A 72,089-nucleotide genomic window follows, 5' to 3' on the forward strand; every position below is an offset into this window, starting at 1 on the left:
CCTAGCCCTAACCCTAGCTCTAACCCTATCCATTACCCTAATCTAACCCTTAACCTAATGGTAACCCTAGGCCTAACCTAAACCTAACAGTCTCATTACCTGAACCCTAACGCAATGCCAATTCAAGCCCTAACCGTAAATCCTAAACTAAACTAAACCCTAAACCTGACCCTAACCCTAATAATACACTTAGCTCTAAACCTGACACTTACTCTAAACCTAACCCTTACACTAGACCTAGCAATAAACCTTACCCTAAATCTGTCCCTAACCATAACCCTAGTCCGGACACTAGCCCTAGCCCCAATTCTTTCTATAACCCTAAAACAACACAAGCCCTCAACCTAGCCCTAATCTTAGCCTTATTCATAACCAAAACCATAACCCTAGCCCTCATTGTAATTATAATTTACTACCTAGCCCTAAATCTAGCTATAATACCATCTCTTCCCCTAAACCTAACCCTATTCCTAAACTTAAACCTAAGCCTAACACTAGGTCTAAACCTAATACAGACACTCGACCTAATTCTAGCCCAAAGCAAGCACTAATCAGAGACTTAACACTACCTTTAACCATAACCATAACCCTAACCCTAGTTTTAACCCTTACCCTAAACATAAGCCTAACCCAAAAACTTGTCCTAACCCTAAACCTTACCCTAGTCTTAATCTTAACCATAACCCTAGCCCTAGCCCTAGCTGTAATATTATCCATTACCCTAACCCTAACCATACCCTAATGCTAACATTAGGATAACCCTAAACCTATTCCTAACCCTAAACATATCTATTACCCTAAACCTAACCTGAACCCTAAACCTAACCATACCCATAACCCTAACCCTAAACCTAAAGCTAATTTGAACCCTAAACTTAATCATTAAACTAACCCAAACCATATCCTGAGTCTATCCTTAATAATATCCCTAGCTCTAAACCATACCCTAAAACTTAACCTAACCCTTACACTACACCTAGTAATAATCATAACCCTAAATATATCCCTAAATCTAACCCTAGACCTGACATTAGCCGTAAACTTAGCCTTAATCCTAACCCTAACCCTAACCCTAGCCCTAACTCTAACCCTAGCCCTGGTCCTAGCCATAGCTCTAACCCTATCCCTTACACTAAGTCAAACCTTCACCATATTGCTACCCTAGTCCTAACCTTAATCCTTAGTCTACCCCAAACCCTAACTCTATTACTAGTCCTAACCCTAGCCCTCATTCCAGCTATAAACTTACCCCAACCCTGACCCTAACCATGACCCTTATTCTGACCCAAGCACTAACCTTTGGTTTAAACCTGACCCTACCCTTAAACTGAAACCTAACACTAGCCCTACTAGCAAACCTATACCTAAATCTACACTAACACTAGCCCTAGACATAAATCTAATTCTAAATATAGACATAAATCTAGCCCTCAACCTGACAATAACCCTTAACATAACCCAAACACTAACTCACCCTAGACTTAACACTAGTACTAATTATGGCCTTAAACTTAAACCTAACCCTAAACCGAACACTGACCCTTACCCTAACACAAACACTAACTCTAAATCTTATCCTAACCCCAAAACTAACACTAACACTAGACTTACTCTAAAACTAGCCATAATCATAACCCTAGCTCTTAGATTACCCATAAACCTAACATTAGCCCTAAACTTCACACAAAACCTAGCCCTAATTTTAGCCCTAAACCTAACCCTAAGCATAACCATAAACTTAAACCTAGCCCTAAACTTAACCCTAACCTTTGCCCTGGCCTTAACCCAATCTCAAACCCTAAACTTTAACCTAAACATAACGCTAGCCCAAAACTTAAATGTCACCCTAACCATAGCTTTAACTCTATCCATTACCCTAACCATAACCCTAAGCCTAATTCTAACACTAGCCCTATCCCTAACCTTAACCCTACCCTAGCCCAGACTTTAAATTAAACCTCACACTAGCCCTAACCCTAGCTTGATCCCTATCCCTTACCCTTAACCTAAACATAACACTAACCCAAGACTTAACTCTAACCCATAACCTAGCCATAATCCTAAACTTAACACTAGCCCTTACATTAGATCAAACCCTACAAATAACCCTAACCCTAAACCTAACTCTAATGATAAACCTAGACCTAAACCTAAACCTATCCTAACCCTAAACCTAACCCTAAACCTAAACCTAGAACTAACTGAAACCTGATCCTAAACCTAACTCTAACCCTAGCTAAAATCCTAACCCTTATCCTGAACCTAATCCTACCCTAACCCTAAAAATAACCCTAACTCTAACCTGACATCTAACCCTATCAATTACCCTAACACTAATATTAATCCTAGCCCTAACTCTAACACTAACCATAACCATAACCCTAAACCTAACCCTAGCCCTATAACTAACCCTAGCTCAGACCATAAACTGTACCCTTGTCCTAATCCTAACCCTAACCATAGACCTAACCTTGACCCTAACACTAACTCTAGCCCTAATCCTAATCATAAACCTAGCCCTAACCCTGGCTCTAACTCTATAAATTAACCTTAATAATAACTTAACCCTTATGCTAACCCTCTGCCTAACTCTAAACCTATAAAAAAACCTAACCATATCCATTACCCTAAACCTAACCTGAACCCTAAACCTAACCCCTATTCATTACCTTAACTCTAAATCTAACCTTAATGTTAATTTGAGCCCTAAACCTAAACCTTAACCTAAACCAAACCCCAAACCTGACCCTTACTCTAATAATACCCCTAGCTCTAAACCTGACCTTTCTCTAAACCTAACCCTAAAACTATCCCTAACTGTAACCTGAGACCAGATATTAGCCCTAGCCCTAATGCTTGCTCTAAACCTAACACAAAACCTAGACCTAATCCTAACCTTAAACCTAGCCTTAATCCTAACCCAAACCATAGCCCTTCCCTAACCCTAATGCTATTCATAAAACTAGTCCTAACATTAACCCTAGCACTAAAACAAAACCGAGCAAGAGGCAAAAACCTAAATTTTAACTTAAACCAAATTCTAACACTACACCTAGACCAAACTCTAGGACTAATTCGAGTCCTAATTCTGACCTTAAAAATACTCCTGACTCTGACTTGAATCCTAACACTCACCCAATCTCTACACAACCTTAAATTTAAATCGAACCCTAACAGTAACCTTAGCCCTAATTCGAGTCCTAAGCCTACCCCTAAAACTAACCTTAACCATAACTCATATACTAAAACTAACCATAGCTATAAATAACACCCTAACCCTAACACTAGAACTACCACTACGCCTAACCCTAAAACTAACCATAATTGTAACCCTAGTTCTTACATTAGACATTCCCATAACCTTAGCCTTAACCCTAACACAAAAACTAGCCCTAATTTGAGACCTAAACTTAGCTAAACCCTAACACTAAGCCTAATCCTAACCCTAACAATATCTCAAAGTCTAACCCTTACCTTAAACATAGATCTAGACCTATCTTAACTTGAACTCTAACCTTAGCCCTAACCCTACACTAAACACTATTCCTAACCCTAATCTTAAACTGAAATCTAACCCTAACTCTAATCTATATCTATCTGCATTCATTACTCAAAATCTAAACTTAAAGATAACCCTAACTCTAACCCTAACTTTAACCCTAACATAATCATGTCTCTAGATCTAAACCTAACCCTAAACCTACCATAATTCTCTCCCAGATCTAACCCTAAACCTAACCCTCATGCTAGCCCTAATTTAGCATACAAACAAGCACTAATCAGAGACTTATCACTACCTTTAACCCTAACCATAGCCCTAATCCTAGTCTAACCCTTACCCTAAACCTAACCCTAACCACAAAACTTGTCCTAACCCTAAAACTTACCCCAGACTTAATCCTAACCATAACCCTAGCCCTAACCCTAGCTGTAATCTGATCCATTACCCTAACCCTAACCATACCCTAATGCTAACCTTAGGATAACGCTAATCTTATTCATAACCCTAAACCTATCTATTACCCTAAACCTATCCTGAACCCTAAACCTAACCATATCCATAACCCTAACCCTAAACTTGAAGCTAATTTGAGCCCTAAACTTAATCATTAACCTAACCCAAACCATACCGTGAATCTGACCCTAATAATATCCCTAGCTCTAAACCATACCCTAAACCTTAACCTAATCTTTACACTATAACTAGCCATAATCATAACCCTAAATCTATCCCTAAATCTAACCCTAGACCTGACATTAGCCCTAAACTTAGCCTTAATACTAACCATAACCCTAATGCTAGCCCTAATCTTAACCCTATCCCTGGTCTTAGCCCTAGCTCTAATCCTATCCCTTACACTAAATCAAACCTTCACCCTATTGCTACCCTAGTCCTAAACTTAATCTTTTGTCTACCCAAAACCCTAACTCTATTACTAGTTCTAAACCTAGCCCTCATTCTAACTCTAAACTTAACCCAACCCTAACCTTAACCATGACCCTTATTCTGACCATAACACTAACCCTTGATTTAAACCTGACCCTACCCCTAAACTGAAACCTAACACTAGCCCTACAGGCAAACCTACACCTAAATCTACACTAACACTAGCCCTAGACCTAAATATAATCCTACATATAGCCACAACTCTAGCCCAACCTAACAATAACGATTAACCTAACCGAAACACTAACTTACCCTAGACTTAACCCTAGTTTTAATTATGGCCGTAAACCTAAAACTAACCCTAACCTGAACACTGACACTTACCCTAACACAAACCTAACGTTAAATATTTTCCTAACCACAAAACTAACCCTAACACTAGACTTACCCTAAAACTAGCCATAATCATAACCCTAGTTCTTAGATTACCCACAAACCTAACACTAGCCCCAAACTTCACACAAAACCTAGCCCTAAGGCTAGCCCTAAACCTAACCCTAAGCATAACCATAACCTTAAACATAAACCTTATCCTAAACCTAACCTTCGCCCTAGCCCTATCCCATGCTCAAACCCTAAATCTTACGCTAAACATAACTCTAGCCCAAACCCTAAATGACACCCTAACACTAGCTTTAACTCTATCCATTACCGTAATATAATCCTAAACCTAATACTAAACCTAGCCCTATTCCTAACCTTAACCATACCCTAGCACTGATTTTAAACTAAACCTCAAACTAGCCCTAAAATTAGCTTGATCCCTAACCCTTACCTTAACCTAAACATAACACTAACCCAAGGCTTAACTCTGACACTTACCCTAGCCCTAATCCTAAACTTAATACTAGCCCTAACACTAGATCAAACCCCACCCATAACCCTAACCTTAAACCTAACCCTAATGATAAACCTAGACCTAAACCTAAAACTACTCTAACCCTAAACCTATTCCTAAGCCTAGAACTAACTGAAACCTAACCCTAAACCTAACCATAACCCTAGCTCAAATCCTAACCATTATTCTAACACTAAAATTAACCCTAACTCTAAACTGACATCTAACCCTATCAATTATCCTCACACTAATATTAATCCTAGCCCTAACTCTAACAATAACCATAACCATAACCCTAAACCTAACCCTAGCCCTAGAACTAACAGTAGCTCAGACCATAAACTGAACCCTTATCCTAATCCTAACCCTAACCTTAGCCTTAACCTTGACCCTAACCCTAACTCTAGCCCTCATCCTAATCATAACCCTAGCACTAACCCTAGCTCTAAATCTATAAATTACTCTTAATTGTAACCTTAACCCCAATGCTAACCCTCTGACTAACTCTAAACCTATCTCAAAACCTAATCATATGTATTACCCTAAACCTCACCTGAACCCTCAACCTAACTCCTATCCATTACCCTAACTCTAAATCTAACCTTAATGTTAATTTGAGCCCTAAACCTAAACCTTAACCTAACCCAAACCCCAACCCTGGCCCTGATTCTAATAATATCCCTAGCTCTAAACCTGACCCTTTATCTAAACCTAACCCTAAAACTATCCCTAACTGTAACCTGAGACCAGATATTAGCCTAAGCCCTAATTCTAATTCTTGCTCTAAACCTAAAACAAAACCTAGACCTAATCCTAACCTTAAACCTAGCCTTAATCCTAAACCAAACTATAGCCCTAGCCCTAACCATAATGCTAATCATAAAACTAGTCCTAACCTTAACCCTAGCACTAAATCAAAACAAAGCAAGAAGCCAAAACCTAAACCTAGACCAAACCCTAGGCCTAATTCGAGTCCTAATTCTGACCTTAAAAATAATCCTGACTCTGACTTGTATCCTAACACTCACCCAAACTCTACACAACCCTAAATTTAAATCAAACCCTAACAGTAACCCTAGCCCTAATTTGAGTCTTAACCTAAGCCTAAAACTAACCTTCACAATGACTCATATCCTAACACTATCCATAGCTAAATATCACCCTGAACCTAACACTAGAACTACCCCTACCCCTAACCCTAAAACTAACAATAATTCTAACCCTAGTTCTTACATTAGCCATTTCCCTAACTTTAGTCTTAACCCTAACACAAAATTAGCCCTAATCCGAGAACTAAATCTAGCTAAATCCTAACACTAACCCTAAACCTAAACCTAACAATAGCTCAAAGTCTAACCCTTACCTTAAACATAGACCTAGACCTATCCCTAACTTTAAACCTAACCTTAGCCCTAAACCTACACTAAACCCTCTCCTTAAATCTAGCTCTGAACCTACTGATTACTCTAACCCTAACACTAAACTTATTGATAATCCTAGCCCGAACACTAATGCTAACCCTAACCCTAATGCTAACCCTAACACTATCCAGAAAAAACCCCTAGACATAACGTTAAATGTAACACTTTCCATAGCCCTAACCCTAGCACAAACCCTAACCCTTACCATAATTAAATAAAACCGTAGCCCTAAACCTAACCTTAAACTGAAATATAACCCTAACTCTAATCTACATCCATTTGTATTTATTACTCAAAATCTAAAATTAAAGATAACCCTAACTCTAAACCTAACTCTAACCCTACCATAATCCTATCTCTAGACCTAAATCTAACCCTAACCCTACCATAATCCTATCCCTAGACCTAAACCTAACCCTAAACCTACCATAATTCTCTCCCAGATCTAACCCTAAACCTAACCCTCATGCTAGCCCTAAACCTAGATCAATTTCCTAACCCTTATGCTAAACATAACCCTAAACCTAAACCTAGTTCTAACACTAAACCTAACCATAACTCAAGAACTATTCCTAAGCATAACCCTAGCTGTAAAATTAGCTCTAACCCTATCTATTACCCTAAACATAACTCTTACCCAAATGCTAACGCTAGGCCTAACCCTAACCCTATTGCTATCCCAAACACTATGAGTTACCCTAAACCTAACCTAAACCCTAAACCAAACCCTACCATTACACTAACCCTAACCCTAATGCTAGATTGAGCCCTAAACCTAAATTCTAACCTAAACCAAACCCTAAACCTGACCCTAACCCTAATAATTCCCCTAGCTCTAAACTTGACCTTACTCTAAACCTAACACTTACACCAGACGTAGCCATAAACCTAACTTTAAAACGATCTTTAACCATAACCCTACACCTGATGTTAGCCCTAGCCCTAATCCTGGCCTTAACACTAAAACAAACATTAGCCCTGATCCTAGCCCTAAACCTAGCCTTAATCAAAACCTTAACACTAATCCTAACCCTAACCCTAACTCTAACCCCCACCCTACCTCTAAACCTAGCTACAATGCCATTCCTTATCCTAAACTTAACCCTAACCCTAACCATAATGATAGGCCTAAGCTGAACATTAAAACTAGCCCTAATCCTAGCTCTAATTTAACTATATTCCTTACCATAGGCCTAACCCTAGCCCTAAGACTAACTCTAATTTTCACACTAATCCTATCGCTAGATCTAACCCTATTCCTTACCATAACCCTAACCCTAGCCCTAACCCTTGCCCTATACTTAGTCCTAGCCCTAACTATAGATCTAATCCTAACTCTAAATGTAACTCTAACACTAAGCCTAAGCCTAACACAAATACTAGCCCTAACCCTAATGCTAATTGTAAAAGTAACCCTAAACATAACCCTAGGACTAAAACAAAAACGAGCCGTAGCCCTAACCCTAAACCTTAACTTAAAACAAAACCTAGCACTACAACTAGACCTAACCCTAGCCCTAATTAGAGTCCTAACCATAACTTTAAAATAACCCTGACCATGACTCATATCCCAACACTCACCCAAGCTCTAAACACCACTCTAAACTAAACCGAACCCTAACAGTAACCCTAGCCCTTATTTGAGTCCTAAACCTAACCCTAAAACTAACTCTGACCATGACTCCTATTCTAATACTAATCCTAGCCATAAATATCAACATAACCTTAAAACTAACCTTAACACTAACCCCTGAAACTAACCCTAAATAGAACCCTAATTTTAACCCTCATTCTTGCATTAGCCATTTCCCTAACCTTAGACATAACACTAACAGAAAAAATAGCCCTAACTGAGCCCTAAATCTAGCTTCAACCCTACCCCAAATGCTAGCCCTAACCCTAGCTCTAACCCTATCCCTAACAGTAAGCAGAATGGTAACCCTAATGGTAACCCTAGACCTATCCCTAATCCTAAGGCTAACAAAAACCCTAACTCAATTAATAGTTCTAAACCTAGCCCTCATTCTAGCTCTAACCCTATCCCAAACCCTAACCCTAACCCTAACACTGACTCTTATTCTGACCATAACACTAACCCTAGGTCTAAACCTGACCCTAACCTTAGACCAAACCCTAACACTAGCCCTACCAATACTTACATCTAAGCCTAACCCTATCACAAGCCCTAGACCTAAAAATAATCCTAAATCTAGCCTTAACACTAGCCCTAGACTTAAGAAAAAAACCTAGCCCTAGCCCTAACAGTAACATTTAACCTAATGCAAAGATTAAACCTAATCCTAGAAATAATCCTAATCCTAATTCTGGCTTTAACCTTAACTCTATCTCTGATCTGAACACTGACACTCCCTTTAACACTAAACCTACCTCTAATCCTGACCCTAAATGAAAACCTAAACCTAACACTACACCTGGATATAAACCTAACCATATAAGTAGCCCTAATTATAACCCTAGTTCTTACATTACCCATAGCCTTAACCTTATGCCTTAACCTAACACAAAATATCGAGTGAATCCTAGACCTAAACCTACACCTAAGTGTAACCCTAACACTAACCCTAGCCCTAACCCTAATCCTAAACCTAGCCTTAGTCCTAACCATAGATCAAAGCCTAATCTTTACCCTAGATATAAACTTAGACCTATCCCTAACTCTGAAGCTAAACCTAGCCCTAATTCTAACCTTAACCCTACCCTTAAACCTAGCTCTAAACCTACCCAGTACACTAACCCTAATCCTAACTCCATTTATAATCCTAACCATAGCAATCACTCTAGCTCTTACTCTATCCCACATCCTAATGCTAACCCTGGCCCCTATTCTGACCCTAACACTAACCCTAGGTCTAAACCTGACCCTAAATCTAGGCCAAACCCTAACACTAACTCTATACCTAAATCTGATTCTAAATCTAGCCTTAAGTCTATCCCTAGAACTAAACAAAAACCTAGCCCTAACAATAACTTTTAAACTTATCCAAACACTAAACCTACTCCTAGACGTAAACCTAGTCTTAATTCTGGTTCTAAACCTAATTCTAACTCTAACCTGAACACTGACCCTGCCTTTAACAGTAAATCTACATCTAAACCTGACCCTAACTGAAAATATAAACCTAGCCATAACCCTAACCCTACAACTAGCCCGAATCATAACCCTAAACCAAATCCTAGCCTAACCCTTATCCTAACTCTATCCCTAGACTGGATTCTAACCCAAACCCTCAACCTAGACCTAACCCTTACTCAATCCCTGTCCCTTACCCTTAACCTAACTATAAGACTTACCATAAGCCTAAGCCTAACCTTAACCCTATTCCTAATCCTAAACTTAACCCTAGCCTTAACCCTAGCTCTAACCTCACTCATTATCCTAATCCTAACCACAAACCTCATGATAACCATAGCCCTAACCCAAAACCTATTCTAATCCTAACCATAAACCTAACCCTAGACCTAACTTTAAACATAATACTTGCCGTAGTCCTAACCTTAGAGCAAAACATAACCATACCTTAAATCTAACCATAACCCTAGTCCTAACCCTAACCCTACACCTACCCTGACATCTAACCCTGTCCATTACCCTAAACCTAATGATAACCAGAGACCTAACCATAATACTAACCCTAAACCTAACCATATCCTTAAACTAAGTCCTAACCCTAAACCTGACCCTAGCCTTAGAACTAACCCTAGCTCAAACTATAAAGCGCACCCTATACTCTAACCCTAACCCTAGCCTAACCATAACCCTAACCCTAACCCTAACTCTAGCCATAATCCTAACCATAACTCTATTGCTAACACAAGATTTAACCCTATAAATTATCCTAACGATAACCATAACCCTAATGCTAACCCTAGGCCTAACCTAACCCTATCCATTACTCTAAACCAAATCTGAACTCTAAACCTAACCTGAAGCATAAAACTAACCCTATCCACTACCCTAACCCTAACTCTAACCATAATGTTAATTTGAGTTCTAATCCTAAACCTTAACCTACCCAAACCCAAAACCTGATCCTGACCATTTTTATACCCTTAGCTCTGAAACTGAATCTTACCCAAAACCTAACTCTGACACTAGACCTAACCATAAAACTTACCCTAAAACTATCCCTAACTGTAAACCTAGACATGATATTAGCCCTAGCCCTAATATTTGTCATAAGCCTAACACAAACGTTATCCCTCATCCTAATTTTAAACCTAGCCTTGATCCTAACCTGTACCCTAACTTAGCCCTATCCCTAATTTTATCCCTCACCCTAGTTCTGAACCAAGCTATAACCCCATCCCTTCCTTAAACCTACACCTAACCCTAGACCTAGACCTAAACCTACAACTAACCCTAGAACTGATCCTAGCCATTATTTAGCCTTAGCCATAACCCTAACCCTAACACTAGCACTAAGACTAACTCAAACTCTCAACCTAGACATATTCCTAGTTCTAACCCTATCCCTTACCATAACCCTAACTCTTGTCCTAAACTTAGCCCTAACCCTAGCCCTAGCCTTAACTTTAGATCTAACCATAACTCTAAATATAACCCTAAACCTAAAGATAAAACTCACACTATCATTATCCCTAACACTAACGCTAATTCTAAAACTAGACCTAACATAGTTCTAGCCCTAAAAGAAAACCGAGCCAAAGCCCTAACCCTAAACTTTTACCTAATCAAAACTTAGCCCATCACAAAGCCCTATCCCTATCCCTAATTCCAGTCCTATCCTAACTCTAAAACTAACCTTGACCCTGACTCTGACCCTGTAACTAACCCTACCTCTAACATCACCCTAAAAATAAACCTAAATCTAAAACTAGACATAGCCCTAAACCCAACACTAAAAGTAGCCCTAATCATAACCCTAGTTCTTACATTAGCTGTAGCCCTAACCCTAGCCCTAACCTAACCCTAAGCATAGCCCTAATCCAAGACCTATACCTTGTTTTAACCCTAACCCTATCCCTGGCCCTATCCCTAAACATTACCCTAAACCAAACCCTAACCCTAAAACTTTCCCTAACCCTAAACCTACCCCTAGCTTTAATCCTAAGCATAAACCTAGACATAATCCTAGCTCTAACCCTATCCATTACCCTAACCATAAACATAACCCTAATGCTAACTCTAGGATAACCCTAACCCTATCTATAAACCTAAATTTATCCATTACCCTAAACCTAACCTGAACCCTAAACCTAACCATGTCCATTACCCTAACCTTAATCTAACCAAACCATAACTGTTATCATGAACCTAATAAAAACCCTATCTCCAAAACTGACCCTAACCCTCAACCTAACAGTTACACTTGACCTAGCCATAAACCTCACCCTAAGACTAACCCTAACCATACACCTAGATCTGACATTAGCCAAAGCCTCAATCCTAGCCCTAAACCTAACACAAAACCTAGCCCCAATCATAGCACTTAACCTAGCCTAATCCTAACCCTCACCCTAACCCTAGCCCTAAAACTAGGCCTAGCCCTAACACTAATCCTAGTGCTAATCCTAGTACTAATTTTGATGTAACCCTAACCCTAGGCCTAAGACTAACTCTAATTCTCCCTGTAGTTTTATCCCTAGTTTTAAACCTAGCCCTAAACTTAGCCCCAACCCTAGTCCTAACTTTTGCCCTAGCCCTAAACCTAGATCTAATCCAAACTCTAAATCTAACCCTAATTCTAAGCCTTAACCTCACCCTAACACTAGCCCTATGCCTAATGCTAATTGGAAAACTAGCCCTAACCCTAGCCCTAGCACTCAAATAAAACTGAGTCATAGGCTTAACCCCAAACCTTACCCTAAATCAAACCCTAACCCTATACCTAGCCCTAAACCTAACACTAATTCGAGTCCTAAGCCTAACTCTAGAGCTTACGCTGACCCTGACTCGGACCCTAACACTAACCCTAGCTCTAAATAATCCCCAGCCCTAAACATCACCCTAACCCTAAACCTAAACATAAAAATAACCTAATTTGAACTCTGATTCTTAAATTAGCAATGACCCTGCCCTAAAAGAAAACCTAGCTCTAATCTGAGACATAAATCTAGTTTTAAACCTAAACCTAACTTTAACCCTAGCCCTATCCCTAACCTTAATACTATCCCCAACCTTAGTTCCAACACTGTCCCTCACCCTAAGCCAAACCCTCACCCTAATGCTACCCTAGTGTTAAACCTAATTCTTAGCCTACCCCAAACCATAACTCTAATACTATTCCTAACCCTAGCCCTCATTCTTGCTCTAACCCTAATCCAAACTCTAACCCTAACCCTGACCCTTATTCTGACCCTAACTCAACCCTAGGTTTAAACCTGACCTTAACCCTAAACCGAACCCTAACATTAGCCACATGGGTAACCCTATACCTAAACTTAACTATAACACCAGACCTAAAAATAGCCTAATCCTAAATATAGCCATAACTCTAGCACTACCCCTAAACAAAATCCTAGCCCTAGGCATAACAAAAACCCTTAACCTAACTGAAACACTAACCCTGCCTCTAGACCGAATCCTAGCCCTAATTCTGGCCCTAACCTTAAACCTAACCAGAACTTGAACAGTGACCCTTTCCCTAACACAAACTTAGCTCTAAAATTTATGCTAATCCAAAATCTAGCCATAAACCTAACACAAGACATAGCGATAACCCTAACCCTAGCTCATTCAGTACCCATATCCATAATACTAGCCCAAAACCTCACACAAAACCTAGCCTGAATCCTAGCCGTAAACCTAGCCCTAAGCCTAACCCTAACCCTAACCCTAGGGCTAACCCTAACCCTAACCCTAACCCTAACACTCGCCTTAGCCCTATCCCTAGGTGAAACACTAACCCTTAACATAAACATATCCCTAGCCATAACCCAAATCCTAGCCTTAATCCTAACCATAACCAAGATAAAACCCTAGGTCTAAATCTATCCATTACCCTAAATATAAATTAACCCTAATGCTAATCCTAGCGCTAAACTTAATCCTAATCCTAAAACTAGACCTGACACTAACCCTAACCCTCGCCCTGGCCCTACTCCCAGGTCAAATCCTAATATTTACCCTAAAACTTACCTTAACACTAGGCCTAACCCTAACCCTACTTTGACCCTATACCTAATCCTAACCATAACCCAAACCCCAAACCTATCCATTATCCTAAACATAAGCCTATCCCAAATTCTAACCCTAGGCCAAAACTTAAACTGATCACTAACACTAACCCTATCCATTACCTAAACCTAACCTGAGCATTAAACCTAACCCTATCAATTACTATAACTAACCCTCACACTAACACTAACGCTAATTCAAGCGCTAAACCTAAACCATAATACAGACCAAACTCTGAACAACACACTGACTCTAATAATACACTTAGCTCTAATCTTGACCATTACAAGAAACCTAACTGTTACACTAGACCTAGATATATAACTAACCAAAGAACTATCCTTTACTAAACCATAGACCTGACATTAGCACTCTACCTAATTCTTGCCCTAAACCTAAAACAAACCATAGCCCTCATCCTAACCCTAAAAGTAGCCTTAATCCTAATCCAAAACCTAACCCTAACCCAATCCCTAATTTCAACCTTTGCCCTAGTTCTGAACCTAGGTATAACAACATCCCTTCCCTTAACCCTAACCCTAACCCTAACACTATCACTAACCTAACCCTAGCACTAACACTAGGCCTAACCATAACAGTAAACCTAGCTCTAATTCTAGCCCTAATTTATCACTAAATGTAACCCTTCCTATAACCCTAGCCCTAAGACTAATTCTAACTATCAAGCTAGACATACTACTAGTACTAACCTTATCTGTTACCGTAACCCTAATACTAGCCCTAACCTTAGCCCTAACCCTAGCCCTAATCTTATATCTAGCCATAATTCTAAATCTAACCTTTACCCTAAGCCTAAACCTCACCCTACCACTAGCCCTAACACTATCACTAAAACAAAAACTAGCCCTAACCCAAGCACTACACCTAAATCAAAACTGAGCCATACCCTAATGCTAATTGTAACCTAACTGTAACTTTATACCTGACATTAGCCCTAGCTCTAATTCCTGTTCTAACCTTAATGCAAACCCTAAAGCTACAGTGACCCTTAACCCTATCTCTAATTTGAAAGTTATCCCTAACCCTAAAACTGACACTGACCCTGACTCTGACCCTATCACTTGCCCTATCTCAAATAATCACCCCAAAACTAAACCTAATGCTAACACTAGACCTAGCACTAACCCTAAAGCTAAATCTAGCCATAATCATAGTGCTAGTTCTTACACTAGACATATCCCTACCTTAGCCCTAAACTAATCTAAAACCTGGCCCTAATCTGAGCCCTAACCCTAGCTTTAACCCTAACCCTAACCATAACCCTAAATCTAATCCTAAACCTAGCCTTAATCCTAACCATAACCCTATCCCTAACCCTAGCTCTAATCCTATCCATTACCTTAACTGTAAACTTAACCCTAATGCTAACCCTAGGATAACCCTAACCCTATCCATAACTCTAACAATATTACCTAAACATAACCTGAACCCTAAACCTAACCATATCCATTAAACTAACCCTAAACCTACCCCTAATGCTAATTTGAGCCCTAAAAATACATCTCAATCTAAAAAAAACTGTAACCCTTTTCCTGACCCTAATAACACAGCTATCTAAAACTGAACCTAAACCTTATCCTAAACCTTACACTCTACCTAACAATAAACATAACCCTAAAACTATTCCTAACCATAACACTAGACCTGACCTTAGCCCTAGTTCTAATGCTAGACTTAAACCTAACAAAAACTGTAGCCCTAAACCTGGCCATAAAATTAGCCTTAATCCTAACCCTAACCCAAACACTAGCCCTAACCCTAAACTGAACCTACACCCTAGTCCTAAACCTAGCTATAACATCATATCTTACCCTAACCCTAGCCCTAAACCAAGGCCTAGACCTAATACTAACCCTTCCTCTAATCCTATCCATAATTTAGTCCTAATCCTAAACTAACCATATCCCTAGCCCTAAAACTAACTCTAACTTTTGCCCTAGCCCTATCCCTAGTTCTAAACTTATCCCTTTCTATAAGCCAAAGCCTAGCCCTAATTCTAGACCAAACCTAGTCCCAAGATTAGGCCTAGCTGTAAACCTAGATTTAACCCTAACTCTAAATCTAACCCTAACCCTAAACCTAAACCTAAACCTCACCCTAACCGGAGCCCTAACCCTAATGCTAATTTGAAAACTTGCCCAAACTTAGCCATAGCCCTCAAACAAAACTGATCTATAGCCCTAATCCTAACCCTTAACCTATACCAAATAATAATGTTACAACTAGCTCTAACCCTAACCCTACAACTAATATTGACTCTGACTCTGAACCTAAAACTAAGCCTAGCTCTGAATATCACCCTAAATCTAAACCTAACCCAAACAATACACCTAGCCTGAATCCTAACCAGAAAACGAGCCCTAATTGTAAAACCAATTTTACATTAGCCATAGCCCTAACGCTAACACAAAATCTAGCCCTAACTCTAGCTTTAACCCTAGCCCTAAACCTAACCCTAACCCTAGCTCTAAACTTATCCCTTACCTTAAATCAAACCCTCACCCTAATGCTACCCTAGTTCTAACCCTAATTGTTAGCCTGCCCCAAACTTTAACTCTATTACTAGTCACAAACCTATACCTCATTATGTCTCTAAACCTAACCCTATCCCTAACCCTAACCCTAACCCTGACCCTTATTCTGACCCTCATTAGGAATAAGCCTGACCCTAAACCTAAACCAAACCCTAACAGTAGCCCTACCGGTAAACCTATATCTAAACCTAATCATAACACTAGCACTAGACCTAAACTTAATCTTAAATATAGCCATAACTCTAGCCCTGGCCCTAAACAAAAACCTAGCCCTACTGTAACAATAATCATTAACCTAACACAAAGACTAACCCTACCCCTAGACCTAAACCTAGTTCTAATTCTGGCCCTAACACTAAATCCAATACTAACCTGAACACTGATCCTTACCTTAACATAAACCCCAGCTCTAAACCTTATTCTAACCCAAAACCTAACCTAACACAAGATTTATCCATAACCCAAACACTCAAACTACCATAACCATAATTCCAGCTCTTACATTACCCATAGCCCTAATGCTAGCCATAAACCTCACATAAAACATAGCCCTAAACCTAGCCCTAAGCATAACCCTAACATTAGCCTAACCAAACCCTACCCTAATGTTTGCCGTAGCCCTTAAACTAGCTCAAACTCTAACCCTTACCCTAAGCCTAACCCTATCGCTAATGCTAACCCTAATTCTAGCCCGAATCCTAACTGAAACCATAGCCCAAACCCTATATATAACTTTATACATTACTTTAAAAATAACCCTAACCCTAATGCTACCCCTCGCCCTAACCCTAACGCTAACCCTAACCATAGCCTTGACTCTAACCCTAAACCTCACGCTAGCCCTAACCCTACCTCAAACCCTAACACTTACCCTAAACCTAACCCTAACACTAACCCTAAGCCTAACCCTAATCCTAGCCCTAATCCTGACCTTAAGCCAATACCTAAGACTACCACTAACCCTATCCATTACCCTAAACATAAATCAAACCCAAATTAACACCAGGCCTAACCTTAACCCTATGCTTAACATTAACGCTATACATTACTCTAAACCTAAACTGAACCCTAAACTTAACTCTATACATTACTCTAACTTGAACCCTAACACTAATGCTAATTCAAGCCCTAACTGAAAACCTTAACCCAAACCAACCCTAACTCAGACTCTGACCCTAATAATACACCTAGGTCTAAACCTGACCACTACCTTAAACCTAACCCTTATATTAGACATAGCAATAAACCAAACCCTAAAAGTATCCCTAAATTTAACCCTGGTCCTGATATTAGCCCTAGCCCTAATCTTACCCTAACCCTAACACAAACCTTAGCTTCATCCTAGCCTTAAACATAACCTTAATGTTAGCCAGAACCCTCACCCTAGCCCTATCCCTAATTTTAACCCTTTCTATATACCTGAACCAATCTATATAACCCCATCCTTGCCGGTAAAACTAACCCTAAACCTAGCCTTTACCATAGGGCTAACTCTAACACTTATCCTAGTGCTACTCCTAGCCATAATTTAGACCTAACCTTACTCTACCCATAACCCTAGGCCTAAGACCAACACTAACTCTCAACCCTAGCCCTTTTTCTAACCCTCTCTATTACTGTAACCCTCACACTAGCCCTAAACTTAGCCCTAACCTTTACCCATAGCTCTAATGATAGATCTAACCATAATGCTAAATCTAACCCTAAACTTAAGCCTAAACCTCACCCTACCACTAGCCCTAACACTATTGCTAATCCTAAAATTAACAGTAACCCTAGCCCTAGCCCTAAAACAAAACCAAGCCTTTGCTTTAACCCTAAATATATATATATATATATATATATATATATATATATATATATATATATATATACACACCAAATACTACCACTATACCTAGTAATAACCCTAGCTCTAATTAAAGTCCTGCCCTAAAATTAACCCTGAACCAACTTTTATCCAAACACTAACCCTAGCTGTATATATCACCCTAACCCTAAACCTAATACTAACACAAGACCGAACCAAAACCCGAACCCTAAAACTAACCCTAATCTTAACCCTAGTTCTTACATTGGAAATAGCCCTAACCCTAACACAAAAATAGTCCTAGTCTGAGCCCTAACTAGATTTAACCCTAACCCTAACCCTAACGCTAGCCCTAACCTAACCTTAAACTTAGCCCTAAACCTAGCTCTAACCCTATCCCTTGCGCTAAGCCAAAACTTGCCCATAATGCTAAACCTAGTCCTAATCCTAATACTTAGCCTAAACCAAACACTAACCCTATTATTAGTCCTAACCCTATCCCTTATTCTATCTCTAACCTTAACCCAAACCTAACTCTAAACTTTACCCTTAATCTGACCCTAACACTAATAATAAGTATAAAACTGACCCTAACCCTAAACCTAAACCTGAAACTAGCCCTACCAGTAATCTTCTACCTACACCTAACCCTAATACTAGTCCTAGACCTAAACTTAATCCTAAATCTAGTGATAACTGTAGTCCTAGACCTAAACAAAAACTTAGTCCTAGCCCTAGCAATAATCATTAACCTAAAACAAGCACTAATCCCACCCGTATACCTACCCTAGTCCTAATTCTGGCTTTCACCCTAATGCTAACACTTACTTGAACACTGACCCTGACACTAACACTAAACCTAGCTCTAAACCCTACCCTAAACCAAAATCTAAATTTAACACTAGACCTATCCATAGCCCTAACCCTAAACTAGTCCTAATTAGAACCCTTGATCTTACATTAACTATAGCACTAACCCTAGGCCCTAAATCTAACAAAAAACCTAGCCCTAATCCAAGGCCTAAACATACCCTAAGCATAATCCTCACCCAAACCGTAGCCCTAACTTGAACCCTAACCCTCACCTTAGTCCTAAACCTAGCTCAAAGCCTAACCCTTAGCATAAACATAACCCTAGGACTATCCCTAACCCTAACCCTAACCCTAGCCATAATCCTAAAGTTAACACTAGCCCTAAGCCTATATCTAACCCTAGCCATTACCTTAACTCTAATCCTAACCCTAACCCTAATGATAACCCTAGCCCTAACCCTAACCAAAACCCTAATAAAAACAAACAAACAAACAAACAAAAACGAACCCTAGACCTAACCCTAAACCTAATCCTTGCTGTAGCCCTAACCCTAACTCAAACCCTAAACCTTACCGTAACTCAAACCCTAAACCTTACCCTAAACCCAACAGTGACCTAGCCCTAAAACAAAACTTAACCCTAAGCCTAACCTTAATACTAAAGCTAACCTTACATCTAACGCAATATGTTACCTTAAACCTAACCCTATCCCTAATGGAAACCCTAGCCCTAACCCTAAACCTAACCCTGACCATAACCATAACCCTAACCCTAGACCTAACACTAAACATAACCCTCATCATAGGACTAACCCTAGCTCAAAATCTAACCTTTACCCTAAACCTAACCCTAACCCTACCCTATAAGCTAGGGTTATTAGCCCTAACCCTAACCCTCAGCCTAACTCTAGACCTAATCTTAACAATAACCTTAGCCCTAACCCTACCTCTAACACTATACATTATCCTTATGATAACCCTAATCCTAATGCTAACCCTAGGCCTAACCCTAACCATTTTGCTAACCTGAAAAATCTCCATTCCCCTAAACTTATCCGGAACCCTATCTGTTACTCTAACCCTAACCCTAATGTCATTAGAGCCCTATCCTTAAACATTAAGCTAAAACAAACCCTACCCTGATCCTGACCCTAAAAATACACCTAGCTCTAAACTTGACCCTTACCCAAAGCCTAACACTTACACTAGACCTAGACACAAAACTAACCCTAAATCTACCCCTAAATGTAACACTAGACTTCACATTAGCCCTAGCCCTAATTCTAGAACTAAACCTAAAACAAACCCTAGCACTCATTCTAGCCCTAAACCTAGCCTTGATCATATCCCTAACCCTCTCTGTAGCCCTAACCCTAATTCTAACCCTCACCCTACATCTAAACCTTGCTATAACACCATCCCTTACCCTAAAGAAAACCATAATACTGTCCTAATGCTAGGCCTAAGATGATTACTAAACCTAGCCCTAATCCTAGCCCTAATTTAGCCCTATACCTAAAATTAACCAGAACCCAGCTCTTTGACTAACTCTAACTCTCGCCCTAGCCCTATCCCTATTTCTAAATGTATCCGTTACGATAATTCTAACCCAAACCTAACCCTTGCCCTATCCTTAGACCTATCCTGAACCCTAGATCTAATGCTAACTTCAAATCTAACCCTAACCATAAGAATAGCCTAACACTAACAATAGTCCTAACCCTAATGGTAATCATATAACTAGTGCTAACGCTAAATCCAGGACTAAAACCAAATTGAGCAATACCCCTAACCCTAGACCTTAACTTAAAACAAACCCTAACACTACACCTAGACCTAACACTAGGCCTCATTGGAGTCCTATCCCTAACCTTAAAAATTACCTTGACCCTGACTCATATTCTAACAACCACCCTAGCTCTAAACACCATGCTAAACTTAAATGAAACCCTAACAGTAACCCTAGCCCTAATTCATGTCATAACACTAACCTTAAAACTAACCCTGACACTAACTCATATCCTAACAGTCACCCTAGCTCTAAACACAACCCTCATATTAAACCAAAGCCTAACAGTAACCCTAGCCCTTATTTGAGTCTTAACCCTAACCCTAAAAAACTCTGATTCTTACTCAGATCCAAACAATAACCCTAGTTCTAAATATTACCCTAATCTTAAACCTAACACTTACACTACCCCTACCCCTACCCCTAACCCTAAAACTAACCCTAATTTTAACCCTAATTTTTTGTTGGCAACAGGTCCACCTTGGCCCCTGGAGCCCTACCTCCACTAGTTTGTTCTGCATGCCAGTGTGGCCAGCTCACAAGGCCATGGCGAACTTGCGGTTTTTCTGTTCCTGCTTATCCGTCTGAGACATATGTATCCCACGGGAATGCCTTGACCTTTTCTGGTCTGATGGACTTATTGTTAAGGGAGGTTTCGGTACCTGACAATAATAGATGTTGAAACTAAATTTCTCCCCCCTCCCTCCTGCTTTTGGGTAGTTTTCCACTTCTGCTGCTTGGGGTATAAAAAAAGGTGTGTTAGCAATAAAGATTATTGACTCCTGGATGAAGAACCTTGGTGTCCTGTGTGTCTTTTAACCTCGCCGTCCCTCGCCGGACTCGGCTCCCTTGGCCGGACGCGGCAATTGGAGGCTCCCACTGAGATCCGGAAAGCAGGGGTAAGCGGACGGGGCTCACCTTCTAAGAAAGAAGGGGGAGGATTGGTTTAAAGATATTTTAAAGAGACAGGGTACGTACCATGGGTAACTCAACAGCGAAGGTTCGTCTGGCCAACGAACTGAAAGAGCTGTTAAATACACAAGGAACAGGAATAAAAACTAAGACAGCAACCGAATTCGTTGAAATTATTGCCCAGGCTTGTCCTTGGTTTCTGACAGGAGGATTTCTTAATAATAGTGACTGGGACCTGGTGAGGCATGACCTTCAGAAATTATTGAGGGACCGGGGCTCGGACAGTGTCCCAGTTGCCACCTTTTCCTTATGGAGGTTGGTAAAGGATGCTTTATTAACAGATAAAGTAAAGATCAAGGATCAGCTTGCTGAATGTGAACAGGCCCTTAATCAGGTGCAGGAAGAGCAAATGGCAGAATCCTTAAAGGATGAGGGTCCTCTTGAGGACTCGGGCTCGGGGGTAGGAAACGCCTCCAGATTTCTAAGCCCAAAAATGATCCTGAGGACCTCAGTTCTCTCTCTGAGGAAGAGGAGGGATTAGAAAGGGAGATAGAGGAACTAGAACATCGCCTTAAAAGGGCAAATGTGAGGGTGCCTAGGGCCCCCTCAGTTGCCGCACCTCCTCCCTATAATCCTGATTGGAATGAGGACGCCCCTACTAGACGGGCGGGGGTCCACTGGGGTTCTAGAGCGGCTCAGGTTTTTCCAATGATTGAAAACGCCGATGCTGATGGACAGCCGGCCAGAGCCCATGTCCCCCTAGCCTTCAAGGACATAAAACAGCTTAAGGAGGCGGTCATTAATTATGGACCTCATGCCCCTTTCACATTGACCCTCTTCGAGTCTTTCTCAGCCAGTCAACTGATACCTAATGATTGGCAGCAACTTTGCAGGGCTGTGTTATCTGGAGGGGATTTCTTATTGTGGAAAAGTGAATATCATGAAAGGTGCCGCGAGCTGGCTCAGATTAACCTGAATGCGGGCCATCAACGGCGAAATGCTGAAATGTTGACAGGAACTGGGCAGTATGCCACCATAGGCCAACAAATTAATTACGACCCAGGTGTTTATGCTCAAATAGCCTCAGCTGCAGTCCATGCCTGGAAAGCCCTGCCCGTTTCTAAGACTGAAGCAAAAATTTCCAAGATCTCTCAAGGACCCTCTGAACCTTATTCAGACTTTATAGCCCGCCTAATGCAGGCTGCTGGAAAAATATTCCCTAATCTGGAACAGGCTATGCCACTTATTAGACAACTGGCATATGAAAACGCTAACACTTACTGCCAAAATGCTATTAAGTCCTCCCGGGCCAAAAGTATAGATGACATGATTCGAGCATGCAAAGATATAGATGGGCCTCATATTACTGGTCAGGTTTTGGCTGCTGCCCTTAAGACTGGAATGCAAAAAGCTGATAACAGGGGAACCCGCTCTAAGGGGTGTTTTAAGTGTGGGAAAGAGGGACATATAAAGAGAAACTGCCCGGAAAGGAGCGAGGGTGCTGGCAGAGGGATGCCTAGAATTTGTCCTAGATGTCATAAAGGAAATCATTGGAGCAGTGAGTGCAGGTCAAAATTTGACATCCAGGGTAACCCAATACCGTCGGGAAACGGGAGCAGGGGCCCGCCCCGGGCCCCGGAAGCCAAAGTGTACGGGGCAGTGCAGGGACAGAACAGTGCCCCAGGGAGTGGGCGTCTCCGCCGCCTCCCACTGACCAACCCCTTTCTATCTGGGAACTCCCCAGGGGAACACCAGGAAGCGCAGGACTGGACCTCAGTTCCACCTCCCGAGCGGTATTAACTCCCCAAATGGGACCTCAGACGCTGCCTACTGGGGTTTTTGGACCCCTGCCAGAGAGGACGGTGGGACTAGTGTTGGGACGAGGTAGCGCAACTCAGTGGGGCTTGAAGATTCTTACGGGGGTTGTTGATGCTGATTATCAGGGAGAAATAAAAATAGTAGTAGAAGCTACCCAAGGAATTGTTATTCTTCCCCCCGGGGAGCGTATAGCTCAATTGCTGCTGCTACCCTTAGCTTCCATTCCTGGGCACACCCTCCGTGGGTCCCGGGGCGACGGCAGCTTTGGCTCCACTGGAACTCCCCAGGCCTTTTGGGTAGCTCATTTGGATTCGCGTCCCAACCTGACCATTGAGATACAGGACAAGGCTTTCAAGGGAATACTAGATACGGGGGCGGATGTCTCTGTCATTTCTGAAAAACAATGGCCACCTGCCTGGCCCCTCCAGAGTCCCTCGGCCATATTACAGGGGATAGGACAGACCCGACCAAAAAGAAGTGCCTCCTTTTTAAAATGGAGAGATGGTGAAGGACATAGTGGCCATTTCCAGCCCTATGTGGTGACTGGACTCCCCACGAACCTTTGGGGGAGGGACTTGCTTCATCAAATGGGGGCTATTCTCACTACCCAGACTTTGAAAGGAAATAATGACTTTGTTAATGATGCAATGCTAGACATGGGATGGATCCCTGGAAGGGGACTAGGAAAGAGACATGAGGGCAGAATATCACCCGTGGATCCAGCAGAACAGGTTACCCGGCGGGGAAGAGACCGGAGAGGACTGGGAAATTTATCCTAGGGGCCACTGAAGTGCGGCCACCTCCACTGTCCATTACTTGGTTATCAGATGACCCTGTGTGGGTAGAACAGTGGCCCCTAACTAAGGACAAATTACAGGCCGCTTCCCTATTAGTTCAAGACCAGCTTAAGTTAGGACATGTGGTGCCCTCTACCTCCCCTTGGAATACCCCTATTTTTGTTATACAAAAGGGGTCTGGGAAGTGGAGACTTCTTCAGGACCTACGAGCTATTAATAAAACTATGCAACCCATGGGACCCTTACAACCAGGGCTACCCTTTCCTACTGCGATCCCAAAGGATTGGCATCTTATTGTCATAGATTTAAAAGATTGTTTCTTCTCTATCCCCTTAGACCCACGAGACCGAAAGCGTTTCGCTTTTTCCTTGCCTTCCACAAACTTTAGGGAACCTTACCAACGGTATGAATGGACTGTCCTACCTCAAGGGATGACTAATAGTCCTACAATGTGCCAATATTTTGTAGCTGAGGTTTTGCGACCCTTTCGACAGCAGTTCCCACAGCTCTACCTCATTCATTATATGGATGACATCTTACTGGCAGGGCCCAAGAAAGAAAGACTTCTTCAATCTTATGAAGTCCTCCAATCCCTTCTAAAAGGGGCAGGGCTGGTCATAGCACCCGAAAAGGTGCAGTTTCAACACCCTTACAATTATTTGGGATACATCATTAATAACATAGGAATCTTTCCCCAGAGACCCCAGTTCCAGATAAATCAGCTCAAAACTTTACATCAGTGGCAGACATTCCTCGGAGAAATACAGTGGCTGCGCCCGTCCTTTCATATTCCAACTGGAGAGCTCAAACCCCTGTATGACCTCTTGCGAGGAGATCCTTCTCCTACGTCGTGTAGAGTACCTACACCAGAAGCCTTACGAGCACTGAGGCTAATAGAAGAGGCTCTGCAGGACATGCAGATTACGCAGATAGATTATTCTCTGCCCTTGTCATTTATAGTTCTACCTTCTAAAATTACTCCCACAGGAGTGTTCTGGCAAACGGGTCCCATTTATTGGGTCCACTTGCCGGCTTCTAACCCCCGGGTATTGACTCCCTTTTATGAGCTAGTTATTAACTTAATTTGGAAGGCTAAATATTTGGGTGATGCATTGTTTGGAAAAACCTTTGACATACTTATTCAACCTTACACTCAAGATATGATACACAAGTTACAACAAGAACATGACCTTTGGTGTCTTTTCCTGTGCAGCTTCAAGGGTCAGATTGATAATCACTTCCCTAAACATAGACTTTTGGAGGGCTTTAAAAGGTGTCCCATTATCTTCCCAAAGATTATGAAAAGGGAACCTATTCCAAAGGCCCAAACTGTATATACAGATGGGGCCAAAAATGGATTTGCTGTCGTTTTTGATGGATCTCAAATTCTCCGACAACCTGTGTCAGGTCAGTCGGCCCAAAAGGCAGAAGTTGAAGCTTTAATCATAGCTCTCAAAGTCTATAGTTCTATTCCTCTTAATGTATATACTGACAGCTTGTATGTAGCCAATCTGGCTCTAGTCATAGAAACAGCATCATATATTGGAAAGCAATCCACCATCACAGAACAACTACAGGTAGTTCAGCTTCTCATTTGGGCTAGACGAGATCCTTTATACATTGGCCACATCCGAAGCCATTCAGGGCTCCCTGGACCTTTGTCAGAGGGCAACGCAAAAGCAGACGCTGCTACTCATGCTGTTGGCCTTTCCTGTGTGACGACCGAATATGATAAGGCCTTACAATTCCATAACAAATTTCATTTAAATGCACAGTCTTTACGCTTCCACACAGGATGTTCACGAGACCAAGCTTTACAGATTGTCTCATTATGTCCAACCTGTGCACCATTTATTCATTCTCCTTCCCTTGGGGTTAATCCAAGAGGACTACAACCTAATGATGTCTGGCAAACTGATGTTACACACTTCCCTAGCTTTGGTAAGCTCTCCTTTATACATGTTTCCACTGACACATATTCTGGCTTCATTTTTGCCACCTTACATACTGGAGAGAAGGCTAAGGACGTAATCAGTCATCTTCTAAAAGCCTTTTCCTCCATGGGCACCCCACGATGCCTCAAAACCGATAATGGTCCCGCATATGTAAGCCAGGCGGTTCAACGGTTTTGCACCCAATGGGAAATTAATCATAAGACTGGAATCCCTTATAATCCACAGGGACAAGCTATCGTGGAACGAGCCCATCAACATTTAAAAACTTATTTACAAAAAACAAAAGAGGGGGAGATATACCGGAATTGTCAGGGACCACAAGCACTTCTAAGCATAACCTTATTTACTTTAAATTTTTTACTCACTGACACTGGAGGGCGCACGGCTGCACAACGCCACTTTTCCCCTCCCACTGTACAAGATGCTCAAATAAGGTGGAAAGATTTATCCACCGGAAAGTGGCAACCCCCGGCTCCACTCTTAGCTAGAGTGAGGGGAGCTGTATGTGTTTTTCCCCCAGGAACTGAGAAGCCCATTTGGATCCCGGAGCGCTGCACCAGACCGGTGAATGAAAATTCAAGACAAAATGAAGTTCCCAAGATGGCTGATCCTGCCGCTGTTGTTCTCACCCCTTCAAGTGAGTGCCGAGACACACCTCATGAGCTGGACCCCTCTTGTGGCATTCCTTCTGGACAGGTTTGCTGAAGGAGGGCTTGACCCCCCACCTGGGAATATTCATGAATATCTTTTTGGAGCCCCTTGTGAGTGTAAGGGAGGGCCCCGGCACTCGGCCCCCTCTGGTTATATCCAGAGCATTGATTGTGGGACTAAAGTAGCCTACATGGCGGCTGAACTCAATGAAAACATCGGAGGATTTAAGCAACCAAAATGGGTATGTGTTAATAAGCCCGGACTTGTTGTCCCTAATCCGACCGAGACTCTTGGAAGCTGTCCCGCCACTTGTCATTACACCCCGGCAATGCACATCTCCTGTTATACATCGGCCTCAATTTGTGTTAATAATCAAGGAAAACAGTATTTTGAGGCCATCCTAACTAACACCCGTGGAGAATGGGGGACCACTTATAATTATATTCCTTTTCTTGGTGACCGGGGAGGGGAAGGCATCACGACTCGGTTAACTGAGGCGGGATGTGAGGGCGTCGTGGGTAAACCCTCCTGCTGGCCCATGCAGGCCCCTATCGGAATCTCTGACGGAGGGGGACCCACTGATGCTATCAAACACCTTCAGGTGATTAAGCTTTTAAAGCCGGAGATCCCTAAGCCTACATACCACCCCTTGATATTGCCCAAATCCCAGTTTCCTGATTTAGATGCCAATACATTAGATATCCTAGAAACTACCTTTTCTTTACTTAACAGTTCCAACCCTACCCTTGCTGGTGATTGCTGGCTCTGCATGACGGCAGGTGCAGTCATGCCATTGGCGGTTCCCATCAATTATACCATTGATGATGACAACACATGTCAATCTGGGCTGCCCTTTAAGGTGCAGCCTCTAGGTGGTTTTATGTCATGCCTTCTAGGCATGATGCAAAATAATACCTATGATGTTGATGTTGGAGTCTCTTCCTTTGGAAACTGCTCATTAGTAAAGAATTACTCCTCACCTACTCCGCCCATTTGTCCCCCTAATGGTACAGTCTTTATGTGTGGTGGAAATTTAGCTTTTCCCAGGCTCCCAGCAAATTGGACTGGTGGTTGCGTTCTGGCATTACTGCTTCCTGATATCACGATTATCTCAGGAGATGAACCCCTACCCATTCCTAGCCTAGACATCTTAGTTAGAAGACACAAGAGAGCTGTGCAGGCCTTACCACTCCTTGTTGGCCTTGGAATAACAGCTGCTGTGGGTACAGGCACGGCAGGATTGGGTACGGCTATACATTCTTACCGCCGCCTATCTCAACAGCTTATAGATGATGTGCAAACCCTGTCGGGAACCATTAAAGACTTACAAGACCAGATAGACTCCCTAGCAGAAGTAGTTCTTCAGAACAGGCGGGGTTTAGACTTGCTTACTGCCAATCAAGGGGGAATTTGTTTAGCCCTTGGGGAGAGGTGCTGTTTTTATGCTAACAAATCTGGCATAGTTCGCACAAAAATTAAACAACTCCAAGAAGACCTAGAAAAAAGGAGGAGGGAATTATTTGAGAACCCTCTCTGGACTGGACTTAATGGATTTTTGCCTTATCTTCTTCCCTTATTGGGACCATTGTTAGGCCTCCTTCTAGTAGTGGCAATAGGACCCTGCATTGTAAATAAGATAGTACAATTCATTAAGGATCAAATTAATATCTTAGCCTCTAAGCCGATACAGGTTCACTATCAACGCTTGAAGATGGATGATCGCCTCTCTGAGATATACTTCAGACCTATCCGAAGATGAGTGTCCTCCTTAAAAGAAGAACTCCTGCCATATCTTTTCTCTATGCATACCTCTCCCTCTTGCCTTCCTGTATTAGGATCTTTGCTGTCTAATCTCTCGGTCCAATCACATCTGCCATTCGGCGGTGACGGTCATGGGTCCCGTGGGTGGAGACGGCTAAGCGTTCACCGCAATAATGTCTTGATAGGTCATAACACCTTGAGCTGATCTTGTAGTACCCAGTGACGGGCAACTTTCACGCTTGCTGTGTGACCTAAGCCAGGGAATCGGGGCCTTCCCAGAGACGGGTAAGCATCGCAAGGGCTGTGAACGACCTAAGACAGGGGCTACTTGATTCCCACTGGCATGCAAAAAACAAAAGAGGGGGACTTGTTGGCAACAGGTCCACCTTGGCCCCTGGAGCCCTACCTCCACTAGTTTGTTCTGCATGCCAGTGTGGCCAGCTCACAAGGCCATGGCGAACTTGCGGTTTTTCTGTTCCTGCTTATCCGTCTGAGACATATGTATCCCACGGGAATGCCTTGACCTTTTCTGGTCTGATGGACTTATTGTTAAGGGAGGTTTCGGTACCTGACAATAATAGATGTTGAAACTAAATTTCTCCCCCCTCCCTCCTGCTTTTGGGTAGTTTTCCACTTCTGCTGCTTGGGGTATAAAAAAAGGTGTGTTAGCAATAAAGATTATTGACTCCTGGATGAAGAACCTTGGTGTCCTGTGTGTCTTTTAACCTCGCCGTCCCTCGCCGGACTCGGCTCCCTTGGCCGGACGCGGCAATTTTTACATTAGCCGTTTGCTTAACCCTAACACGAAAACTAGCCCTAATCTGAAGCCAAAACCTTGATTTAACCCTAACCCTAATCCTAACCCTAGCCCTAACCCTAGCTCTAAAGCTATCACTTACCCTAAGCCAAACACTAACACTAATGGTAACCCTAGACCTATCCCTAATCTTTAGGCTAACCAAAACATCAACACTATTAATAGTTCTAAACCAATCCATCACTTTAGCTCTAACCCTATCCCAAATCCTAGTACTAACCCTGACCCTTATTCTGATCTCAACACTAACCCTAGGTCTAAACCTGACCCTAACTCCAGACCAAACCCTAATACTAGCCCTAGACCTAAACGTATTCCTAAATCTAGACTTAACTCTAGCCCTAGACCTAAACAAAAACCTTGCATTAGCCCTAACAATAACCCTGAACCTAACCCAAACTCTAACCCTACCCCTATACCTAAACCTAGTCCTAATTCTGGCTGTAATCTTAACTCTAACTCTAACCTGAACACTGACCCTGCCTTTATAATAAACCTATCTATAAATTTGACACTACCCAAAAATATAAACCTAACACTATACCTAGCCATAACCCTAACCCTAAAACTAGCCCTAAATATAACACTAGCTCTTACATTACCCATAGCTCTAAACTTAGGCCTAAACCTAACCCAAACCTAGAGCTAATCCCAGGCCTAATCCTACCCTTAAGCATAACCCTAACCCTAACCCTCAACCTAACCCTTACCTAAACCTCACCTTAGTCCTAATCCTAGCTCAAAGCCTAACGCTTACCCTAAACATAAACCTACATATATCCCTAAAAATAACCCTAACCCCTGTCCTAATCCTAACCTAACTCTAGCCCTAAACCTATCCTTTACCCTAAACCTAACCATAACCCTATTGATAACCTAGGCCTAAATTTAATGCTATAACTAACTGGAAAACTAACCCTAGACCTAACCCTCAACCTCACATCACCATAGACTTAAACCTAGCTCAAACCCTAACCCTTATCATAAACCTAAACATAACCATAGCTCTAACCCTAAGCCTAAACCTCTATCCCTAGCTATAATCCTAAACCTACATCTAAACCTATCCATTACCCTAACCTTAACCCTACCCCTAATGATGACCTAGTCCTAATCCTAACCCTAACCCTAACTGTACTGTAAACTTATCCCTAGAATTAACCATAAACCTAACCCTCCTAGGCATTACCTTAGATCAAAACCTAACCCTAATGCTAAACATAACCCTGACCCTAACCCTAGTTCTTACCCTAAAACTAACCATAACTCAAGGCCTATTCCTAACCATAAACCTACCCCAAAACGTAGCCCTAAACTGTCCATTATACTAAACCTAACCCTTACCCTAATGAGAACCCTAGACCTAACCATAACGCTAACAATTAGCTAAACCTAACCTGAACCCTAAACAAAACCCTATCATTACCCTAACTCATACCCAAATGCTAACTCGAGCCCTAACCCTAAACTCTAACCAATCTGTAACTCTAAACCTGACCCTAATAAATCCCCTAGCTCTAAAGCTGACCCTTACCTTAAACCTAATACTTACACTACACCTAGCCATAACCATAATCCTAAAACTATCCCCAACCATAAGCCTAGACCTGACATTAGCTCTAGCCCTAATCCTAGCCCTAAACTTAACACAAATCACAGCCCTTATCATAGCACTAAACATCCCCTTACTCCTAGCCCTAATCCTAGCCCTAAAATTAACACAAATCACAGGCCTTATTGTAGCACTAAACATAACTTTCCCCCTAACCCTAACCCTAACACTAACCTAGCCCTAATCTTAGCCCTAATTTAACCCTATTCCTAACCCTAGCCCTAACCCTAGACATAAGACTAACTCTAATTCTCACCCTAGCCCCATCCTTTGGTCTAACCCAATCTCTTACCAGAATCCTAACCCTAGCCCTAACCCTAGCCCTATCCTTAGCCCTAGCCCTAACTAGATTTAAATTTAACTTTAAATCTAATAATAACCCTAAGCTTAACCCTAACCCTAACCCTAACTCTGAATCTAACTTTAACCCTAAGGCTAAACCTAAACATAACACTAGCCCTAACCCTAATGCTAATCCTAAAACTAGCCCTAACCCTAGCCCTAGCCCTAAAACAAAACTGAACCATAGTCCTAACCCTAACCCTTAACATAAACCAAGCCCTAACCCTAATTTGAGTTTTAATATGAACCCTAAAACTAATCCTGACCCTGACTTTGACCATAACACTAACCCTAGCTCTAAACATAAACCTAACCCTAAATCTAAATCTAACACTAGACACAGCCCTAACCCTAACCTTAAATTTAGACCTAAACATAACTCTGGTACTTACATTAGCAATATCCTAACCCTAACACTAAGTTAACACAAAACCTAGCCCTAATCTGAGCCATAAACCCAGTTTTAACCCTATTCCTAACCCTAACTCTAGCCCTAATTATAAACATAACTCTAGCCCTAACCCTAGCTCTAACCCTATCCATTGACATAAACATAACCCTAACTCTAATGCTAAACCAAGTCCTAAACCTAAACCTATCCTTAATCCTAACCCTATCCATTACCCTAATCTAAACCTAGACTCTAAACCTCACCCTATCATTACCCTAAAACTAACCCTAATGCTAATTTGAGCCCTAACTTTAAAACTTAACCTATCCAAAACCCTAACACAGACCCTGACTGTAAAAATACTCCTAGCTCTAAGCATGACCCTAACCATAAAACTAACCCTTCACTACATGTAGCCATAAACTTAACACTAAAACTATCTTTAAACATAACCAAAAACCTGATATTATCCCTAGCCCTAATACTAGCCCTAAACTTAAAACAAACCATAGCCCTAAACCTAGCCCTAAACCTAGCCCTAATCATAACCTTAACCTTAACCATAGCCCTAACCTAATTCTAACCCTCACCCTCCCACTAAACCTAGCTAAAACACCATCTCTTACCCTAAACTTAATCCTAACTCTAACCCTAACACTAGACCTAAGCAGAACACTAACCCTAGCCCTAATCCTAGCCCTAATTTATCCCTATCCCTAATTCTAACCCTAACCATAGCCCTAAGACTAACTCTAACTCTCACACTAGCTGTATCCCTAGTTCTAATCCTATCCCTTAACTTAACCCTAACCCTAGCCCTAAACATAGCCATAAACCTAGGCACAAGACTTGCCTAATCCTTAATCCTAGTCCTAACCCTATATCTAACTCTAACTCTAACACTAACCCTAACCCTAAGACTAACATTAACACTAGCACTAACCCTAACACTAATCATGAAACTAGCCCTAACCCTAACCCTAGCAGTAAAACAAAACCGAGTAATAGCCCTAACACTAAACCTTAACTTAAACCAAATCCTAATACCACACCTAGACCTAACCCTAGCCCTAATTCAAATCCTAAACTTAACCTTAATACTAACACTGACTCTGACTCATATCCTAACACTCATGTTCTAAACACCACCCTAAACTTAAACCAAACCCTTACAGTAATACTAGCCTTATTTCGAGTCCTAACCCTAAACCTAAAACTAACTCTGACCTGACTATTAAACTAATACTAAAACTCTCTCTAAATCACCCTAACCTTAAAACTAATCCTAACACTAGAGGTTTAACCACAAACCATAACGCAAAAATTTACCCTAATTGTAACCCTAGTTCTTACATTAGCCATTGCCTAGCCCTAAACCTAACACAAAACTAGCTCTAATCCGAGCCCTAAACCTAGCTTTAACCCTAACCCTTGCCCTAATCCAAGCCCTAACCCTAGCTCTAACTCTATCCCTTACTCTAAGACAAACTTTAACCCTAATGCTAAACCTAATCCATAACCAAATCCAAACCTTACCTGTATTACTAGTCCTAACCCTAGCACTCATTCTAGTTCTAACCATAACCCATCCCTAACCCTAATCCTGACCCCTATTCTGACCCTAACACTAATGGTAGGTGTAAACCTGAAACTAACTGTAAACTGAACCCTGACAGTAGCCCTTCTGGTAATTTAATACCTAAACCTAATCCTAACACTAGTTCTAGACCTAAACCTAATCCTAACTCTAGCCATAACTCTAATCCTAGACCTAATGAAAAACCTAGACATAGCCCTAACAATAACCATCGGCTTAAGCCAAACACTCTTTCCCAGACCTAATTCTGCATTTAATTCTAACCATAACCCTAACCTGAACCCTGACCCTGAAACTAACAGTAACCCTAGGTCTAAACACCCCTTCAACCATAAACCTAACCCTAAAACTATACCTAGCCCTAACATTAACCCTAAAACTAGCCTGAATCATAAAAAGTTCTTAGATTTGCTGTAGCCCTAACCTATCGTAAAACCTAGCCCTAATCGAAGGCCTACCCTAGCTTTACACCTAAAGTTAATCCTAATCCTAACCATAACCCTAACCCTAACCCTAAGCCTAAGCCTAGACCTAATCCTTAGCTCAACCCTAGCCCTAAACCTAGCTCTAACATATCCATTACTCTAATGATAACCCTAAACCTTATGCTAACCCTAGGACAAACCCTAATCCTATCCCTAACCCTAACCCTATCCATTACCCTACACTTAACCTGAACCCTAAACCTAAATCTATCATTACCCTATCCTTAACAATAATGCTAATTCGAGCCCTAAACCTAAACCTTAACCTAAAAAAAAAAAACCTAAACATGACCCTAACCCATATAATACCCCTAGCTCTAAACTTTACCCTAACCATAAACCTAACCCTTAAAATAGACCTAGCTATAAACCTAACTCTAAACTATCCCTAACTCTAACCCTAGATGTGATTTTGTCCTAGCTCTAATCCTAGTCCTAACCTTAACACAAAACTTAGCCCACATCCTAGCAATAAACTTCACCTTAATCATAAATCTAACCTTAACCCTAATTATAACCCTCAACCTAGCCATAAAACTAGCTATAATACGAACCCTTACCCTAAACCTAACAGTAACCCTAAACCTAACACTAACCCTAGCACTAACCCTAGGCCTAACCCTAACACTAACCCTTGCCCTAAGACTTATTCTAACTCTCGCCCTAGCCCTATACCGAGTTCTAACCCAATCACTTACCATCACCCTAAACCTAGCACTAAACTTAGCTCTAAACCTAGCCCTATCCTTATCCCTAGCTCAAACCCTAGATCTAAACCTAACTCTAAATCTAACCCTAAACCTAATCCTAAACCTCACACTAACACTAGCCCTATCTCCAAAACTAATCCTAAAACTAACCCTAACCCTAAGACTAGCCCTAAAACAAAACCAAGTCATAGCCCTAACCCTAACCCTTAACCTAAACCAAATTCTAACCTTACACCTAGCCCTACACTTATCTGAAATTCTAGTCCTAAATCTAACCTGAAAAGTAATCCAGACACTGACTCTGACCTTAACACTAACTCTAGATCTAAATATTGTCATAACCATAAACCTAACCCTAACACTAGACCTAGACCTAACCCTAATCCTATAACTAGCATTAATCATAAACCCTACTTCGTAACTTACGCGTAGCCTTAACCCTAGCCCTAACCTAAACCAAAAACCTAGCTTAATCCGAGTCCTAAACCTAGCTTTAACCCTAAACTTAAACGTAACCCTAACCCAAACAATAGCCCAAATCCTATACGTATCCCTAGCCCTAATTTTAGGTCTAACGCTATCCAGTACCCTAATAATAACCCTAACCCTTATGCTAAACATTAGGCCCAACCTTAACCCTATCAATTACACTAAACCACATCTAAACCCTAAACTTAAAACTGTCATTAACCCTAACCCTAAAAATAAAGCTAATTTGAGCCCTAAACCTTACCTCTATCCTAAACCAAACCCTACCCTTGAACCTGGCCCTAATAATAACCCTAGCTCTAAACCTGACCCTTACTATAAACCTAACCCTTACACAGGACCAAGCCATAAACCTAACACTAAATCTATCCCTAACTGTTACCCTAGACCTGGCATTAGCCCTAGCCCTAATACTAGCCCTAACCCTAACACAAACACTAGCCTTCATTATAACCCTAAGCCTAGACTTAATCATAACCCTAACCCTAACCCTAATACTAACCCTCACCCTAGCCCTCAACTTAGCTATAACCCACTCTCTTACCCTACATATAACCCTAACTCTAACCCTAACCTGAGGTCTAAACCTAACACTAACCTTAGCCCTAATTTAGTCCTATCCCTAAAAGTAACCCTAGCCCTAGCCCTATGACTAACTCTAACTCTCACACTAGCCTATCACTAGTTCTAACCCTATCCCTTACCATAACCCTAACCCTTGCCCTAACCCTAGTCCTAACCCTTGCCCTATCCTTAGTCCTAGCCCTAACCACAGATCAAATCCTAACGCTAAATCTAACCCTAATCTGAAGCCTAAGCCTACCCATTATAAATACATTTATATTTAGATTCTATGTCTACAGATGGTGGCTTCAATTATTATTCAGAATATAGTCATTAGTTTCATAAAAGGCATACCATTTATGTGGTATATAGAGAACTGAGGGTCAGGGGTAGGATGCTATGTTAAGGAGGAAAAAAGTGAGGGTATGAGATTAATCTATCTTAGCAAATTGGAGGAGAACTGTAATGAATAGACATGGGTAATTTATGGCAGAATGTATAAATTCAAATTCCTTATCTGTATTCATAAAATTACCCTATGTATAAATAGTAAAAGTTAGGAGGTTGATAGTGGGATAGAGGGAGGAAGAAAAAAAAAGAGAAAATAACAAGGAAAGAAAGAAAGAGAGCGAGAATGGAAATAAGAGAAAATAAAGGGGGGAGGGTGAGGTGGGCCTATGTAATTCCTCTCTATTATACTATTCTGGTGATTCAGTTCTTAAAGTCCAATTTCATGCAAAGTTCTTGGTTTCATGTATGTTGAGATTGTGAAGGCCAGAAGGGGAAGGGTAGAGGAGAATAGATGACAAGAGCAAGAATAGAAAAGTGTCTCAGAACTCTGTTTTCTTCCAGTAGGTGGAGTTGTCTATTCCTAGCTTGAGTCTTTGTGCTAAGTGTGGTGGAGGTAGCCAGTTTGAGAGGGCTTGAGCTTCTACCTGGTGCCTCCCTACTCTTAGTCTCTGAATTGGGAACCAGGTAGCTGTACAGTTGCTGTTCTGCATTGATAGCTAAGTGCCCCCCAAAAGCTTGTGAGAAAAATCTTGAGTTATCACAGCTGGAGGTAGGGGAGTTGGAAACAGGGTACATGAGCAGCTGCAGAACTGAGATGGTAGCCATGGCCACCAATAGATGGTGAGTAAGGTTTTCCAAGATGGATTCCATCTGCTACCTGTGTAGGGTGTTTAGTGAGGTGAGTCGTTCTGGGTTGACCTTTGGCTGTGTCGAGAGCTTGGTCTAGTGACCCGCAAGCAAACCTCTGTGTTCTTTGCTACCTATCCTCTGCACCAAGATCTCCTGCATGGCCGAGACTTCCGTCTGAGCCAATAACGAACCCGCGGCCAAGACTTCCATCTGCACCAAGAGTTCATGCACGGCTGAGACTTCCGTCTGAGCTGACTTCAAACTTCTGACTGAGCCGAGAGCAACCACACAGCTGAGTCTTCCATCTGCACAGATAGCTCAAGAGTGGCCCATTTTTTTTTTCAAATTTCTATGACATTGGGCAAGATTCATCTTTTACTTATGCTTACTATGCTCCGCAGGTTTGGGCATTCTTGGTTCAATGGTTCACTGTCAGGAACATTTTGTACTTTAAGATTTTCCTTCATTATTGCTTATTAATGTGAATGAAAATTGAGCTGGAAACCACACAGGGTTGGTAGGAGGTGTTTGAAACTTCACAAATCAGTTCTCAGTGGGCACTTTCTGGTTTCTTTCTTTTGAAGGTAGGCCAAAGCTGAAGCATTCAAAAGCAACTGTATCTGAGAGCCCTTAAGGAGAAAACACAGAAATATGTATGGATTGAAATAAGTCTCCCAATGATTTAATCAGATTTCTTTGTTACTGTGCAGTATCCATCTTTAACTTACCCCACTAGGCTCTCCAAGTTTGGAATATCTAGTATCAATGTTTTTCTATACAGATAAGGGTTAGGGTTAGGGTTAGGGTTAGGGTTAGGGTTAGAGCTAGTGTTATAGTTATTTTTGTTCAAATTTCTTTGATACTGGGCTGGATTCATCTTTTCCCTAGTCTTACTATTCTCCCCAGGTTTGCACCTTCTGGGTTCAGTGGTTCGCTCTCAGGAACAGTTTGTATTTTAAGTTTTCACTTCATTTTGACCTATATGGGTAAATGGAAATAGAGCTTGAAGTCAAACAGAGTTGGTTAGAAAGTTTGCTTGAAACTTCACACACTCATTCAGTTCTCAGTGTGCATTTTCTGGTTTGTTTCTTGTGGAAGTAGCCCTATGCTGAAATAGAAAGAAATAGCTTCATCTGTGAGTGCTTTAGGAGCAATCTTCAATAATTTTTGGTAGAATTACTTTGATACTGTACACAATTCATCCTTTACCTAGCCTTAATAGGATCCCCAAATTGGGGACTTTAAGTTCAATGGTTCACTGTCAGGAACAGTTTGAAATTTTAGGTGTCACTTCACTGTGGCCTATAGGTGTGAATGACAATGAAGATGGAAATCAAACAGGGTTGGTACTACCTGCTTGACACATCACACACTCAATTAATTCTCAGCAAGCAATCTCTGCTTTCTTTCTATTGAATATAGGCCAAAGGAGAAGCATGAAAAAACAACTTTATTGGAGAGCACTTTAGAAGACAACAGGGAAATAAGCATGTAATGAACTACCTCCCACAATTATTTGGTCAGACTTCTTTGATACTGTGCATTTATCATCTCTTAGCTTGCCCCAATAGGCTTCACAACTTTGGGACTTCTATGATCAAAGCTTATCTAAACAGGTTAGGGTTAAGGTTACAGTTAGGGTTAGGGCTAGGTTTAGACCTAGTGTTAGGTTTAGAGTTAGTTTTGGTCAAATTTTCTGGATACTGGGCAGGATTCACCTTTCAGCTAGCCTTACTGTGTTCCCCAGGTTTGGGCCTTCTCATTTCAATGGCTCACTGACAGTAACAGTTTGTGTTTTGAGGTTTCACTTCATTTTGACCTATATGGTAAAGGGAAATGGAGCTCGAAATCAAAGAGTGTTGGTGCTAACTGACTGAAACATCTCACACTCAATCAGTTCTCTGTGTTCACTCTCTGATTTGTTTCTTGTGAATGTAACCCTAAGCTGAAGCATGCAAAGCAACTTTATCTGACAGTACTTTAGGGGAAAACAAGAAAACATGCATATACTGAACTATCTCTCCCAATTATTTAGTCAGATTTCTTAGGTGCTGCACAGGATTCATCTATTAGCTAGCCCCAGTAAGCTCCACACGGTTAATATATCTAGGATCTCAAACAGTGTTTGTGGTAGCTGCTTGAAACTTCACACACTCAATCAATTTTCAGTGCACATTGTCTCATTTGTTTCTTGTGGAAGTAGCCCAAAGCTGAAGTAAAAAGAAACAGCTTTATCTGTAAGCACTTTAGGAGAAAGCTTCAACTTGTTTTGCTTGATTGCTTTGGTACTGTACAGGATTCATCCTTTTCCTAGCCTTAGTAGGATCCCCAAGATTGGGCCTTCAAGTTTTGCCCATTCACTGTCAGGGACAGTTTGAATTTTTAGGTTTCACTTTATTATAGTCTATAGATGTGAATGAAAATGGAGCTGTATATCAAACAGGGTTAGTACTAGCTGCTTGAAACTGCACACATTCAATCAGCTGTCGGTAGGCACTCTGGTTTGTTCCTTGTGAAAGTACCATAAACTGCAACATGAAAAAATAATTTAAAAAGAGCACATTAGGAGAAAACAGGGAAATATGAATGTACTTAAATACCTCCCCAACTACTTTGTCAGATTTCTTTGATAATGCGCAGAATTTATTTGTTAGCTTTCCCCACTAGGCTCTTTATTTGGGGACTACTATGATCAATGGTTTTCTAAACAGGTTGGGTTAGGTTTAGTATTAGGTTAGAGCTAGGTTTACAGCTAGTGTTTTGATAGATTTAGTTTTGTTACAATTTCTTTGATTCTGAGAAGGATTCAGCTTTTACATAGCCTTACTATATCCTCTAGATTTGGGCCTCTTGGGTCAAGGGTTACCAGTCTCAAAAAGTTTGTATTTTAAGTTTTCACTTTACTTTGACCTATGTGGGTAAATGGAAATGGAACTGGAAATCAAAAGTAGTGCTTGCTACTTCAAATCTCACACACTCAATCAGTTCTAGGGGCATTCTCTGGTTTATTCTTTGTGAAAGTAGCCCTAAGTGTAAGCATGCAAAGCAACTTTATGTGAGAGCACTTTAGGAGAAAATGGAAATATGCATGTGCTGAACTACCTCCCCCAATTATTTGGTCAGATTTTTTTGATACTGTGAAAGATTCATCTGTTGGCCTGCCCCACTTGGCTCCACAAGTGTGGGACTTCTAGAATCCAAAGGATAATAAACAGGTTAGGATTAGTGTTAGGGTTAGTGTTAGGACTAGAATTAGACCTAGTGTTAGGGTTAGAGTTAGTTTTGTTTTCAAATTTCTATGATACTGTGCAGGATTCATCTTTTTCCTATTTTGACTATACTCCAAATGTTTGGGCCTCCTACATAAAGGGTTTGCTTTCAGGAAGAGTTTCAATTTTCATGTTTCTCTTCTTTTTTCCCTATAGGGGTGAATAGAAATGAAGCTGGAAATCAAACAGGGTTTGGGCTAGCTGCTTGCATCATCACACACTCAGTCAGTTCTCAGTGAGGATTCTCTGGTTTGTTTCCTGTGGAAGTAGCCCTAAGATAAAGTAGAAAGAAAGAGCTTTATCTCTGAGTGCCTTAGGAACAGCAGAATACATATGTATGGAAAAAAAGTTTCTTTTTTTTTGGCTGGATTACTTTGATACTGTACAGGATTCATCCTTGACCTAGCCTTAGTAGGCTCCCCAAGTTTGGGCATTCAAGATTCAATTGTTCACCTTCAGTAACCGTTTCTATTTTAAGTTTTCACTTCATTTTGACCTAAATGAAATTGGAGCTAGAAATCAAACAGGGTTGGTGCTAACTGCTTCAAACTTCACACATTCAATCAGTTCCCTGTGGGCACTCTCTGGTTTTTTCTTGTGAATGTAGCTCTAAGCTGAAGCATGCAAAGCAAGTTTATCCAGGAGCCATTTAGGAGGAAAGAGGGAAATATAAATATATTGAAATACCTTCCCCAATTATTTGGTCATATTTCTTTGATACTGTGCAGGATTCATCTACTAGCTTGCCTCACTTGGATCCCCAATTTTGGGACTTCTATGATCATAGGTTCTCTAAACAGCTTAGGGTTAGTGTTGGGGATAGTCAAATCTAGCATTACAGTTAAAGATACATTTGTTCAAATTTATTTGATACTGGGCAGTATTCATCTTTTCCTTACCCTTGTTAAGTTTCCCAGTTTTGGACCTTCTCAGTTCAAGGGTTCAGTGTCAGGAACACTGTATATTTTAAGAGTTCACTTCATTTTCATCTCTATGGGTAAATGGAAATGGAACTCAAATTCAAACAGTGTTTGTGATAGCTGTTTGAAACTTCACATACTCAATCAATTCCCTGTCGGTACTCTCTGATTTCTTCCTTGTGAAAATATCCCAAAGCTGAAGCATGCAAAAAAAAAAAAAAAGACTAAAAAAATTATCTGAGAGCACTTTAGGAGACAACAGGAAAATATGCATGTACTGAACTACGTCCCCCAGTCATTTGGTCATATTTCTTTGATACTGCACAGGGTTCATCTGTTAGCTTACCATACTAGTCTCCACATGTTTGGAACTTCTATGATCAAAGGTTCTCTAAACAGGTTAGGGTTAGTTTTCGGGTTAGGGTTAGGGCTAGTGTTAGAGTGAGTGTTAGGGTTAGAGTTAGTTTTGTTCAAATTTCTTTGATATTGGGCAGGAGTCATCTTTTACCTATCCTTACTATGTTCACCAGTTTTGGGCCTTCTTGTTTCAAGCTTCACTGTCAGGAACAGTTTGAGTTTTAAGGTTTCATTTCATTTGAACCTATACAGATAAATGGAAATGGAGCTAGAAATCAAACAGTGTTTGTGCTAGCTGCTTGAAACTTCACACACTCAATCTGTTCTCTGTGGGCACTCTGTGGTTTCTTCCTTTAGAAATTAGCTCAAGCACAAGCATGCAAAAACAACTTTATCCAAGAGCACTTTATAAGAAATCAGGGAAATATGCATGTCCTGAACTACCTCCCCCCAATTATTTGGTCAGATTTGTTTGATACTGCACAGGATTCATCTGCTAGCTTCCTGCCCTGTGTTTCCCAAGTTTGGGACTTGTATGATCAAATCTTTATGTACAGGATAGGTTTAGGGTTAGTGTTAGATGTAGGACTAGAGTTAGAACTAGTGTTAGGGTTAGAGTTATTTTCGTTCAAATTTCTTTGATTCTGGAAGCATTTCTCTTTTACCTAGCCTTGTTATGTTCCCCAGTCTTGGGCCTTCTGACTTAAATTGTTCACTGTCAGGAACAACTTATATTTTAAAGTTTCACTTCAAGTTGTCCTATATGGGTAAATGGAAATGGAGCTGGTAATGAAACAGAGTTGTTGCTAGCTGCTTGAAATTTCACACACTTAGTCAGTTCTCTGTGGGCACTCTCTGGTTTCTTCCTAGTGAAAGTTTTCTAAAGCTATGACAATGAAAAGAACATTATCCAAGAGCACTTTAGGAAAAAAAAAAAAACAGGGGAAATAGGCATGTACTGAAACACCTCTTCTGATTATTTTGTCAGATATATATATTTTTTATACTGAGCAGGATTCATCTGTTACCTTGCCCTACTAGGCACCCCAAGATTTGATCTTCTATGATCAAAGGTTCTCTAAACAGGTTAGGGTTAGTTTAGGGTTAGGTTTAAGGCTAGTGAGAATTATTGTTGGGTTTAGAGTTAGTTTTGTTCAAATTTCATTGATACCAGGGAGGATTCATGTTTTACCTAGCCTTACTATATTCCCCATGTTTGGGCCTTCTCAGTTCATGGTTTGCTGTCAGGAATAGTGTATGTTTTAAGGTTTCACTTCATCTTGACTTATATGTGTAATTGGAAATGGAGCTGGATAAAAAACAGGGTTGGTATTAGCTGCTTGAAACTTCATATACTGAATCAGTTCTCTGTGGGCACTCTCTGATTTGTTCCTTGTGAATGTAGCCCTTTGCTGAAGCATGCAAAGCATAGGTTTGAGTGAGGGTGATGTATAGGTCTAGGTTAGGGTCAGAGAAATGGTAAGGGTTAGTTTTAGGGTTATGGTTAGGACTCTATTTAGGGCTAAAGTTAGGGCTAGATGTAGGGTTAGGGTTTGGTTTAAGTTAAGGTTTAGGGTTAGGGCTATGGCTTGGTTTTGTTTTTGGGCTAGGGCTAGTGTTAAGGCTAGATTTTGGATTAGTTTTAGAGTTAGGGCTAGTGTTAGGATGAGGTTTAGGATTAGGGTTAGGGTTTGATTTAGATTAGGGTTAAATCTAGGACTAGGGTTAGGGCTGGGTTAGGGTTCCAGAAAGGATAGTGATAGAACTAGTGATACAGCTAGGAAGAAAGTTAGTTTTTGACTTAGTACCAGGCTTAGGGTATGGTTAGGGTAACAGTTAAATTAGGGCTAGGATTAGGGCTAGGTTTTTGTGTTAGAGTTAGCCCTAGGGGTAGGGCTAGGTTTAGGGTTAGCATTGGGCTCAAGTTTAAGTTTAGGGGAATGGGTGGTTTTAAAGCTAGCTTTAGGTCTAGGATGAGGTTTAGAAATAGAATTAAGGTTAGGGTTAGTGTTCAGGGTAGGATTAAGGTAGGTTTAGGGCTAGAATGATGGCTAGGGTTTCTGTTAGACTTAGGGTTAGGAATAGATTTAGGACTAATGTCAGGTCTAGGGTTATGGTTAGGGATAGTTTTAGGATTAGGTTATGCCTAGTTCTAATGAGTTATGTTTAGTGTAAGGGTCAGGTTTAAAACTAGGTGTTTTATTAGGGCTAGAGTCAGGGTTGGCATTTGGTTTATGTTAAAGATTATGGTTAAGGCATGAGCTAGTGGTAGGTTTAAGTTTAGGGTTAGGGTAATAAATATGGTTAGGTTTAGGTTTCAGTTAAGGTTTAGGGTAAAGAATGGATTAGGTTTATTGATAGGGTTAGGGTTAGCATTAGTGTTAGGCTTATGTTTAGTGTAATGGATAGGTTTAGAGCTTGGGTTAGGGCTAGGTTATGGTTTGGATTAAGTCTAGGATAAGGGTTAGGTTTAAGGAAAGGGCTATGGTTTGGTTTAGGGTAAGTATTTGGGTTATGGTAAGTGTTAGGGTTAGGGCTAGGGTTATGGTTAGGTTAGAGTAAAGATTAGTGTTTGAGCCAGGGTTAGAGCTAGGGCAAAGGTTAAGTTTAAGTTTAGGCCTAGGGTTATCTTTAAGGTTATTGTTTGGTTTAGGTTTAGGGTTATGACTATGGTTTTGATTAGGGTTAGGGTTAAGTTTAGGGTAATGGATAATAAATATTAGAGGTAGCGTTGGGGTTATGGTTAGGGTATGGGTTAGGGCTAGCATTAGGATTAGGTTTAGTGTAATGCTTAATGTTTCAGCTAAGGTTAGGGCTATTGAAAGGGATAGATTTCGGGTTAGGTCGATTGTTACATTCATGTTTAAGGTTAGGTTTAGTGTTAGGGATAGTGTTATAACTAGGGTTAGTGTAAGGGTAATGGATATGGTTAGAGCTAAAGTTTGGGCTAGGATTAAATTTAGGATTAGAGCTGGAATTAGGGTTAAGTTTTAGGATGCGGCTATTGCTATGTTTAATGTAAGGGTTTTCCTTTAGCTAGGGTTAGGTCTAAGACATGGGTAAGTGTTTTGGTTAGTGTTAGTGCTAGGATTAGTGTTAGGTTTATGCTTAGGAATAAGTTTAGGCCTAGGATTAGGGCTAGGTTTTATGTTAGGTTTAGGGATAGGGTTAGAACTATGGGTAATATAAGAGCTAGTGTTATGTTTAGGGCTAGTTTTAGGGTTAGGGTTATGGCTAGATCTAGTGTTAGGTCTAGGTTTTGGGATAGGGTCAGGTGAGATTGGTTTAGTGTTAGGGTAAGGGTCAGTGTTTGGGATAGTTTTAGGGTTTAGGGTTATAGCCTGAATTAGGACTAGGTTTAGGTCTAGGCATAGGGTTAGTGTTTAGTTTGGGTTAAGGGTTATCGTGAGGGCTATGGCTAGGTTTTTGTTAAGGTCTAGGGCTAGAGTTATACCTATTTTTAGGATTAGCTTTAGGTCTAGGGCTAGTGTTAGGCTTAAGTATAGATATAGGTTTACCCATTGGGCTAGTGTTAGGGTTTGGTTTAGGGATAGGGTCATGTTTAGACCCAGGGTTAGTGTTAGGGTCAGAATAACGGTCAGGGTTAGGGTTACAGCTAGAATGAGGACTAGGGTTAGGACTAGTAGTATGGTTAGAGTATAAATTGGGCTAAGAGATAAGGTTAGTACTAGGGTTAGCATTTGGGTTTGGGTTTGGCTTTGGGTAAGGGAAAATGTTAGGGCTAGTGTTAGGGTTAGGGCTAGTGTGAGGGTTAATTTTTGTGTTAAATCTAGGGTTAGGGCTTAGATTTCCGGTAGGTTTTGTGTTAGGGTTAAGTGTAGGGTGAGGACAATGACTGATGTATGAACTAGAGTTATGATTAGGGCTAGTTTTATGGTTAAAGCTAGGTTGAGTGCTAGGCTTAATTTAAGGCTAGGGTAATGTTTAGAGCTAGGATTAGTTTTAGGGTTAGCGTCAGATTCAGGGTTAGTTTTAGAGTTAGGGTTAGGGCTAATTGTATGCTTATAATTTGGTTTAGAATAAGGGTTAGTGTTAGGGCTATAGCATTGTTTTGTTTTATGACTAGGGCTAGAAGTAGTTCAAATTTTAGGATTAGCATTATTGTTAGGACTATGTTAGGGTTTGGTTTAGGCTTATGGTTACAGTTAAATTTAGAGTTAGGTTTATATTTAGAGTTAGGATTAGGGCTAGGACTAAGGATAGAACTAGTGATAGAGCTAGGGCAAGAGTTAGTCTTAGGGCTAAGGTTAGGGTTTGAATAGGACTAAATTAGGGCTAGGATTAGTTCTAGGCTTAGTGTTATTGTGAGGCCTAGGGTTAGGGTGATGGGTTAGGGTTAGGTTTAGGGTTTTGGTTAGGTTAAGGGTAATGAATGGGTTTATAGCTAGGTTTAGGGCTGGGGTAAGTGTTAGAATTAGGGTTAAAACTTGGGTTATGCTTTGGGTTAAGGCTAGAGATAATTTCAAGTCCAGCATTATGGTTAAAGATAGTTTTCAGTTTAGGTTTACAGCTAAATCTAGTGTAATGTTAGTTTTAAGGTTAGGGTCTGGTTTAGAGCTAAGGGTATTATTAGGGTGAGGGTCATTATTAGTGTTTGGGATAGATTAAGGTTTTAAGTTAGGGCTCGAATTAGCATTAGGGTTAAATTAGGGAAATGATAGGGTTAGGTTTAGGTTTCAGGTTAGATTTAGGGTAAGGAATAGGGTTATGAGTAGGGATGGAGTTAGGTTTAAGCCTAGGGTTAGCATTAGGGTTAGGGTTATGGTTAGGGTAATGGATAGGGTTAGAGCTAAGGTTATGGCTAGGGTTATGGTTAAAATTAGTGCCAGTGTTAGGGTTAAGGTTAGGGTTAGGGTTAAAGCTACAGTTAGTGCAGAGATTCGGGCTAGGTTTTGGGTTAAGTTAAGGAAAGAGTTAGGGTTAGGTCTAATATAAGTACTAGAGTTATGATTAAGGCTAGTTTTATGGTTAGGGTTAGGGCTAAGTCTAGTGTTAGATTTAGGGTTAGGGTTAGAGTGATGTTTAGAGCTGGGTTTAGGGTTGTCAGGTTCAAGGTTAGTTTTAGTTTTTGGCTTAAAACTCAAATTAGGGCTAATGTTAGGGCTAGGTTTAGTGTTAAGGTTTGGTTTAGGTTAAGTGTCAGGGTAGGGCTATGGCTTGGTTTTGTATTAGGGTTAGGGCTAGAGTTAAGACTGGTTTTAGGATTACCATTGGCGTTAGGGTTAGGGCTAGTGTTAGGTTTAGGTTTAGGCTTATGGTTATGGTTGGATTTAGATTTAAGTTTAGATCTAGGGTTAGGGCTAGGGCTAATAAAAGGTCTAGGGTTAGGCTTGGGGTTATAGCTAGGATTATGGTTCCAGTAAGGGATAGGGTTAGAACTAGTTTTCAGGCAAGGGTGAGAGTTAGACTTAGTCTTAGGGCAAGGTTACGATTAGGGATATGAATATGGCTAAATTAGGGCTAAGATTAGGGCTAGGTTTAGTGTTAGAGTTAGGCCCAGGTTTAGGGTTAGTGTTATGATTAAGGCTATTTTTAGGGCTAAGGGCTAGGGTTTGTTTTAGGGTTAGAGCTAGGATTATAGCTATGGCTAATGTCAGGTCTAGGGTTACTGTTAGGGATATTTTCAAGCTTAGGTTTTTGGCCAGGTGTAGTGTAAGGATTAGGTTTAGGTTAAGGGTCAGGTTTAGAGCTAGGGGAATTATTAGGATCATGTTCAGAGTTAGGGTTTGGTTTAGGTTTGAGTTTAGGGTTAGTGTTCAAACTGGCATTAGGGTTACGGTTAGTTTTAGGTTTCCGGTTAGGTTTTGGATAATTGATAGGGTTGGGGTTAGTGGTAAGGTTAGTGGTACACCTAGGGTTAGCATTAGGGTAAGGTTTATGATTAAAGTAATGGATACAGTTTGAGTTTAGTTTAGGGCTAGGGTTATGGTTCGGATTAGGTCTTGAGTTTCAGTTAGGGGGAGGGTTAGAACTAGGGTTATGTTATCATAAAGGTTAGGTTATGAGCTATCTGTAGGTCTAGAGCAAGTGTTAAATTAAAGGTTAGGTCTGGGATAGACTTATGATAGGTTTAGGGTTAGATTTAGGGATAGGGCTAGGATTATCATTAGGGTTAGGTTTAGTGTAATGAATACAGTTAGATTTAGGTTTAGGTTTAGGATTAGGGTTAGATTTAAGTTTAGGGTTAAGGTTGGGGCTATGGTTATGTTTAGGTTTATGGTAAGGGTTAGGTTTTGAGCTAGGGTTAGTGTTATAGCGAGTGTTAGGTTTGGGGTTAGGTCTAATTTCTGCTTTCTGGTTAGGGTTAGGGTTAGGGTTAAGGCTAAGGTTACCAATAGGTTTAGGGTTAGGTTTAGTGTATTTTGTAAGTTTAGAGCTAGGGTTAGGGCTAGGGTTAAGGATAGGATTAGGGCTAGGATTAGGGTTAGATTTACAGATAGTTCTTGGTTTATGTTTATGGTAAGTGTTAGGCTTTGAGCTAGGGTTGGGACTAAGGCAAGGGATAAGTTAGGATTAGTGTTAGGATAGGATTAGGGTTATGCTTAGGGCAGGTTAAGGCCTAGGATTGGCTCTAGGTTTTGTGTTAGGTTTAGGCCTAGGCTTAGGGCTGTGGGTAATGTAAGAACTAGGGTCATGTGTAGGGCTAGTTTTAGGGTTAGGGTTATGGCTAGGTCTAGTGTTAGGTTTATATTTTCAGTTAGATTCAGGTTTAGAGGTAGGTTTACTGTTAAATCCTGATCAATGTTCTGGTTAGAGTTAGAATTAGGGTTATAGCCAGAATTAGGATTATGTTTAGGTCTAGGGGTAGGTGTAGTGTTTGGGTTAGTGTAAGGGTTATTGTTAGGGCTAGGACTAAGTTTTTGTTCAGGTCTAGGGCTAGAGTTAATGCTAGTTTTAGGATTAGTTGAGATCTAAGGCTAGTGGTAGAGTTAAGTTTAGGAATAATTTTATCGGTAATGCCAGTATTTCAGTTTGGTCTACGGTTAGAGTCAGGTTTAGAACTAAGTTTAGTGTTAGGGTCAGAATAAGGGTCAGGGTTAACATTAGAGTTTGGGATAGGATTAGAGCTAAAATGAGGGCTAGGGTCAGAACTATTAATGGGGTTAGGATTTTGGTGAGCCTAAGGATTAGGGATAGGTCTAGGGTTACCATTAGAATTAGGGTTTTGCTTAGGGAAAGGGATAAGTTTAGAGCTAGGGTTAGGGTTAAAGCTAGATTTAGAGCTTGGATTAGGGCTTGTTTTGTTGTAGGGTTAGGGCTAGGATTGTGGCATTGGCTAATGTTAGAACTAGGGTTACAATTAGGGTTAGTTTTAGGGTTAGGGTTAGCGGTAGGTCTAGTGTTAGGGTTAGGTTTAAGGTTATGATGATATTTAGAGCTGAAGTTAGTGTTGGGATATGATAACCCTAATACCAACCCTCACCAAACCCTCAATCTTGCTATAACCCATTCCTTTAAACTAAATGTAACCCTAAACCTAGGCCTAAGCCTAACACTAACCCTAGCCCTAATTTATCTCTATCCCTTACCATAACCCTAAACCTAGGCATAAGTCGAACTCTAACTCTCACACTAACCCTCTCAGTAGAACTAACCCTTTACCTTACCATAACCCTAACTGTTGTCCTAACCCTTGCCCTATCCTTAGCCCTAGCACTAACATTAGATCAAAATGTATCTCTAAATCTAACCCTAACCTGATGCATAAGCCTAACCCAAACACTAGCACTAAGCCTAACACTAATCTTAAAACTAACCCTTCCCCTAGCCCTAGCCTAAAATAAAATTGATCCATAGCTCTAACACTAATCCTTAAACTAAACAAAACCCTAACCATACACCTAAACCTAACCCTAGACCCAATTCGAGTTTTAAGCTGAATGCTACAACTAACTCTGACCCTGACTCTGACACTAACATTAACCCTAGCTCTAAACATCACTCTGACCTTAAACCTAATCCTAACACTCAATCTAGCCCCAAACTTAACCCTAAAATTAGCCCTAAATGTAACTCTAGTACTTACATTAGCCATAACCCTAACACTAGCACTAAGTTAACCCGAAACCTAGCCATGATATGAGCCCTATTCTGAGCTTTAAACCTAACCCAAGCCCTAACCCTAACCCTAGCCCTAATCATAACCATAAACCCAGCCCTAACCCTAGTCTAACCCTATCCATTACCATAAACATAACCATAACCCTAATTCTAACCCGAGCTCTAAACCTAATGCTATCTCTAATCCTATTTCTATCCATAACCTATAATGGATCCTAATACTAACCCTATCATTATTCTAACCCTAACCCTAATGCTAATTCAATCCCTAACTTTAGACCTTAACCTATCCCAAACTTTAACCCAGACCTTGTCCATAATAATACCCATAGCCCTAAACCTGACGGTACCCCTAAACCTAATCCTTACACTAAATGTAGCCATAATCCTAAACATAAAATTATCTTTAAACATAATTTTAGACCTGAAATTAGCCATACCCCAAATCCTAGCCCTAACCCTAAAAGAAACATTAGCCCTCATCCTAGCACTAAACCTAGCCTTAAACATAACCCTAATCATAACCAAAGCTCTAACCCTAATTCTAAATATCACCCTACCTCTAAACCTAGCTATAACATTATCCCTTACCCTAAACTTAATACTAACTAAAACCCTACTCTATATTTAAGCTGAACACTAAGCATAGCCCTAACCCTAGCCCTAATTTATCCATTTACCTAACCCAAGCCCTAAGACTAACTCTAACTCACACTAGACCTATCCCTAGTTCTAACATACATAATCTACATACCATAATCTAACCCTAGCCCTAATCCTTGCCCTATCCTCAGTCTTAACCCTAAACCTAGATCTAAACCTAAATCTAAATCTAACCCTAATCCTAACCTTAAGCCTAACACTAACACTAGCCCTATCCCTAACGCTAATTATAAAATTAGCACTAACCCTAACCCTGGGAGTAAAACAAAATCAAGCAATAGCCCTAACCCTAAACCTTAACTTAAACCACCCTAACACTACATCTAGACCTAACCCTAAATTCGACTCCTAACCCTAACTTTAAAAGTAACCCTGACCACAGACTCGTATCCTAACGCTCACCCAAGCTCTAGACCCCATCATAACTTTAAACTGAAACCTACCAATAACACTATCCCTAATTTGAGCCCTAACCTCATTCATATTCTAACACTAACCCTAGCTCTAAATGTCACTCTAACCTTAAACCTAACCCTAACACTAGACCTACCCTTAACCCTAACCCTAACGGTAACACTAGTTCTTACATTAGCCATTGCCCTAACCCTAGCCCTAACCCTACAACAAAAACTTGCCCTAATTCAAGCTCTAAACCTAGCTTTAACCCTAACCCTAACCCTAGCTCTATCCCTATCCCTTACCCTAATCAAAACTCTAACCCTAATGGTAACCCTAGAACTATTCCTAATTATTAGTCTAACCAAAATCCGAACCCTTTTAATAGTCCTGACTCTAGTCCTCATTCTATCTCTAATCTTATCCCAAACCCTAACGCTAACCCTGACCCTTATTCTGACACAAACAGTAACCATAGGTCTAAACCTGAACCTAAGCATAGAATAAACCTAACACTGGCCCTACCAGTAACCTTATAATTAAACCTAACCCTAATCCTAACACTAAGACTAACTCTAGCTCTCACACTAGCTCTATCCCTAGTTCTAACCCTATTCTTTATGTAACCCAAAACCTAGCCCTAAACCTAGCACTAATGCTTGCCCTATCCTTAGTCCTTGCCCAAACCCTATTTCTAACCCTAACTCTAAATCTAACCCTAAACTTAATCCTAAGCCTAGCCCTAACTCTAATGTTAATCATAAAACTAGCCCTAACCCTAACCCTAGCAGTGAAACAAAACAGAGCAATGGCCCTAACCCTAAACCTTAACTTAAACCAATCTAATACTACATCTAGACCTAACCCTAGCCCTAAATTCGACTCCTATCCTAACGTTAAATCTAACCCTGAAACAGACTCATATCCTAATGCTGATTGTAGCTCTGGACCCCATCTTAATTTAAACAATATTCTAACAGTAACCCTATCACTAATTCGAGTCCTAACCCTAACCCTGACCCTGACTCATATCCTGGCACTAATCCTAGCTCTAAATATCACCTTAACCTTAAACCTAACCCTAACACTAGACTTACCCCTAACCGTAACCTTAAAACTAACCCTAATTGTAACCGTAGTTCTAACATTAACCAATGTCCTAACCCTAGCCTTAACCCTACAAAAAAATCAAGCCCTAATCCAAGCTATAAATCTATCTTTAACCCTAACCCTAACTCTAATCCTAACTCTAGCTCTAACATTACCCCTTACCCTAAGCAAAACCCTAACCCTAATGGTAACCCTAGACCTAACCCTAATCCTTAGGCTCACCAAAATCCTAACCCGATTAATAGTTCTGACCCTAACCCTAATTTTAGCTCTAATCCTGTCCCAAAGTCTAATGCTAACCCTGACCCTTATTCTGACCCTAAAAATAACTTAGGTCTAAACCTACCCTAACCTAGAATAAACTATAACACTAACACTACCTATAAACTTATTCCTAAACCTAACTCTACCACTAGCCTTAAACCTAAATCTAATCCTAAAACTAGCCTTAACTCTAGCCCTAGACCTAAACAAAAAACTAGTCCTAGCCCTAACAATAACCCTTACACTAACCTAAACACTACACCTACCCCTAGACCTAAACCAGTCCTAATTCTGTCTATAACCCTAACTCTAACTCTAACCGGAACACTGACCAGCATTTAACAGTGAACCTACTTCTAAACCTGAACATAACTGAAAATATAAAGCTAACACTAGACCTAGCCATAACCCTAACCCTAAAACTAGCCCTACTCATAACCCTAGTTCTTACATTACCCACAGCCCTAAGCCTAGGCCTAAACCTAACACAAAACCTAGAGCTAATCCTAGGCCTTAACCTGCCCTAAGAATAACCCTAACCCTATCCCTAGCACTAATCCTAACTTAACCCTTGCCTTAGCCCAAACCCTAGCTCAAAGCCTAACACTTACCATAAACATAAACCTAGAATTATCCATAAATCTAACCCTAACCCTAGCCCTAATCCTAACCTTAACCCTAGCCCTAACCCTACCTCTAAACCTACAAAATACACTAAACCTAACCCTAAACCTATTGGTAACCCTAGCCTTAACCCCAACCCTAACCCTAACCCTAACCAGAAAGCAGAAATTAGACCTAACCCCAAACCTAACACTCGCTATAACACTAACCCTAGCTCAAAACCTAACCCTTACCATAAACCTAAACATAATCATAGGCCTAACCTTAACCCTAAACTTAAATCTGACCCTAACCCTAAACCTAAACCTAAATCTAACCGTATCCATAACACTAAATCTAATCCTAATGATAATCCTAGCCCTATCCCTAAACCTAACCCTAAAAGTACCATAATTCTATCCCTAGACCTAACCTTTAACCTAACCCTTGCTCTAGCCCTACCCATAGCTCATAAACTAACTCTTATGCTAAACATAACACTAAACATAACCCTAGTTCTAACCCTCACTATAACCCATACTCAAGACCTAACCTAAAAATAACCCTAGCCCTAAACTAAACTCTAACTGTATCCATTATGCTAATCATAACCTTACCCTAATGCTAACCCTAGGCCTAACACTAACCCTATCACTACCCCCAACCCTATCAATTATCCGAAACCTAACCTGAAATCCAAACCTAACCTTATTATTACAATAACCCTCACAATAATGCCAATTTGAACACTAACCCTAAACTCAAACCTAAACCAAACCCTAACTCTGAACATGACCCTAATAATTTCCCTAGCTCTAAACCTGACCCTTACTCTAAACCTAATCCTTACACTAGACCTAGCCAAAAACCTAAGCTTGAAAATTTCCCTAAGGGTACCCCTAGACCTGACATTATCCATAGCCATAATCCAATCCCTAACTCTAAAACAAACCCTAGCCCTTATCTTAGCCCTAAATTTAGCCTTAATCATAACCCTAACCCTAAACCTGGGCCTAACCCTAACACTAAACCTAGCCATAATCTTAACCCTAATTTAGCCGTATCCTTAACCCTAATCCTATCCTAGCCCTAAGACTAAGTCTAACTCTCACTGTTGCCCTAAAACTAGTTCTAAACCTATCCCTTACTGGAACTGTAATCCTAGCTCTAACCCTAGGCCTAACCCTAGACCTTTTATTAGCCCTAGCCCTAACCCTAGATCTAACCTTAAATCTAAATCTAACCCTAACCATAAGCCTAAACCTAAACCTAACTCTAGCCCTAACCCTAACCCCAATGGTAATCCTGAAAACAGTCCTAACTCTAGCCCTAGCCCTAATACAAAACCAAGCCATAGCCCTAACCCTGACACTTAACCTAAACCAAACCTTAACCCTAAACCTAGCCCTAACCTTAGCCCTAATTTGAGTTTTAAGCCAAAAACTGAAATTAAATCTGAACCTGACCTAACCCTAAACCTAGCTCTAAACATCACTCTAACCCTAACCCTAAATCTATCACTAGACTTAGTCCTAACCCTAACCATAAAACTAGCCTTAATAGTAACCCTTGAATTTATATTAGAACTAACCGTAACCCTAGCCTTAACTAAACCCAGAACCTAGCCCGAATCTCTGACCTAACCATAGCTTTAACCCTAACCCTAACCTTAACCCTAACACTAGCACTAAGTGTAACCATAACTCTAGCCATAACCTTAGCTCTAAACCCATCCATTACCCTAACCCTAACCCTAACCCTAATGCTAACCCTAGGATTAAACCTAACCCTATTCCTACTCATAACCCTATTCATTACCCTAAACCTAACCTGAAACCTAAACCTAGCCCTATAATTGCCCTAATTTTAACCCTAATGCTAATTCAAGCCCTAATTTAAAACCTTAACCTATCCTAAACACTAATAATGACCATAACCCTAATAATACACTTAGCTCTAAACCTGACCGTAACCTTAAAACTAACATTACACTAGATGTAGCCATAAACCTAACCCTAAAACTATCTTTAACCATAATGCTGGACGTGAAATTTTTCCTAGCCCTAACCAAAACCATAACCCAAGTTTTAACCCTAATTCTAACATTTGCCCTAGCCCTAAACCTAGCTATAACCCTAGCACTTACCCTAAACCTAATCATAACCCTAAGCCTCACCCTAACCCATCACCCTAACCCTAGGCCTCACAATAACACTAAGCCTAGAACTAATCCTAGCCCTAATTTAGTCCTATCCAAACCCTAACCTTAGACCTAAGACTAAATCTTGCCCTAGCCCTATCGCTAGTTCTATCCTTAGTCCTAGCCCTAATTCAAACTCTAAATATAAACCTAACTCTTAATTTAACTGTAAACATAAGCCTAAACCAAACCCTAACATAAACCCTAACAATAATTCTAATCCTAAATTTTGAACTACCCTTAGCCCTAATCATAAAACAAAACCAAGCCATAGCCCTACTAACCCTTATACTAAACCAAATTCTTTAAGTACTATTAGTCCTAACTCTAACTCTAAAACTAACCCTGAACCTGACGCTGACCTTAACATTAATCCTAGCTCTAAACATTACCCTAGCCTTAAATTAGCCTAGCACTAGAACTAGCTTTAACCCTATCCATAAAACTAGCCCTAATCATAACCCTAGCTCATACATTAGTCATTGTCCTAATCCTACCCCTAATCATAACACATATCCTACCCATAATCTAAGCCCTAACCGTAGATTTAGCCCAAATCATGGCCCTCACACTAGCCTTAACCCTAACCATAGCTCTAATTCTTTCCCTTACCCAAATCCAAACCCTAACCCAAATGCTAACCCTAATACTAACCCTAATCCTTAGCCCAACTTATACTCTAACCGTATTAGTAGTCCTAACCCTAGCCCTCATTATAGCTCTGACCCTAACTCTGACCCTTAATCTGACCCTAACACTAACCCCGGGTATAAACTTAACCCTATCCCTAAACCAAACCCTAACACTAGCCCTACCAGTTAGACCTATATCTACACTTCATCCTATCACTAGCCCTAGACCTAAAGCTAATCCTAAAAATAGCTATAACTCCTGCACTAGGTCCTAAACAAAAACCTAGCCATAGCCCTCACAATAACCCTTAACCTAAACCAAACACTAACCCTACGCCTAGACCTAAACATAATCCTAATTTGGGCTATAACCCTAACCTTGACCCTATTGAGAACACTGACCCTTAACCTAACACTAAACCAAGCTCAAAACCTGAACCTAATCCAAATCCTGGACCTAACACTAGACCTAGCCATAACCATAACCGTAAATCTAGCCCTAAACATAACCCTAGCTCTTACATTACCCATTGTTCTAAACTTAGCCCTAAACCTAACATAAAACCTAGCACTAATCCTAGGCCTAAACTTATTCCTAAGCACAACCCTAACCCTAATCATAGCCCTAACCCTAACCATAGCCCTAAGATTAACCCTAACCTTAACCCATGCTTTAGACCTTACCCTACCTCAAGAAAAACCCTTTCACTAAACATAACACTAGCCCCAACCTAAACGCTAACCCTAATCCTAGCTTTAATCCTAACATTAGTCCTAGCCCAAACTTTAGCTCTAACCCTATCCATTACCCTTACCCTAACCCTAATTATAACCCTATCCCTAACACTAAACCTATCCTTAAACATAAATGTAACCCTAGACTTAAATTTAAACTTAATCCTTGCAATAGCCCTAACCTTAGCTGAAATATTAAGCCTTACACTAAACCTAATCATAACACTAGCCCTATCCCTAACCTTAACCCTACCTCTAATATTATCCATTACCCTAAACTTAAACCTAACCCTAATTAAATCCGTAGCCATAACCCTAACCCTAAAAATAGCTGTAAACATAACCCCAGCTCTTATATTACCCATAGTTCTAACCATAGCCCTAAACCTAACATAAAACCTAGCCCTAATCCTCGGCCTAAACATAGTCCTAAATGTAACCCTAACCCTAATCCCAGCACTAACACTAACCCTAACCCTAACCATGTCTTACACCTAACCCTAGCTCAAGGAAAACCCTTACACTAAACATAGCACTAGCCCCATCCTAAAACCTAACAGTAATCCTAGCTCTAATCCTAACTTTTATCCTAGCCCCAACTTAAGCTCTAATCCTATCCATTACCCTTACACTAACCCTAATTATAACCCTATCCCTAACACTAAAACTAACCTTAAACATAAATGTACCCCTAGACTTAACCCGAAACCTAACTCTTGCAATAGCCCTAACCTTAGCTGAAACATTAAGCCTTACACTAAAACTAATCCTAACACTAGTCCTAACCCATACCCTAACCCTAAACCTAACCCTAACCCTACATCTAATATTATCCATTACCCTAAATTTAACCCTAACCCTAATTAAAAGCCTAGCCATAACCCTAACCCTAAACCAAACCATAACTTTTAACATAACCCCAGGCCTAAACTTAAACCTAACCCTCACCCTATCTCTAACCCTAGCTCAAACACTAACCTTTACTCTAACCTAACCATACCCTATCCCTAACCCTAACACTTACCCTAAACCTAATACTTACCCTAAACCAAACCCTATCCCTATCCCTAAACAACACTAGTCCTAGACTTAATCCAAACCATAACCTAGCCCTAACTCAAGCTCTAAACCTATCTATTACACTAAACATAACCCTAACCCTAATGCTAACCCTAATCCTATAAATAAACCTAATCCATTCTTTACCCTAAACCTTAACTGAAACATAAACCTAACCATATCCATCACCCTAACCATAAACTTAAACCTACCATTAACTCCATCCTTAACCATAAACGTTAACCTAAACCAAATGTCAACCCTGACTCTATCCCTAACAAAACATCTAGATCTAAACCTGACCCTTACATGAAACGTAACTCACTAGAAGTAGACATAAACTAATCCTAAATCTATCCCTAACCATAACCCTAGACCTGACATTCGTCCTAGCCCTAGTCCTAGCCCTAAACCTACCAGAAACCCTAGCCATCATTCTAGCCCTAAACCGACCTTAATCCTACAATGAACATTAACCCTAACCCTAATCCTAATTCTAACCCTCATCCTAGACCTAAAGCTAGCTGTAACACCACCCATTCCCCTAAAATTATCCTTGACCCCAATGCTAACCCTAAACCTATCCCTATCCCTAGGCCTAATATTAACACTAACCCTAGCCCTAATCCTAGCCCTAATTTAGCTGCAACCCTAACCCTAACCTAAGCCTAGTACTAAGTCAAAAACTAACTCTCTTCCTAGACGTATCCATAGTTCTAACCCTATCTCTTCCGGAATTCTAACCTACCACTAACCCTAGTCCTAGATCTAACCCCAAATCGAAATCTAACCCTAACCCTAGTCCAAAACCTCATCCTAACACTAGCCCTAACTCTAACAATAATCCAAAATCAAGCCCTAACACTAGCCCTAGCCATAAAACAAAAAGAAGCTATAGACAAAACCCTAAACCTTAACCTAAACCAAACCCTAACACTAGCCCTACTGGTAAACCTATATCTATACTTAAGCCTAACACTAGCCCTAGACCTAAAGCTAATCCTAAAAATAGGTATAACTCTAGCCCTAGACCCTATCCCGAACACCGACCCTTACCCTAACAATAAACCAAGCTCGAAACCTGACCCTAACTCAAACCTACACCTAAAACTACCCCTAGGCATAACCCTAACCTAAAACTAGCCCTAACATTAAACCTATGTTAAGCATAAACATAACCCTACACCTAACCCGAAACTTAACCCTTGCAATAGCCCTAATCTTAACTGAAATATTAAGCCTTACACTAAATCTAATCATAACACTAGCCCTAATCCAAACAATAACCCTAATCCTAACACTACCTCTAATATTATCCATTACCTTAAACTTAACTCTAAACCTAATTAATACCCTATCCAGAACCCTAACCCTAAAACTAGCCCTAAACATAACCCTAGCTCTTATATTACCCATAGTTCTAATCCTAGCCCTAAACCTAACATAAAACCTATTTCTAAACCTAGGCTTAAACTTAGTCCTAAGCATATCCCTAACCCTAATCCTAGCACTAACACTAACCCTAATCCTAACCCATGTCTTAGACCTAACCCTAGCTCAAGAAAAATTTCAGTAAACATAGCACTAGCCCCATCCTAACCCTAACCCTAATCCTAGCTATAATCCTAACTTTAATCCTAGCCAAAAATTTATCTCTAACTCTATCCATTACCTTTACACTAACCCTAAATATAACCCTATCTGTAACACTAAACCTATCCTTAATCATAAATTTAACCATATGCCTAACCTGAAACCTAACCCTTGCAATAGACCTAAACTTAGCTGAAACATTTAGCCTTACACTAAACCTAATCCTAACATTAGCCCTAACCCATACCTTAACCCTAACCCTAACCTTACCTCTCATATTTATTATCCATTACCCTAAACTTAACCCCAACTCTAATTAAAACCCTAGCCATAACCCTAACCCTAAACCAAACCATAACCTTAAACATAACCCTAGGCCTAAACTTAAACCTAACCCTCACCCTAGCAACAACCCTAGCTCAAACACCAACCTTGCTCTAACCTAACCATAATTCTAGCCCTAATCCTAACACCCTAACCCTAAAACTTACCCTAAACCAAACCCTATCCCTTTCCCTAACCCTAACCCTAATCCTAGACTTAATCCAAACCATAACTTAGCCCTAACCCAAGCTCTAAACCTATCCATTACACAAAACATAACACTAACCCTAATGCTAACCCTAACCCTATCAATAAACCTAATCCATACCCTAACCCTAAACCTTAACTGAAACCTAAACCTAACCATATTCATTACACTAACCCTAAACTTAAACCTACCACTAACTCAAGCCTTAACCATAATCTTTAACATAAACCAAATGCCAACCCTGATTCTAAACTTAATAAAAACCTAGCTCTAAACCTGACCCTTACACTGAACATAACTCACTAGAATTAAGCATAACCTAATCCTAAAACTATCCCTAACCATAACCCTGGACCTGACATTAGCCCTAGCCCTAGTCCTAGCCCTAAACCTAACAGAAACCCTAGCCATCATTCTATCCCTAAAACTACGTTAATCCTACACTGAACACTAACCCTAACACTAATCCTAATTCTAACCCTCATCCTAGACCTAAAGATAGCTACAACACCACCAATTCCCCTAAACTTAAACTTGACCCCAATGCTAACCCTGAAACTAGCCCTAACCCTAATCTTAGCACCAATTTAGATGTAACACTAACCCTAACCTAAGCCTGGTACTAAGTCTAAAACTAACTCTCTTCCTAGCCATATCCCAAGTTCTAACCATATCCTTCTGGAACACTAACCTAGCCCTAACCCTAGTCCTAGATCTAACCCTAAATATAAATCTAACCCTAACCCTAATCCTAAACCTCATCCTAACACTAGCCCTAACTCTAATACTAATCCAAAATCTAGCTCTAACACTAGCCCTAGCCCTAAAACAAAACTGAGCCATAGTTCTAACCCTAAACCTTAAGTTAAACCAATCCTAAGCTAGCCCTAACTTTAGCCCTAAATAGAGTACTAAACCTAATCCTAAAACTAACCCTTACACTGACTCTGACCCTAACCTAGCACTATACATCGCCCTCACCCTAAACCTATGCTTTCATTCTTCAGCATAGGGCTACTTTCACAAGAAACAAATCAGAGAGTGCCCACAGAGAACTGATTGAGTGTGTGAAGTTTCAAGCAGCTAACACAAACCCTGTTTGTTTTTCAGCTCCATTTCCAATTACACATATAAGTCAAGATGAATTGAAACCTTAAAACACAAACTGTTCCTGACAGTGAACCATGAACCGAGAAGGCCCAAACATGGGGAATATAGTAAGGCTAGGTAAAACATGAATCCTCCCTCGTATCAAAGAAATTTGAACAAAACTAACTCTAACCCCAACACTAATTCCAACCCTAGCCCTAACCCTAACCCTAACCCTAATCTGTTTAGAGAACTTTTGATCATAGAAAATGCAAATTTGGGGTGCCTAGTAGGGAAAGGTAACAGATGAATCCTGCCCAGTAAAAAAAAAAAATCTGACAAAATAATTGGGGGAGATATTTCAGTACATGCCTATTTCCCCTGTTTTTTCCTAAAGTGCTCTTGGATAATGTTCTTTTCATTGCCATAGCTTTGAAAAACTTTCAGTAGGAAGAAACCAGAGAGATCCCACAGAGAACTTACTGAGTGTGTGAAATTTCAAGCAGCTAGCATCAACCCTGTTTGATTACCAGCTACATTTCTATTTACCCATATATGACAACTTGAAGTGAAACTTTAAAATATAAACTGTTCCTGACAGTGAACAATTGAAATTAGAAGGCTGAAAACTGGGGAACATAGTAAGGCTAGGTAAAAGAGAAATCCTGCAGAGTATCAAAGAAATATGAACACAAATAACTCTAACCCTAACACTAATTCTAACTCTAATCCTTAATCTAACACTAACTCTAAAACTATCCTGTTTATAGAGATTTTATCATACAGGTCCCAAACTTGGGGAACCCAGGGCAGGAAGCTAGCAGATGAATCCTGTGCAGTATCAAACAAATCTGAACAAATAATTTGGGGGAGGTAGCTCAAGACATGAATATTTCCCTGATTTCTCATAAAATGCTCTTGGATAAAGTTGTTTTTGCATGCCTGTGATTAGAGCTAATTTCACAAGGAAAAAAACACAGGGTGCCCACAGATAACAGATTGAGTGTGTGAAGTTTCAAGCAGCTAGCACAAACACTGTTTGATTTCTAGCTCCATTTCCATTTATCTATATAGGTTCAAATGAAGTGAAACCTTAAAACTCAAACTATTCCTGACAGTGAAGCTTGAAACAAGAAAGCCCAAAACTGGTGAACACAGTAAGGCTAGGTAAAAAAAAAAAAATGACTCCTGCAGAATATCATAGAAATTTGAACAAAACTAACTCTAACCCTAACACTCACTCTAACACTAGCCCTAACCCTAACCCAAAAACTAACCCTAACCTGTTTAGAGAAGCTTTGATCATAGAAAATCCTAACTTGTGGATACTAGTGGGGAAAGCTAACAGATGAATCCTGTGCAGTATCAAAGAAATCTAACCAAATGTCTGGGGGATGTAGTTCAGTACATGAATATTTTCCTGATGTCTCCTGAAGTGCTCTCAGATAATTTTTTTTCTTTTTTTTATGCTTCAGCTTTTTGATACTTTCACAAGGAATAAATCAGAGAGTACCAACAGGGACTTGATTGAGTATGTGAAGTTTCAAACAGCTATCACCAACACTGTTTGATTTTGAGCTCCATTTTCATTTACCCATAGAGATCAAAATGAAGTGAACCCTTAAAATATACAGTGTTCCTGACAGTGAACACTTGAACTGAGAAAGTCCAAAACTGGGGAACTTAACAAGGGTAAGAAAAAGATGAATACTGCTCAGTATCAAATAGATTCGAGCAAATGTAACTGTAACTCTAATGCTAGATTTGACTCTATCCCTAACCCTAACCCTAAGCTGTTTAGAGAACCTATGATCATAGAAGCCCCAAAATTGGGGATCCTAGTGGGGAAAGCTAGTAGATGAATCCTGCACAGTATCAAATAAATATGACCAAATAATTCGGAAGGTATTTCAATATGTTTATTTTTCCCTCTTTTCTCCTAAAGTTCTCTTGGATGAACTTACATTGCATGCTTCAGCTTAGAGCTACATTCACAAGAAACAAACCAGAAAGTGCCCAAAGAGAACTGATTGAATGTGTGAAGTTTGAAGCAGTTAGCACCACCCTGTTTGATTTCTAGCTCCAATTTCATTTAGGTCAAATGAAGTAAAACTTTAAAATAGAAACTGTTCCTGAAAACGAACCATTGAATCTTGAAGGCCCAAACTTGGGGGCCTACTAAGGCTAGGTCAAGGATGAATCCTGTACATTCTAAAAGTAATCCGTCCAAAAAAATGAAGCTTTTTCAGTACATTTTTATTCTGCTTGCTCCTAAAGCACTCAGAGATAAAGCTGTTTCTTTCTACTTTAACTTAGGGCTACTTCCACAGGAAAAAAAAATCAGAAAATCCTCACTGAGAACTGATTGAGTGTGTGATGAATCAAGCAGCTAGCCCAAACCCTGTTTTTTTTCCAGCTTCATTTCTATGCACCCTATGGGGAAAAAAGAAGAGAAACATGAAAATTGAAACTCTTCCTGAAAGCAAACCCTTTATGTAGAAGGCCCAAACATTTGCAGTATAGTCAAAATAGGAAAAAGATGAATCCTGCACAGTATCATAGATATTTGAAAACAAAACTAACTCTAACACTAACACTAGGTCTAATCCTAGTCCTAACACTAACACAAACCTGTTTAGAGTCCCTTTGATCCTAGAAGTCCCACAATTTTGGGGCAGGCTAACAGATGAATCTTTCACAGTATCAAAGAAATCTGACCAAATATTTGGTGGAGGTAGATCAGCACATGCATATCTCCATTTTCTCCTAAAGTGCTCTCACATAAAGTTGCTTTACATGCTTACACTTAGGGCTAATTTCACAAAGAATAAACCAGAGAATGCCCATATCGAACTGATTGAGTGTGTGAGGTTTGAAGTAGTGAGGACCAACCCTGTTTGATTTCCAGTTCCATTTCCATTTACCACATAGGTCAAAGTAAAGTGAAAACTTAAAATACAAACTTTTTGATACTGGTAACCCTTGACCCAAAAGGCCCAAACCTAGAGAATATAGTAAGGCTATGTAAAAGCTGAATCCTTCCCAGTATCAAAGAAATTGGAACAAAACTAAATCTAACAAAACACTAGATGTAAACCTAGCCCTAACCTAATACTAAACCTAACCTAACATGTTTAGAGAACCATTGATCATAGTAGTCCCCAAATAAAGAGCCTAGTGGGGCAAGCTAACAGATAAATCTTGTGAATTATCAAAGAAATCTGACCAAGTAGTAGGGGGAGGTATTTAAGTACATTCATATTTCCCTGTTTTCTCCTAATGTGCTCTTCTTAAATTATTATTTCATGCTCCAGTTTATGGTACTTTCACAAGGAACAAACCAGAGAGTGCCCACAGACAGCTGATTGCATGTGTGCATTTTCAAGCAGCTAGTATAAATCCTGTTTGATTTACAGCTCCATTTTCATTAATATCTATAGACGATAATAAGCTGAAACCTAAAAATTCAAACTATTCCTAACAGTGAACGGGCTAACCTTGAAGGCCCAAATTTGGGGATCCTACTAAGGCTAGGAAAAGATGAATCCTATACAGTATCAAAACAATCAAGCAAAAAATGTTGAAGCTTGCTCCTAAAGTGCTTACAGATAAAGTTGTTTCTTTCTACTTCAGCTTTGGGCTACTTCCACAAGAAACAAATGAGAGAATGGGCACTGAGAACTGATTGACTGTGTGAAGTTTCAAGCAGCTAGCACAAAACCTATTTGAGGTTCTACATGTCTTAAACGTGTGAAGCTTACTGGGGCAAGCTAATAGATGAATCTTCTGCAGCATCTAAGAATTCTGACCAAATAATTGGTGGAGATAGTTCAGTACATGCCTATTTTCTTGTTTTCCCCTAAAGTAATCTCAGATAAAGTTGCTTTGCATGCTTCAACTTAGGGTTACATTCACAAGGAACAAACCAGATAGTGCACACAGAGGACTGATTGAGTGTGAGATGTTTCAATCAGTTAGCACCAACCTCTTTGATTTCAAGCTCCATTTCCCTTTACCATATAGGTCAAAATGAAGTGAAACCTCAAAACACAAACTGTTACTGTCAGTGAGCCATTGAACTGAGAAGGCCCAAACCTGGGGAACACAGTAAGGCTAGGTGAAAGGTGAATCCTGCCCAGTATCCAGAAAATTTGAACAAATCTAACTGTAAACCTAACACTAGGTCTAAACCTAGCCAAACCCTAACTGTAACATTAACACTAACCTGTTTAGATAAGCTTTGATCATAGAAGTCCCAAAGTTGTGAAGCCTATTGGGGCAAGCTAAGAGATAAAAATGCACAGTATCAAAGAAATCTGACCAAATAATTTTGGGAGGTAGTTCATTACATGCTTATTTGTTGTTTTTGTTGTTTTTTCATGCTTCTCCTTTGGCCTATATTCAATAGAAAGAAAGCAGAGAGTGCTCACAGAGAACTAATTGAGTGTGTGATGTATCAAGCAGCTAGTACCAATCCTGTTTGATTTCCAGCTTCATTGTTATTCACACCTATAGGCCATAATGAAGTGACACCTAAAAATTCAAACTGTTCCTGACAGTGAACCATTGAACTTAAAGGCCCCAAATTGGGGATCATATTAGGGCTAGGTAAAGGATGAAACCTGTACAGTATCAAAGTAATTTGACCAAAAATTTTTGAAGATTTCTCCTAAAGCACTCACTGATGAAGCTATTTCTTTCTATTTCAGCATAGGGCTACTTCCACAAGAAACAAACCAGAAAATGCACACTGAGTACTGACGGTGTGAAGTTTCAAGCAAACATTCAAACCAACTCTGTTTGATTTCAAGCTCTATTTCCGTTTAATGATATTGGTCAAAATTAAGTGAAAACTTAAAATACAAACTGTTCCTGACAGAGAACCACTGAACCCAGAAGGCCCAAACCTGGGGAGAAGATGAATCCAGCCCAGTATCAAAGAAATTTGAACAAAAATAACTATAACACTAGCTCTAAACCTAACCGTAACCCTTACCCTAACCCTTACCTGTATAGAAAACTATTGATCCTAGATGTCCCAAACTTGGGCAGCCTAGTGGGGTAAATTAGAGATGAATACTGCACAGTATCAAAGAAATCTGATGAAATCATTGGGAGACTTATTTCAATACATACATATTTCTGTGTTTTCTCCTTAAGGGCTGTCAGATACAGTTGCCTTTGCATGCTTCAGCTTTGGCCTACCTTCAAAAGAAAGAAACGATAAAGTGCCCATTGAGAACTGATTTGTGAAATTTCAAACACCTCCTACCAACCCTGTTTGATTTCCAGCTCAATTTTCATTCACATCAATAAGCCATAATGAAGGAAAATCTTAAAATACAAACTGTTCCTAACAGCGAACCATTGAACCAAGAAGGCCCAAACTTGTGGAGTTTAGTAAGGCTAAATAAAGATGAATCTTGCCCAATATCATAAAAAATTGAAGAAAACTGTGGCCATGCTGGAGCTCTCAGTGCAGATGGAAGGCTCGGCTGTGTGGTTGCTCTCTCATCAGTCGGAAGTCAGAAGTCTACGCCGCGCATGAGCTCTCTGCATAGACGGAAGTCTCGGCTGCACATGTGCTCTCAGCTCAGATGGAAGTCTCAGCTGCACCAGAGATCTTGGTGGAGATGGAAGTCTTGGCCGCGGGTTCGCTCTTGGCTCAGACGGAAGTCTCGTCCATGCAGGCACTCTTGGCACAGAGGACAGTTAGCACAGAACACAGAGGCTTTGCTTGCAGGTAACCAGACCAAGCTCTGGACATGGCCAAAGGTCACCCCGGAACCACCCACCTCACCAAACACCCTACACAGGTAACAGATGGAATCCATCTTGGAAAACCTTATTCACCATCTATTGGTGGCAGTGGCCACCAGCTCAGTTCTGCGGCTGCTCAGGTACCCTGTTTCTAACTCCCCTACCTCCAGCTATGATAACTCAAGATTTTTCTCACAAGCTTTTGGGGGGCACGTAGCTATCAATGCAGAACAGCAACTGTACAGCTACTTGGTTTCCAACTCAGAGACTAAGAGTAGGGAGGCTTCAGGTAGAAGCTCAAGCCCTCTCAAACTGGCTACTTCCACCACCCTTAGCACAGAGACTCAAGCTAGGAATAGAAAACTCCACCTACTGGAAGAAAACAGAGTTCTGAGACACTTTTGTATTCTTGCTCTTGTCATCTATTCTCCTCTACCCTTCCCCCTCTGGCCTTCACAATCTCAACATACATGAAACCAAGAGCTTTGCATGAAATTGGACTTTAAGAACTGAATCACCAGATAGTATAATAGAGAGGAATTACATAGGCCCACCTCAACTCCCTATATTTTCTCTTATTTTCATTCTCCCTCTCTTTCTTTCTTTCCTTGTTTTTTTCTTTTTCCTTTTTCTTTCTCCCTCTATCACATTTTCAACCTCCTAACTTTTACTATTTATACATAGGTTAATTTTATAAATACAGATAAGAAATTTGAACTTATACATTCTTCCATAAATTACCCATGTCTATTCATTACAGTTCTCGTCCAATTTGCTAAAATAGATTAATCTCATACCCACACTCTTTTTCCCCTTAACATAGCATCCTACCCCTGACCATCAGTTCTCTATATACCACCAAAATTGGTATGCCTTTTATGAAACTAATGACTATATTCTAAATAATAATTGAAGCCAACATCTTTAGAATAGATATAGAATCTCATTTAGATATAGAATCTAAATATAAATGTATTCATAATGGCTAGGCTTAGACTTCAGGTTAGGGTTAGATTTAGAGTTAGGATTTGATCCATGGTTAGGGCTAGGACTAAGGGTAAGGCAAGGGTTAGGACTAGGGTTAGGGCTAGGATTAAGGTTATGTAAGGGATAGGGTTAGAACTAGTGATAGGCTAGTGTGAGAGAGTTAGTCATAGGGCTAGGGCTAGGGTTATGTTTAGGGATAGGGCTAAATTATGGCTAGAGTTAGTGTTAGGTTTAGACCTAAGGATAGGGTTAGAGTTAGGGTTACATGTAGGGTAAGGGAGTGGGTTATAGCTAAGTTGAGGGCTAGGGTAAGGGTTAGGGCTAGGGTGAGGGTTAGGGTTATGATTAAAGCTAGGCTTAGGGTTAGAATGAAGGCTATTTTCTTGTGTTAGGGTTAGGGCTAGTATTAGGGCTAGGGCTCATGTCAGGTCTAGGGTTACAGTTAGGAATAGATTTAGTGTTAGGTTTATGGCTTGGTCCAGTGTAAGGGTTAGGTTTATGGTAAGGGTCCTATTTAGAGCTAGGGTTATTATTAGGGTCAGGTTCAAGGTTAGGGTTTGGTTTAGGTTAGAGGTAAGTTTTAAAGCTCGAATTAGCTTTAGATATAGTATTAGGGTTAATAACAGAGTTAGGTTTAGGGTTTAGATGTGGTTTAGTGTAATGGATAGGGTTAAGGTTAGGCCTAATGTTTAGCATAAGGGTTATGGTTATCATTAGGGTAATGGATAGTGTTAGACCTAAGAATAGGGCTAGGGATATGTATAGGATTAGGGATTTTGGGGGGGTTAGTGTTAGGTTTAAGTTTAGGGTTAAACTAGGTTTAGGACTTGGATTAAGCTAGATTTTGGGTTAGGTTAGGGCTAGGGTTAAGGCTATGGGTAATGTACGATGTAGGGTTATGATAAGTGCTAGTTATAGGGTTAAGGTTAGGGCTAGGTCTAGTATTAGGTTTAGGTTTATGGTTATGACAGTATTTAGAGCTAGAGTTAGTGTTAGGGTCAGAGTCAGTTTCCGGATTACTTTTCAGGTTATATTTAGGACTACAATTAGACACAGGTGTAGGGCTAGGTGTAAGGTTAGGGTTTGGTTTAGGTTAAGGGTTAGGGTTAGGGCTATGACTTGGTTTTGTTTTAGGGCTAGAGGTAGGGTTAGGGTTAGTTTTAGGATTTGTTTTAGAGTTAGTGCTAGTGTTAGTGTGAGGTTTAGGCTTAGGTTTTGGGTCAGATTTAGTGTTAGGTTTAGATCTAGAGTTTGAGCTAGGGATAAGGATAGGGCTAGGGATAGGGCTAAGTTTAGGGTTAGGTTTCGGGTTAGGCTTAGGGTTAGGGCTAGGTCATCTTTATGGGTAGGGTTAAGGTTAGGGTAATGGATAGGTTTAGATGTAGGTTTAGGATTATAGTTAGCATTAGATAGAGGTTTGAGCTTAGGGTTAGAGCTATGGTTATGTTTAGGTTTATGATAAGGGTTAGGGTTTGAGCTAGGGTTAAGTCTATGGTGATGTGACATGGAGGGTTAGGTCTAGGGTTAGTTTTCCAGTTAGTTATAGCATTAAGGTTAGGCCTAGGATTATCAATAGGTTTAGGGTTAGGTTTAGGGGAAAGGGTAGGTTTAGGGCTAGGGTTAGGTTAGGATTAGGACTGGGTTTAGGGTTATTTTAAAGGATAGATATAGGTTTGTGTTTAGGTTAAGGGTTAGGCTTTGAGCTAGGATTAGGACTAAGGTGACGGTTAGGGTTTAGGTTTAGACCTGGGTTTAGCTCTAGGTTTAGGTTCTGTTTAGGCCTAAGGTTAGAGCTTTTGTTTATGTAAGAGCTAGGGTTATATTTAGAGCTAGTTTTAGGATTAGGGTTATGGCTAGGTATAGTGTTAGGTTTAGATTTTTGGGTGGGGTCAAATTTAAAGATAGGTTTACTATAAAGGCAGGGTCAGGGTTCTAATTAGGACTAGTTTTAGGGTTAGGGCTATGGCTAGGTCTAGTGTTAAATTTAGATTTTGTTTTAGGGTCGGGTTTAGAGCTAGGTTTAGTGTTAGTGTCAGGGTCAGTGTTCAAGTAAGTGTTAGCATTAGGGTGAAAGCCAGAATTAGGACTAGGGTTAGGTATAGGGGTGGGGTTAGTGTTTGTTTTAGGTTAATGATTATTGCTAGGGCTAGGACCAAGTTTTTGTTTAGGTCTAGGGCTAGAGTTATCACTAGATTTAGGATTAAGTTTAGGCCTAGGCCTAGTATTAGGGTTAGGTGTAGGTATAAGGTTACTGGTAGGGCTACTTTCCGGTTTAGGTTTAGGGTTAGGGTCAGGTTTAGACTTATTATTAGTGTTAGGGTCAGATTAAGGGTGAAGTTTAGAATTAGGTTTTGGGTTAGGGTTAGATCTAGAATGAGGGATACTGTTAGGACTAGTAATAGAGTTAGTGTTTGGTTTAGGCTAAGCATTAGGTTTAGGACTAGGTTTAGCATTAAGGGTAAGTTTTGGCTTAGCGCAAGGGATAGGGTTAGAGCTAGGTTTAGGGCTATGTTTAGGGTTAGGTTAGGGCCAGTGTAAGGGTTAGGGTTAGGGTTAAATCTAGTTAGGGCTAGGACTAGGGCTATTTTTGTGTTAGGGTTAGGACTATTTCCAATGTAAGAACTAGGGTTAAGATTAGGGTTAGTTTTAGGGTTCGGGTTTTGGCTCGGTCTTGTGTTACTATTAGCTTTAGGTTTAGGGTGATATATAGAGCTAGGTTTAGTGTTTGGATAAAAGTTGGGTCAGGGTTAATTATAGGCCTAGGACTCGAATTAGAGCTAGGGTTATTGCTAGTTATAGTGGTAGGGTTTGGCATATATATATATATATATATATATATATATATATATATATATATATATATATATATATATAATGGTTAAAGCAAAGGCTTGGTTTTGTTTTAGGGCTAGGATTAGGGTAACGGCTAGTTTTAGGATTAGCAATAGTGTTAGGGCTAGTGGTAGGATGAGGTTTAGGCTTAAGTTTAGGGTTAGATTTAGCATTATGGTTAGATCTAGCATTAATGCTATGGGTAAAGGTTAGGGCTAAGGTAAGGATAGTGTGCGGATTACAGTAATGAAGAGGGTAAGAAAGAGGGTTAGGGTTGAGATTTAGTGTTGGTCTTAGGCCTAGGGTTAGGGGTAGGGTAAGGTTAGGTCTAAATTAGGGCTAGGAGTAGCACTACCATAAGTGTTAGGGTTAGCCCTATGTTAAAGGCTATGGTTAGGGTTAGTTTTATGGGCCAGGTTGGGGTTATATAGATTGGTTAAGGTCTAGGGAAAGGGTTAAAATTAGGGATAGGGCTAGGGTGAGGGTTCTGGTTAGGATTAAGGCTATGTTTAAGGCTAGGATGAAGCTAGGGTTTGTGTTAGGGTTAGGGCTAAGATTAGGGCTAGCGCTAATATCAGGACTAGGGTTAAAATAAGGGTTAGTTTTAGGGTTTGGTTTATAGCTATGTCTAATGTAAGGGTTAGGTTTAAGGTAGTGGTCAGGTTTAGACCTAGGTGTATTATTAGGGTCAGAGTCTGAGTTAGGGTTGGTTTGGGTTAAGGTTTTCAGTTAGGGCTTGAATTAGCGTTAGGGTTAGGGTTCAGGTTAGAGTACGGTATAGGGTTAAGTTTAGGGTTCAGTTTAGGTTTAGAGTAACGTATAGGGTTAATGTTAGGCATGGGGTTAAGGTTAGGCCTAGTGTTAACATTTGGGTTTGACTTATGTTTAGGGTAATGGATAGGGTTAGTGGTAGACTTAGGGATTGGCTTCAGGTCAGGATTAGGGCTAAGATTAGGGTTAGGCTTAGGGTTAGTGTTAGGGTTAGGTTTAGGGTAAGTGTTAGGGTTTGAGCTGGGGTTAGGGCTAGCGTGAGGTTTAGGGTTAGAGTCAAGGCTGTGGTTAGGGTTAGCATTAGGGTTAGGGCGAGGGGTAGCATTAGGGTTAGGGTTATTTTTTATTTATTTAATTTTAGGGTTATTTTTTAAAGTAATGTATAAGGTTATATATAGGATTTGGGCTATGGTTTCAGTTAGGATTCGGGCTAGAATTAGGGTTAGCATTAGCGATAGGGTTAGGCTTAGGGTAAGGGTTAGAGTTTGAGCTAGTTTAAGGGCTACGGCAAGCATTAGGGTAGGGTTTGGTTAGGCTAATGTTAGGGTTATGCTTAGGGCTAGGTTTAGGGCTATGTTTTATGTGAGGTTTATGGCTAGCATTAGGGCTATGGGTAATGTAAGAGCTGGAATTATGGTTATGGTAGTTTGAGTGTTAGGGTTATGGATAAATCTTGTGTTAGGTTAGGTTTTGGGTTAGAATAAGGTTTAGAGCTGGGGTTTATGTTAAGGTAAGGATTAGTGTTCAGGTTAGTATTGGATTTAGTGTTAGGGCCAGAATTAGAACTAGGTTTAGGTCTAGGGGTAGGGTTAGTCTTTGTGTTAGGTTAATGATTATTGTTACAGTAGGGCTAGGTTTTTGTTTAGGGCCAGGGCTAGAGTTATGGCTATATTTAAGATTAAGTTTAGGTCTAGTGCTAGTGTTATGATTAGGTTTAGATATAGGTTTACCGGTAGGGCTACTGTTAGGGTGTGGTTTAGGATTAGGGTCAGGCTTATTCCTAATGAGGGTCAGAATAAGGGTCAGGGTTAGGGTTAGGGTTAGGGTTAGAGATATAATGAGGTCTAGGTTAATGACTAGTAATAGAGTTAAAATTTGGAGCAGGCTAACAATTAGGGTTAGAACTAGGGTAGCATTAGGGTGAGGTTTTGATTTAAGTTAAGGGATAAGTTTAGAGCAGGGTTAGGGTTAGGTTTAGGGCTAGGGTTAAAGCTAGAGTTAGGGCTAGATTTTGTGTTAGCGTTAGGGCTATGGCTAATGTAAAATTGGTTTTACAATTAGGGCTCGTTTTCTGGTTAGGATTCAGGCTAGGTGTATTGTTTGGGTTAGGTTTAGATTTAGGGTGATATTCAGAGCTAGGCT

General features: G+C 40.4%; 1 protein-coding gene across 1 annotated transcript; it reads left to right on the top strand.

The window, feature by feature from the left end:
• The first annotated feature begins 21,619 nt into the window (after positions 1-21,619).
• LOC131424305 (syncytin-1-like) lies at positions 21,620-29,117 on the top strand. The gene is made up of 2 exons (XM_058580496.1): positions 21,620-21,731; positions 26,835-29,117. Exon 2 carries the CDS (start codon positions 26,883-26,885, stop codon positions 28,722-28,724), a length of 1,842 nt encoding a protein of 613 aa, XP_058436479.1. The 5' UTR covers positions 21,620-21,731; positions 26,835-26,882; the 3' UTR covers positions 28,725-29,117.
• The last annotated feature ends 42,972 nt before the right edge of the window (positions 29,118-72,089 follow it).

This window comes from Marmota monax, unplaced genomic scaffold, assembly GCF_021218885.2.
Source record: "Marmota monax isolate L192 unplaced genomic scaffold, Marmota_monax_Labrador192_F-V1.1 WCK01_AAM20220418_F8-fsc00389, whole genome shotgun sequence".
Classification (NCBI taxonomy): domain Eukaryota; kingdom Metazoa; phylum Chordata; class Mammalia; order Rodentia; family Sciuridae; genus Marmota; species Marmota monax.

Excerpts from the sequence above, each read along its gene's own strand:
- LOC131424305 (XM_058580496.1), top strand. The coding sequence starts at position 26,883 with ATGAAAATTCAAGACAAAATGAAGTTCCCAAGATGGCTGATCCTGCCG.